We start from the raw sequence: 70553 nt of genomic DNA, 5'->3' as shown, positions 1-70553 counted from the left end.
TTTTTTGCCTAAAACTAGTTAAATTAACCAAAAATAGACCATTTTTCAGATTTTTTAAACAAAATTCTTACTTGGAGACCCATCCAAATATATTTTGAGTATTTTTGCCCAATCTTCGGAATTTCCTACCGAAAATTTTCATTGTTTTTTTCAGATTTTCTGGGTCAGACTATCACTCATATCAACTATTCAAAATATATTTTGTGATTGGTGACCATTCATCCAACGAATCTGTGCTAAATTGACTCGAAACAACACGAAATTTAGGGAAACTACCATTTAGCGTTTTCTAGGGTGGTTTTATTTTCGCAAATCTAGCGTTTTTTGTTCAACTGTCGCTGGTAACGCTGGTGCTAGCCGGTTGCACATGGATATGATGTTATGTGATAAACAGCAGCTTCACACACAACATACGTTATTAGCCAGCTAGTTACAGTATACTGATCGTCACCGTGATAGATAAAGAGGTAATCTCAGATTACAAATATATGTTATCATAAACATATATTATGTGTATTGTATATAAATAAGTATCATTCACATTCATTAATCTAATAGACCTACCACCTGAAACGTTTAAACAAACGAAAGCAGGTAGTACTAGTAGGCTACGCCAAAGGCCGTTAGCCTAGCATAGTTAAGTACTAGCCTAGTAGTAGGTGTCCAATAGTATGATACGGTGTTAGGCCAATAAAAGATAGTAGATAGCCTACGCTAGGCCTAGTTTAACTACTTTGCAATTGTAGACCCTAATGTTACGGTAGGCTACACATACCTCTGCAACAGAGTGAGCAGACCGACTGTACAAAATAAACAGTCATTAGGAATTTTCTAAATTGAGTCAATAGGCTAGGCCCTACAGGACTTTAACTCCTGAATGTATGGTAAAGGGACATTCCCTGTCAAATCACAGATGGCTGTTGCTGCACCCTCTCCAAAAATTTTCAAATTTTGTGTATGATTAGAACACCATAATCATAAAATAAGCAAATTCTGAAAATTTCAGTTACATTAATTCACAATTGGCTGATTTTTCTCACTGAAATTCCTCAATCTGTCGCCACCGTGGCATTTGGCATTTTCTTGATATTACATATGCTTATAGAGTCTATCACATAGTTCAGGAATATAAAACATTAGGCTACATAAACATTGTCTTGTGGAGTTAGGTCAACATAAAAGTGTCAAAATATTCAATTTTTTGTATGTTTCACTAAAAGTGTGCTATTTTTAATTTTTAAAGTGCTCCTAAACCCTTTCTTCACGGTACTTAATCTTTCAATGTTTATTGTGTCTAGTCCAAAAACTACGAAATAATGATTACAATGCTATTACTATAATATATTTGCAAGTTGTGCATTTCTAAAGTTGCTATTTCATGCTGCGATTCAGCATGAGGAAGGGTCTTTGATGCAAATTGTTTACTAAAGTAATCATGTTAGAGCTGCCAGGGTTATATACTTCAAATATAAGTATTAATTCCTTACACCTAAACAAATTTCAGGGTTCTAGCTTTCTCAATATTAATTTATGAAGTTGTTAAGTTGCTCCGATGTACAAAAGAGGTCGTCTTTGACAGCCAATAACTCAAATCGCGTCATGTTGAAATAATCTGATTATTTTTTTGTAGAAGAGATATAGAACCCTGTCGACAAAAAAAAATCAGGATGTAGTTGCCTCCCAAAAAAAGTTACTGGCTTAAAAAATAGTGTTCTAACACTGAAGGTTAAAGGTCATTTTGAATCACAGAAGGTCAAACAGTGAAAATCATGTGTGTCATTATCAAGATTTAGATCTCTGATCCCATGACTGATTAATATTCATGAGCACCACAAACAGTAGTATTCACTCATAATAACTAACACTTATGATATGGTATTGTGACTGCAAGTGTCCAATAGAAACTTGATTTGAACAGCATCTACAATGTTCAATTATATCAAGCATTGTACTGTGGTTGAGCTATGGCATTATTGATTCTATAGTTTTAAAAAACTAAATACAAATCTTCATATTTTCAAGAGTGTGAATCCTAGAATAATCAGATTTAAGATTATCCATTATTTCATGTATTGTACAGAATTTTGTTTTAACACCAGTGCTGTACAATACTTTACAGATTATAGCAGAGTTCTTTCGAGTGACTGAAGTGAACTTACAGGTGAAGTTTGTCACTGGAATATCAAATATCATCCCTATGCTGTTGAAGATGAAGACCCCAAGAAAATTGCAGAATGGGTAAATATTATTCCAGAAGACACCCAGGGCAATAAGTATGGTAAGTAAGTCCCCTCCCCAGTAAAAAAAGTTGGATCCCAACTTGTGATTGCAGCAGGTAGGAAAATTAGACCCATATACCTAGATATCTCTACTCGGGAACTCAGGTAACAGTGAGGGGTTTGGTGAGTGACCTCTGTGACCTCAGGTGACCTATACCAAAAACAATAGTAATGCCTTTTTGCCCTTACCTCTAAAGTAGCACTAGATACAGTACACACGAGGACGAAAGTTTAATGAAAAGCTTTAGAAATAATCGCTCTGGTTAATTTATTCACCTGTTGATCATAAAATTTAATTATTGGGATCATCTAATTGCCAGGGATTGAATAAGTGATCCCTCATCAGCTACTTATGCCATAAACTCCCTCAAGGTCACAATAAACAATAAATACTGTGAGCAGTACTGTACTTACACAACACGTACATACTGCACATGAGGTATAGCCTAAACTTAAGGCGGAATTTTCACCAGAGAAACATCTTGGAATTTGTCATTTTATAAAATTGTCAAAATGAATATTTTTTATTTGAATTTAAAACAAGTATTATCTCAAATGTAATTGTGATCCAAGGCTAGATGTAGGCAGTCTCAAAGACTCATCAATATGGATTAAAATATGGTATTTTGACAAAACTTTATTTTTAGAAAACAGAAAATTCCTGTCTTAGTTTAGCCTATGCCCAAAGTTGATACTTGTAATGAACAATTGAATATTTAGATCTGTATTGATCTTTACATATCGAGCCTTCTGTATCCAGACACCTTGCTATCAGAGATGTGTCAGGGTTGCGGTTTGGCTTATCATCACTTCATATAAAAAAAACCGAAATCAAATCAAATATGAGTTGAAAAGTTTCTCTGGAATGTCAAAATATCAAAGGTTAATAAGTTATAGCTCTCAACGAAAGCAAATTATCACTTTAGTCCTAATACGTTACCAAAAAAAAACCCACATATAGGCTACATTTCCAGGGAACTCTGGTCAATGTTGTTGGGCTAGGTCTCTGAAATTATGATATGTTTTGCTGTTTTCAGAGGGCCATAACTTCTGAACCACTCTGGCTATAGAGCTAAAAAGTTCTGTGAATTAGTTTGAAACATACTGTTTCAAGTAATCAGTTTCAGTGAAATGTAAGGGGGTGACATGGGGATGTTTCTGAAGATTTGATCATTTAGCATGGAATGACCCTGTTGGTTGTTATAATGGATAACCAATGTGTTCATTTAAATTAATTTAAGGGGTCAAAGGTCAAACTTGTCAAATTGCTGTAACTCTGCAAACTTGGTACATTTGTTGGTCGATAGTGGGTATAGATAGTGGTCTGCTTTTGTCCGAGCCTTATATACTCATTATGTAACAGAATATGTTTCTTTGCCTATTTAACAGCCAAAGCCTTGCTGTACATCCCTGCTCATCTACAGGAGAGTGTTGATGTCTTGATAAAGAACCACTGTCCAGGACATGTAGCCTACAGTTACCGTTAACTGCTTTCATTGTGTGCGATATGGGAGTGGAGAGCGAATCATTTCAGCTATATGTAGAGAAAGAACTGGCGGGAGAGTGTTCTTTGATGTGGATGGCATTCATGGGCCTCTTCGCTGTACATTACATTTTTGATCTTCAGTATCCCCCAAAATGCAACAAAACACTGACGTTTGTAAAAAAAATGTTTTTGTAAGATGGAGGACTCTGTGAAAACACCAGATGTAGTGCTCAACTTTTGGTCTCAAGTGGCATAGGAAGCATGTCACGTTTTAGCATCGAAGCGTCAAACGATCGTCACTTAAAGGAGAACTAAAGGCAAAAAACCTATATAGATAGAGAAACTGCTTGTTACAGTTGGGTTAGTCAAAGATGCACATAATTGACAAAGATCAAGTTGGGAGAATGTGTTTTGTTTCCATTAATTCGTATCAATCAACAAACATTAGACTGGAACCCATAAAACTAGAGTTTTCTAATAGTCTGAACTGTGATCACTAGTAGTTAGGTGGCTTTAGCAACTTTAACGTTACCGGCCGGACAAAAGTACCAAATTTGGCATGGAGTTTCTTTTCGACCTATCTATTAATTTTATCAGTGGAACCCACTTGATCGGCTCCGATTTTCCAAGATGGCGGCCAAAATGCAAGATGGCCACCAGAAAAAAAGGAAACGTCATATATCTGGCTGTAAAAATCGGAGATGAACAAATGAGGGGTCAATTCAGGTGTTTCCGGGTTCACTGAAACAGATGATGGTCATGGCATGTTGCTTGGGCAACCCATTTCAAAGATGGCGGCCAACATCCAAGATGGCTGCCAGCAAAAAAGGAAATGTCATATATCTGGCTGTAAAAATCAGAAATGAACAAATGAGGGGGCAATTACATTGAGTCAACTATATAATAGGGTAACTTGAGGGAAAACCGACCAGATGTGAATACCGACTCATTGGGAGATTTTGTACGATTGTGCACCCTTCATAAACACAACGTCAATTCTGCGAACAACACACGCTAAGTCAGGTCACTAGTCATCTGAAGTATTTAGATCGTTCGTTTCAAACCTGTACTCCAGGGCTGCTGTTAGCGAGGATCTCCAGGAAGACTTGTTGTCTGGTATCGACAACCCCCCCCCCCCCCTCTCAGAGTAAAAACGATAGCTTGGGTTCGAATCTCTCCGTTGGTGAGCTCTGGACAGCGGTAGCAGCGATGAAGAAGGGAAAGTCCCCCGGTCCCGATGGCCTCCCTGCTGACTTCTATAGGACCTTCTGGGAGGTTCTCGTGGGGACTTGAGAGACGTGTTCGCTACCTCTTTCCAGTTGAATCACATAAGGCCAAACACAGCGGGTTGGAAATATTGTTCTCCTCCCAAAGTCGGGAGACCCTTTGGACCCAAATAGGCGTCCAATAACGCTGTCAACTGTGGACTACAAAATCCTGGCCAAAGCATTAGGAAATCGCTTAGCGGATGTGATGCCGGATATTGTAGGTCCTCTCCAGACTTGTACTCAACATAACCTCTGGTTGATGAGAGACTTGATCGAGTTTGTTAAAGTTCGTGATTTGCCATGTGTACTGGTCTCCTTGGACCAGGAGAAGGCCTTTGACATGGTAGATCACGACTTTCTGTTCAGAACCTTAGAGTCCTTCGGATTGAACTCAGTGTTTATTCGTTGGGTCTCGTTACTATATAAGGACGTCTCGAGCATGGTCAATGTTAACGGATTAACTTCTGGTCTCTTCCCGGTTCATAGGGGAGTCCGTCAGGGTTGTCCCCTCTCCCCGTTGTTGTATGTTCTCTTCAGCGAAACGCTCAGTACCTCGCTGGACAGATGCTTGGGTTTCAACCCCTTCAATGTACCGGGTAAGGCTAGAGTTACAAGCGTGCAATATGCCGATGACGTCACTTGTATTGCGTAGGACCTCGCCTCCTTCAAGTCTTTATCGAAGGTTTTGGCCACCTTCCAAGAGGCTACTGGTGCCAGACTTAACAAGTCCAAGACCAAAAGGCTGCGTTAAGGAGGTTGGCGCGGCCAATCCCTCCCATTTGATGCTACTTGGTTAGATGTCATGATCAGGGTAAATGGCATCTGGCTAGGTTATGGTGCCCCGGAGGCCACCACTTGGGCCGAGAAGGCTGATCAGGTGGAGGCAAGGCTCGACACATTCAGTCGGAGGTGGCTCTCTCTCCCTGGGAAGGTTACAGTTGTTAATCGTTTTATTGTTCCTCTCCTTTGGTATCCTGGGTACGGTGATCGCTGCACCGGATCATTCCTTGGTGAGATTGGAGAGGATCATTTTTTATTTCATTTGGGGAAAGCTCAAACCAAATCTTGTCAAAAGGACCGTTTTGTAAAAGATAACCTTGAGCGGTGGGCTTGATTTGGTCCACCTTCCATCTAAACTGCACATTTTCCTTTGAAAGGTGTTTTCGTTGCGTTTGAGAATCCTTCGTTTCCCTTTGCCTTTTTTGTTAGGTTCTGGGTGGGTTTCTTTTTCGCCACCACCGACCCGGATCCTTTTCCAATAACCGTCCAAAGGCGACACGCCCTTCGGGGGTGTATACACAGATTGGTGACTCACTCCGTAGAATCAAAGAGGAGGGTGGGCCAAATGCCTTGCAGATCTCTTTGTCGATGCACATGTTCATCCAAATAGTGTACATCGACTGTGAACTGTCTGGTAAAGAAACATCGTATTGAAACATTGTAGACAGAATTCTCGAATACTTCCAGTATGTACTTAAAGGTCAGTGGAAGTGTAAACTTACATTTTTGAAGGTCACTTTAAGTGCAGCAGATTGATTTGAAACTTACGTAGATGAAAAGAGTGTATTTCATAACCCCAAATATCTAATTTTGAGTTTCAAACTCATTTCGTTTTCGTGTTACCTAAATTAAATATCCGGGTCCGTTGACGTCAAGAGGGAAACGAAGTGAATGTCGCTATTGAGTTTACACAGTAATTGCTGATTTTTTCTTCCTCCATAGGTGAAAAGTTCAAGTTAATGTTTTCTTCAAAGTCATTGAATGCTTGCATCTATATATTCTTCAAAATTATGTAACTTTTCATTCAAATCAGATTCGCCGTTCTTAAGTGGCAGAGTTTTGAAAATGTAAATTTTGCATTATCCTTTGCTTCCCCCCTCGACGTCACAAAAACATTACGTAATAGTAAATCTGTCTAATTTTCACACTGCATCGACTAAAAGTCAGTCTGGTAATTGGATTTCCAATACTAATCAGAAGGAATCAGAATCTTCAAAGTCAAGTCTACACTTCCACTGACCTTTAATAGTGACAACAAGTGCATTTTCTGTTATATTAGCCGCCATCTTGGAAATGGGTGACCCAAGCAACGTGTTATGACCATCATCTGTTTTAGTGACCCCGGAAACACCTGAATTGACCCCTCATTTGTTCATTTCTGATTTTTACAGCCAGATATATGACATTTCGTTTTTTCTGGCGGCCATCTTGTATTTTGGCCGCCATCTTGAAAAATCGGAGCCGATTAAGTGGGTTCCACGGATAAAATCAATAGATAGGTCGAAAAGAAACTCCATGCCAAATTTGGTACTTTTGTCCGGCCGGTAACGTTAAAGTTGCTAAGCCACCTGACTATAGAAGAATTAAGGTTTACATCTATGGAAAGTTAGTTTTGTTGTTGTTTTCACAATTTTATTTTGTTTTTAAAAGGAAATCCAGAACTTCAAGTTACCATTTGAATAATCATACTTTATCTGTGTACAAATGTTACAGTTTTAAACTTGTGGGACATACAGTAAAAATTAGAACGGGGAAACTAAATTCAGTGATTAACAAATAGAAAATGAATCATAAAACATTTTAATTAAACGCTTTGTTAATTGCTTACAAATGAAAGGAGCTTTTAAATTGTATATATATTCTATAAAACTTCACTGTGTACTTGGTACAGTAATATGTGAATGTCGACAGAGTATTGTCAATAGCATAAGAAAGCTGATACCCCTTGGTTAATAAATACATTTACTAAACTTGTGCATTAGTTTTATAACTGTTCATGAACTAATTATAGATAATTAGACATTAAGCAGCTTGATGTTCCAAGCTCAGTAATAAATTTAAGACAAAATCAAAAGTGACTTTCTTGTTTTAGTTTGCATCACACTTTTTACAAACTTCCCATGCTGATATGCTTTAGTAGTGCTTCCTTTTAATATATAATTGCTTCAACACATTAAAGGTGTCCCTAATGTGTGCTTATTGGAAGACAGTGCATCAATACCATTTTGGTGTCATTAGACATCCCGATAATGGGTATTCAGGTAAGCTTGTCAAAAGTTACTGGACACTCAAAAGGGATCACTTCTTCATCCTAAACACCTTTGTGTGCTCTCCTGTAAGATACATACTAGTCATCTTAAAGGTGTCTCTTGATACCTATATTGGTGTCATTTGACTCCTTTGAAAATTGGTCTTCAGGCAAGCACCTAAAGGTGTCGTTGGTACTGGACACCCCAAAGTAGTCTGAAAATACACCTTAAAGGTGTCACATAGACACCTTTGTGGGCTCACCCGAAATTTATAAATTTACACCTTAAAGGTGTCTCTTGATACCTATATTGGTGTCATTTGACTCCTTTGAAAATGGGTCTTCTATTTTCTGGGATCGACGGTGGTGTCTAACACTTCTGTTTCACCTCATTCGAAACTAGGTCAGATTACCGACACCAGACGTTTCTGTGTGCACGAGTCTTCACTGCCTTTAAATTATATATAAATTAATGTGACTTTTTTCTCTATTTCCTTATATGCTGGTTCCAGCACATTTTCTACAATAACCTAAAGCTTAAACAATTCATTGAAACATATCAATTTTGGAAGAAATAGGTATCTTGTTGCAAGGCAACATGGTGCAGTGCACAGCACCATGTAGTAACATGTTACTTCTATGTTTCAAAGACACTTTACTGATAAGGCATTTGTTAGGGGTATCTTGAGTTAAGAGCTACTAGTATATACCTGAACTTATGTCTCAGAACACACTGATTTCTCGTTTGAAAGTTATTAAATCTCAATGTAGACCCCACGCCCTTCTACATAGTGTTCGGCTACAATGACCGATGTGCAATCACCTTTATAAAATACTTCATTTGCTTTTAGATCGCCCACAACAATTAAGATCCATACGTCGGGGAAGCTTTGAAAACCGCCCCTCTCATACCAAAATTCTTCAAGCCTCTGCACTCACATGACGTTTACTCAATAGTATCTTAGATTATGTGAACATAAACAGATATTCTTAGTATTAAGTTGCTTCCTTTTACGCTACAACAAATGTTTAGTTGTATGAGATTCTTCATCGTTTTCAAACTATTATTGTGATGTACATCTACAAAGTAAGGAGATGGACAACTTTATATTTGTTTGTTTCAAAGTTCTGTCATTACATTATTCTTTTTCTTACATATTTTGTCTGGTTTGGAAATACTTTTGAAAAAAAAAGTTCTTATTATGACATGTGTACTGAAGTAATAGAACAATTTTCTACTTCAAACAGTTTGTTTTTTCTCTAATATGTGGGTATAGAGAAACACAGCATATCATGTGAGCTGTTAGATTGTCAACAGAGGTAATGGGATACGGTTTTGTTATATTTAGTTTGATATGAAATCAACAGCATTTAGAAATGCATCGAAATACTACACCATTACATATCATTACCTATGTCATTCTGTGTCACAAACTCAGTGCCCCAGAATTTTGTTATTATTCTGTACCGCCTGATACCACTACATGAGCAAATACTGCAGGACTGTACACTATCAATAACTTTGGTTCCAATGTTTTCAGAGCGAATGGTATATGAACTTGATAAAGTGATGTGATATGTCTTTTGGACCTTCAGGATCAGCAAACAAAACATAAAACAGAAAGATGGCAATCCACGGTAGAATCTCTCATCTCAAAACACCTTTAATGAAGACCTAAGCATGAAGACCTTATTAATAAACAACGCACTGATCGAAACACCAGCTGTACCTTCCTTACTTGAATTTTGTCCTTTTTGATCATTCTCACCAATTTGACACAACTTATATTGTCAACGTGCATGTCTAATCGACATTTATTTGTCATACTTACAACCAAGTCCTTGTTCATTTCAAGCGACCTTTTCACCTGTCAGGGGTCTCATTCTTGCCTAATCCAAAACAAAAGAATGAAATTAGTTCTCAAATACGATATAACGATCGGCCACATTTTAACCAATACGCGTGTTATGTATGAAAACGTTCTGTAAAAGATCTTTCATTTTAAGAACAAGCGCGTGATTCTTTTCATACACTAGTTTTACCTATTTATGTGCATAGAAGTATCAATACGTAATCTTGTTCAGTACATCTTGCAGGAAATGATAGTTCATTTATGTTTGTCATTGATGACTCGATGATGACTAGATCATGCCTGGTTCATCGTGTTGACCTGCACTTGCAATCCTGTTTAGCGATAAGGAAAAACAGTTGTTTATCAATCCACTTGAACTTTGTAATCTGCCGGTAGTTGCTCCTTACACCACACTGTCCAAATGGCATGATCATATTCTGTTACAAGCAGCTATACGTACAGCCATGTACCAAACAGATATCTACATACATTACTGAAATAAAACGAATCTTTGTATAATACACCTAGGGAATTGTTGGTCGTTAGGAGGTTACGCAAAATTTTCGGTAAGTCCTTTTAACTGTTAACATTTGTATACAGTCAGGAGACTGTCTGTCTGTCTGTCTGATTGACTGTCGGTTTAGGTGAAGTTCACTTGATCGAAAAACACAGTCTAAAAGAGAACAATGTTTTTCAATGTTGCGTGTTAGAAAACACAGCTTAAATGCTTGTAGGAGTATTGAAGACAAACATTGCGTTCAAGACTTAACGTCTTGTATTTTAAGAGTGTTGAGAGAGTAAAAAATAAACCACCTGAGAATTTTTCAAAAGTAAATCAATGTCTGTCCTTGCTTGGTTTCATTCAGTCACTTCAGTGTCCAAACAATTACGCTCAGTGCGATGCACTGCAGCACTGGGTCCTTGTTCGAAGAATATTGAGTGGGACACAAAAAGTATTTCACCGAAAACTTTGCAGAATTCAGGGATAATGTTGTTAGACTGGAGGTCGATATGAAACACAAAATAAATTCATCATTGTACATGTTAAAGCAGCCGTTCTTTTAAACAAGTTACAACAGGTTTGCCAATAAGAAACAAAGAGCTAGAGTCCTGGACCAGGTATCAATAATGAATTTAACCAAACATAGCGTAATGAATAATTTGTTCTCATTCTAATGACATACCTCTAGCAAAAACTTTACTTCAAAAACTCGGTTGGGCTATCCCGGACAGGACGTAATTAACACATAGACTTTCCGAAATTTCGAAATTTATCTAGTTGTTTAGCAAATACACGACAGGCTTTGTCGCTTTCCTATCAGTCTTTCCACGTTACACATTTTAGTTACAGTATACCGAACATTTTTAACCTACTGTAACTGAATATTGATCGGTGAGACCAAGACTAATCTCAAGAACCGTTGCTAAGACAACAAATCCATTTTGAATACATTTTGCAATTCCTATAACCACACTATTTCGTATTTGTTTCTTAAAGGCATTGTTTTTCTTGGAATCACCCGATACAGTTCTTCTCGGCAAAGATAGCTTGTGGACTCAACGCCTTGTTATCATTTTACTGCACATTCAGAAGGTTTATTTTCTAATCCCACTTCCTTTCTTTTCACCTTTAATACTATTGACCTTCCATTGTCATAAGTTACATAGTTAATCTCTACAGCTCCTAATTCTTCCATCTTTCTTGCTTTTTATCTTACATATTTGCCTGTGCAGTTTTATTCAGTAGATATGTAGTTTGCTAAAATGTTGTGTTCCCTCTTAGTTCGCTATTATTTATTGTAATCTTCTGCATTCGGTGTTCTCCTATCCCATATAGTCGTACGGATTATTATTACAAATATTGTGGTATAATGCCTCAGTGGATGTTTTCTAACCGTCATGCTTGGAACACCTGTGCATCGGCTATCACGAGAGACAATCAACAAACGGAATCCTAACAAATTTCATGACTGGTGTGTTATTTATTCGAATTGAAATTTAGATTAGTTCTACCATCATATATCCCGTACAATTTCCATTGTCTTAAGAATTGCCGTACAAGGTATTATGTATGGAACTAACAAATGTTGGGAGAGGTTATATGGAAATTATCGTCTTCAGCTCAATGTCCTATGGTATGTGTGTTGTAAGTAAGTTTAAGGTATTTGCAGATCTTGCGATACATTTATTTAAATAAGCTATTATAGTTGTATTTGTTTTCTTTTCCAGAATCAAGTTTTGCATGAATGCTAACACGTTTAAGATGCTTTGGGTTATGATAATTTTGTCCAGCGTTCTTGTCGGAGGTATCTATCTTTGCTTATAATGTTTAAAATATTTATTAAACAAATATCATTCTTAAGAAAACACTATGTAATTTTATAGGGTCATGATTAATCTACTGCATTTTTTGTAGACACAGCCACTTTTGAATAAAGAAAAATTATTCTTCACCAACGTCTTGAAGAGAAAAAAAATAAACGTTACATGGCATTGTTAAAAATAAACGTTACATGGCATTGTTGATAACCTATTGTTACTACGTATTTCGTAGTCACCGGTAGACCCCAACGAAACATATATAATAAAGACTTTCTTCTTAACTACAGGGTTTTCCGATACATGTCCTTCGATTCAATTTATCGAAATAATGGGTACTAACAAGATACGATGTGATGATCATGCTGAAATCAACCGGTACTACTGGTATGTGGGTTCAACGTCAGAGACTGATCCAATTCTTAAATTGGTAAACGGTAAAATGGGCGGCTCTAAGTACAACGATGGACATTATGATATTACTCCGAATGGTGACATGACGATAAAGAATGCACAGCTGGAGCATGAAGCTATCTATACATTTGTTGCGTTCTTTACCAACGACTCTGTCTGGACACGGGATATATCAGTGATCATTACAAGTACGCATGTCTTTATTTATTATAGTGCAGTATCATAAGAAACATTATTTAATTTGGCCTATACACTAGTTTGTATGTTTGAACAACAGACGCCCTCACATCTTACTATGTTACTCGTAGATTAGGCTAAGGTTGTGTTGCCAATTACGGTATCGTTTACAACAGTGACCTCAGAGAGAAGAGCGTCAAGTCAGGATATACTTTCTTGATGAAATATTTTGTTTTAGGTATTAAGAAGTAAAATAAAAGAAACAACATTGACCTTGTCTATTTTAAGAGGATTCTTCCATCATTACTCATAGAATCATGTGAATAAATCAAAGTCATAGATGGAACAAACAACGGTTTCACTGAAACAATAGCAGACTTGTCAAGTAAAAGAATAGCCTAAGTTTTGTTTCTTCCTTATTCTCAAGATACACCAACACACCTGTGTCCTCAAATCCGAGCTTGTGCCGAGTGTGAAAAATGTAAAGTCATTTTGCCTGAGAACGAAACTGCTAACTTGACTTGTTTCATTGAGGGAGTTCGTCCACAACCTGTCATGTACTGGACATATGAAGGAGTCGCTAATGTTACAAAGAACGAGTCGCATTCTGAACTAACGAACCATACCAGAGATACATGGACTGTGTCGACTATAATCTTCTACGAAATGCCATGTGGAGAAACAACAGTCTTTAATTGCTATATTTATAGCGACGGGTGGCTGTTGAATGTTTCATTAACTGCAAAAGTAGAAGTGAATTCAGGTATGCTTTCATTGAGGCTGAAAGTAGCAATGAGACTTTTTCTATTGTAAGTCATTAACAAATATCAACGAATGCATTATTTCGTTTTAGTAGACCCCTTCCTGTTTAAAACAATGGAATTAAACAAATGTTATGGAAAGATCTCTACGAGAACTTACGCCCATCTCCACTTACAAATACACATGTTTTGGAGTTTTCCTTATGTTTTAAGAATAGTTCACAGTTTGCCCTAGTTGTGAAAATATGCATTGCAAGTTATGTCTGTGAAAACTTTCCTCTAAAAATGTGTAGGAAAACTCGGAAATGGTTAACGTAAGTTTAGTGTTAAAATGAGCTTTTAAAAAACCTGTGACTTACTGAAATATCCAAATTAGTTTCCTAGGTTTCTAATTAGTGATGTTAAGCAAGCGCATGGTGGTAGAATTGTAACAACGCAGCAAAGATTGAAATGCCGATAAAAGCTGAAAGGGACGATCATTTAATGTTAATTCGTTGGAGTAAACATTATACAATGAATGAGAGTTCAATGGACAACCATGTTAAAGAAGAACTGTTATTAACCTACCTGTTTCCAAATGCCCGTGAGTTGACTAAGAATATACATGGATTAATAGTTTCAGATAAGTTGTTGAATATGTTTAAAACATTATATAATTTTTGTTTTATTTGTTCTTTCAATTAGAAAGGTGTCATGCCATGTCTACCGAGACACCGTCGAATGTTCCGAAGAAAGGATGCTTCAAACTCGATCTCATACCATGCATTTTCATCTGGGTGATCATTGTTGCGATTATCTGTATTGTCATATATATTTGCCTCACTAGAAGTTACACAACATCTCGCAAAAGGAAAGGTAAAGGAACGTAGTTTGTTGTAAAGATATCTACTAGAAAATGCCCAAAATACGTTTAATAATGACTATAGAACTGATGTTCATATGTTTGTCGCATGACATGAAGATTTCTGTCAGATATATCAATTTGACGAATGACGTTGTAAACTTAATGTTCCTATATGCTTCAAGTAATGGTAAACAACAACAATAACATAAAAATTACGTATCTCCAAACAACTCGGGTTAAAATCGCATGTCGAGTAGGAAGTTCCATTGCTCCAATAGTATAAATAAAATTTAGAAAGCAGTTTTATCACCAACAACAACATTTGATGCACATATGACACATTATATTGTCTTAAAAGTTCCATAAAAAATGACTGAAGCAGCTTTCATAATAAATTCGTAATCACTGCTGGTTTTTCTTAGTTTGCGCAGATCCATTGAAGGACGAATTGATTAAATATTATTTGACGAAATTCAATGCTTTTGCTGAATCCACTTACGCGACGTGTGATTGCGTGATTAGGACTTCGGAGGAGGATGCGGAAACTGCTACCAGTGACGATATACTTAAGGAATCATTCTTCAACAACAGTGATTGTGTAATATTTACCGGTAAAGTAGGATATGGCAAGACGTATTTATTTCAACATGTGGCAAGACTGTGGGCCAAAGGGGAAATTCTGCAGAATGCAATCGTGATATATATCAAACTGAAACCTTTCTGTAAGAAAGCTTGTATTTTAGAAGAGGTCGTGAAATCTATGGATGGACAGTTCCAATCAGTTGAAGCTATTTCCAATATTTTGCAAGAGCGTGAGTGTCTATTGCTTCTTGATGGCCTTACTAACTTGACTTTGGAAAACAAGGATTTAGAAAAAGGCTCCAAAAGTGACACACAAAGCAAAACCAACAGTTTACCTGCAGACATTTACAAGCTAAGTAATTTAGATAACTTCAAGAAGTTAAAAGTCTGGGTAACGTGTCGTCAACTAAATACCATCGAATTCAGTAGAAGGTATAAGAAAGTTATTTTGAAAGGCTTCAACGAGGATCAAAGAAAAACTTTATTGCAGCAGATGGTAAAGTTGAACGTCAATGAATTCGAAGAAACTAAAGATAGCGGTGAGGAGAGCCGTCTGCTTTCTCAGGATTCAACCTTACCGGAATCCATTGATGTTATTACAGAATGTCCTCTAGTGTTTTATGCATTCGCATTAAATTATTTGATACCGAAATACCAAAATAAGTTGCAAGCAAAGACAGATTCAACAATTATGATAGCAAATTTGATGGGAAGTCTTTTACACAATGATAATAATCAAATACACTTGAGTCACACTAAACACTTCCAGCTCTTGTGGGCATTATTCGAATTGTGTAAGGATGAAGAGAAAAGTAAACAAATACGAAATATTTTTGAAGGAAAGGACCTGTTGTTTACGAATGTCAACGATGAAGACAATATGAGCTTAGTGAAAGATGTGTGTACCAGGTACATGGGAGCAAACGTAAGTATATCAATATTGATATTATGTATTGTTCAGTAAGCGAAAAGAGAATTATCTAGACCACTATCGCAAAATTCAATACAAAGTAACACAAGTCGAGAATAAGAAAAGTCTTTTGCAAAATAATACTACAATTCCAATTTATCAGCGTAAATTCAAGCACAGATTAGATTCAAATATCACATTGTACATACTGAGATAGAGATAACTTCGGAAATGGTTCGCACTAGATGTGTTCATGACCTCTGAATAAAGTGACAATGACAACTCAAAATATATAGAAGCCTGTTTGAAGAGATCTTAAAATATTACTCCAATCTGAATATTGCCACGGCACAGAACAATAACGTGGAATACATTTTCTATTCTGGTAAATTCATAAACATATCACCTTTACGCTACGGTCGCTTAAACGAAATAAATTTGTCAAAGAAACATTTCTGAACAATAATTTTTTTCATTGTTAATGCAGATTACGGTCAGTACATTGACATTCCGTGATGGTTACCCACCGTCATTGGATAGCTGTAAGTTACCAAACGTGGAGAAGGAGCTGACGTTCCAGAATGTTAGGCTAGAAGATAAACAATTCACCAGTCTCATCAGAAGATTTTCAACCCAAACTATAACAATAAAGTAAGTTTAAAAGTAAGCATTTCTCATGATCTAGGCCTTCAAGTTAAAATGTTAACATTCCTGATAGCTTAAGGTTGGACGTTTGACCGGGCTATACGTTTGTTTCAATGTTTTTGTGACCTTAGCATGTGTTTATTGTAACATGTCTGTAATTGAAAGTAATACAACTTGTTATATTTCGTACTGTACTAGTCTTATGCTGATAGTAGCATTACATGATAAACGCTGTCCCCTAACAATTTAGCTAGTACGATACCGATGGTCATCAATGGAGAGCTGGTTTACATCAGCATGCACTCGCATATTCAAAGTGATATCGAACTATTAACTTTATTGGTCCTTTTTGGCCAACGGTACCTTTGTGTATGTAATAGATTGGAGTATGGAAACTCAATATCTGAATGTAAGCCGAATCTGAAACACGTTAAAAGACTGCATAATAAAAAATAAAAAAAACAGGAAAACCGTTCTGTTACAACTTCCTACTGGATAGAGATTTCTATCTAACATAGCTCATTTATTCACATACCTCACTTCATCATATACAACTTTATATTCGAATAGTGCGTTTAGAACCATTAATGCAATGCACACTTAACATTTCAATACAGTAGAAGCACTGACGATGAAATGAAAATACAAATTTCTACACATATCTATTCCTGATTATTACACAATCACTGTTGTTGAACAATGATTCCTATAGTATATCATTACTAGTAGCACTTGGAATACAATATATTAATTCAAAATTAGTTTATTTTCTCGTTAACAAAGTTAATTATTAGTTGAAAATAATGATGCCACATTAATTTCTCTTAGATTCTCTTGGCCAAACAGGTCGAGCCCTTGGTTACTAAAATTTGAATATATGAATTGATAGTTTCTTAAATTATCACTTGAACAATACAGTCATTTCAGATAATAAGTCCTCTATCTTGATTTTCATTTTATACTAGTTGCATTAACAGCGTTGTGCCACAGACAGTTTCCGAAGATCAATTGAACTTAATTCGTCAGACATCTGAAGGAGAAATAAAGCTTACTAGTAAGTCACGTAATAGACAGTGCAATCAGAGATATGTCTAAAATGATTTATTTAAATTACCATTAGGCTTAAATATAAATAGATCCATAGCCCCAAATACTTAATTGTAATGGTCACCATAATTATAGTAGCAGTATGTTACCCATGTAACCACAGCTTCAAAAGAAGCGTGCACTTTGCCTTTTTTTTCTTATATGGGTAAGGATATCTCAACTAAGGATGACTAATAACGTACGTTAAGCACGATAAGTCTACATATGGGTTATTCATCTGTTTGTTTTGTTACTGATTAATTTATTCTAGCAGGCCATTTCAAGATCATGATGGTTTGTGAGACCAAGGATATTGTTCTAATTAGAGAAGACAAAATACTCAGACACTCTCGTATTCATTACGACCGTCACCACATATGTGCCTGACACCTAACTTCAAAGTAAACCGTGTAAGGTTAAAATGACACCAAAGACACATTTTTAAATTAGCCGATGGTAAATAGGCTAATATATTCACGACTGGAACTTCAAATTCAATATGTACATGATGAGAGGATAATAATAAATGTAAACATGGTTGTCATTTCTTTCGCAGTCAATCGCAAACAAGATGAGGAGGCCTTCAACCTACACTTTGAAGAAGGAAATTGGATAAAGAGTAAACAGGACGAAACGACGTCTTTAGTTCAAAGCACCGTTGTGTAATTTTTTTTTTCTGTGGCTATTTACGATTATTATCATTAACATCTTAATTTCCCGCAAACTGTTATTAGTTTCTAGTCTGTTGATAAAATGTAGCATAGCCGAGCATTAGTATAAGTTGTTGTTGTATTGAGAGAATGAACACCGAGTAGCAGCTGTACTAAATATAACGTTCTTCTTAAGTATTAGTATTACTGTAAGAACTAACAGACCCTTGGTAATTTTCATGTTAGTAATTGCGTCTGATTAAGGATAAGCAATTCTCTTGTTTATTTGGAGTAATCAGATAAATTTGATTTCGTATGAAAGTAGATTGACCCCAAACAAATATAAACTACACATTTTGGTTCGTTAATTGTTATTGTGAGAGCTTTCATAACAATGATGTCTTGAAAGGTCGCTTTTGATCACGATCTCTTTTCAGAATGACAGGTTTTTCTCTGATAGCCTTTTAGGTATGAACGCTTTGTATGTGAAAGATTTATGTTTAATCAGACACAGAATCCATTTACTGGTCGTTTACATGTTACATTTCATATTATATTACTCGTGCTGTTTATTCCAAGCAGCTTCAGATACCTGTTGATCCTGTATAACAATATTAAGTTCGTCTATCTTTTCATTCAACAACCAATTAAAGTATATTTAATCCCAGATTAATGTATGTCGTCCAGTTACAGAGTTGTTGACAATTAACAATTCATAATCATGGACGTTAAATGTGAATGTAAGAGACTGACTTCGGTCAGCTTGCGGCTTTGATAAGCCCATGAGGCTTCTTCGAGAGTTCCTGCTTACGGGATCTTAAATACATACATAGATACATACATATATTCAAAATAGCCTACGCTTGTCCAAAGCTTCGCTAAACCGTAATCCTTCTCTCCCATGAGAGAGTGAAAACCCACCTAGTGAATGGCCGATCTACCACTCCAATAGGATACATTTGCATAGGATACATTTCGATTATTAACTTTACGGTGAATGAACTAATCGCAGCTGTCTATTTTGTTGGATAAGTTCATCTAACGGTGTACCGTACGTCATGCACAGGCAGATTGGTTTCAATTCGATTTCGAATGACAAATAACGTCTCAGACTTTATAATAATGAATAATGACTAGTTTTATATCCCCAAAAGATTGATTTTTATTTCCTAAATACTTTTCAGCTGTTACTGTGTAAGTCTATCCTCTGTAAGGCAATAATATTTTCTACGATAAATATAAACTTGACAGTTTGTAATGGAGATTTCCAAAGTTTAGCAGGCACGTGCTTTTATGTGTTAGCAGTCCAACTATCTACCACTGTCGCAAATTCAGTTGTTCATTTAATGTTTGTCTCGAGGGATATAGAGGAGAAATATGCTAGTACTTATCTGAAGCAAAATTGAATGTTTAACAGAATAAAACATTATTTCTCTACAAGCTGGCCTAATATCCGACCACACTGTTTCGGTTTACTAATCACGAGCACATCAATTAAGCTGTAAATATTTTTAAATGTGTGGCTCGCATCATACAACATTGCTGAATGGCTACAAAATTGTACTCATGTCTGCTGTAATAAACTTGTTTGCATATCGTACTGAATTATGCCAACGACCATAAATATTCCGTACCTGATTAACATAAAGCTTTCACATGAACAGCGTTTATATACAAAAGACATCATGATATATAAAGCTGTCAAAATAAAGTTAAAAGAAACGTTTTTATTAACATTATTTAATCATCATTGTATATTTTTAAATTATCGTCTTAAGTTCATATCTCATTATCGTATATTTTACAACATCTTTGTTAGGTCTTACGTCATCATCGTAAATTTCACATCATGTTAGGTCTTACATCATCATGTTAAGTTTTAACATCATCATCATTGTAAGTTTAAACATCAATATTGTTGACCCTTTTGGCGTACCATATACATTCCAGCATGTTAGAACAGACGCAGTAGGTAACTCCAACAGCATCCGGGGATCTCCAGATACCGTACCATCCAGCAATGACATCCGATATCATATGCCTGCCACAGACAGTTCACATTCCAGCATGGTAGATTTGTTCTGCATAGGTAGGTTGAGCGGTATCAGGGGTTCTCATAGGTAAATACGTCGTAGGTATCGGTATCTCGTAAGAACTGTCCGTGATTAATTTCTCAAATATCTGTTGAGGGAAATATGAATACTAAATGTAGGATATAAAATCAGGGTATGAAAAGTGGAATTAGCATCAAGTTTGAAGTAACTTTTAGCTAAAGGGCCTTCTTTGTCCATTATCCGTTTTTGCCCTCAAAAATGGTGAGCTGAAATACTTCAAAGAGCAAAGCAGACTATTTAGCAAAGTATGGCGGTACCGCATGCTGTTGTTAACTCTCATCTTACTATAGACTGATTGATAAATTATGTTCTAAACATGAGTAATGCATTACTTACAGCTACGAATGTTGCTCTCAATTGATGAATGGAAGGTCGAAGAGAACAGATATAATTCCAACAATCGAACAGGATTTTATCCCTGTAAGTAATTGAGAAATATACTACAAATACTTCATCAACAAGATGTTGATCTACTTTGTAGATATTAATGTTATGTTAAGTACACGATGCGTGAAACATATGAAGGCATAATGAGAGCTTCTTGCGCTATCAATTGGTTAAGTTAAACGTTAAATTTAACAACTGAAATGAGGATTACATAGCTGTTTCATAATCAACAATGAAAACATTCACTTATCAGGAGTTTGTGTGAAGAGAAGAGTCAGTGTTCTTTAAAAGTATTATGTTGTCTGCATTGCATTATACACATAGTAAAACAAAAATGTAAGAACATAACAGAATAACTTTCCCCTATATTCCAAAGTCCATTGTCCAAATGTTCCCAGTTATACATCCAGATACAAACCTCGCACCCGTTACGTAAGGGTTGTACACTATGCGATTACAATATTGTTGTGTTCAAATAACATATTAAAAGTGTCCTGTTGGCAATAATCTAGATTATGGAAGAATAATATACTTTCTTACCTTATCTGTAAGAACTTCTCGGGCCAGGGTACTGATGGTTTGATAATATCCTCGTCAAATCTAACTTCACGGTCAACCGGAAATGGTGGGATTCCTAACAAAGTTAAGATTTTAGATTCATTAATACTGGTATATAACTTCAAATACTGAGGTAACATCAGAGCTACCATGCCCCAAAATTACAGGTAGAACGTTGAACGGGCTAGATATATTCTAACCATGTTAAACATCTACTGTTTACATACACGTTTGCATTATGTCAATAAAACTCACGAGCTTCCGATAAAAATCAAACTACTGGCATGGTATTATTGTGATTAGTTGGTTAAGAGGATATCTCAAACAGAGAACTAGTACCAAAATATTTCTTGATGAGTACCTTAAGAATCAGTCTTTTCTGTTTTTTTTTTTATAAACTTTTCAATTAACTTCTCTACTATAATATTTTGTTATATTTACCGATGTCACTACATTGCTGGAAAAACATTGAGAGAAACTTGTCAAATATTACAATCGGTAGTAAATCGATGGTATTCCTTATGATAAATCGCTAGTTGTCTTTATATGTATATTTACATTAAGAACATCACCGCACATTTTGTCGCACATGTGAAATAGGTATATTTAATTAAATGTAATGCTAAAAAAAGTCAAATAAGTGTCAACATTTTCTCTTTATGCAACTGCCTCAAGTTTTGATAGGAATTTAGTTTAACTTACCAGCTTTCATAATCTCCCATGTTACTACTGCTGTAGACCATACGTCACTGGATTCCGTATATTGATTCAACATTAACATTTCAGGTGGAAATTGATTCAAAGTCACGGAACGAATCTGAAGGGAAAAGCAAATATTTATATGAATATAAATGTTGTATTAAACCACAGTTAAATTAGCTGTACGGTGAACATTGGTGCTGCATTGGGGCGACTGTGTATATTGTTCTGAGATTATCAATGACAAGTTAACATTTTAAATCCAATGTGTGGAGCACTTCATCTCATTAGGTAAAGGCATAATAAAAGAGGAAGTTGCTCTGACTGCATTAGTTAAAAAATGCAAACAAGTCATGCATGTTATTGTAAACTATTATACAACATAATTGGAACATTTTGAAATAAAAAGTACTCCCACTGAAGGTTTAATTAATGTGTTTATGTTGCTCTCTATTAAATAGATATATCCTAGAACTAGTTATTTCTTTAATAATTTAATTTGACACATAAAAACTGTTAAATGTTTACAAAAAAAATATCGATATCAACTTTAACCATACAAGTCTAAAGTGTAGCATTATACCCACCAACACGTGTACCATTTTTTTACAGGTTTCTAGGTTCCAGATATTGTTTCAGTGGAAGATTATGCTGATTTTATATTTGGGTAAATTAATTCAATGAGTGTTTGGAAGATTTATTACGGAACAACGAATTAGTTGATTAAAGAAAGTATTTATCCTTAACTTGTAATTAATATTCAAATTATACATTTTTATTCTACCTTTTCTTTCTTAAGAGCAGCTATTTTTGGTGCATCGCGAGCCAGACAGAAATCAAATAATTTGACCTGTCCTTCTTTGGTTAGCAAAACCTTTTTAGTTGTTAAGCCAGGGTGAAGGAACTAAACGAAGATGAAAAACAATTAGTGGGATTAATGTGTGGAGAAGCTCGAATGGGTAATATGAGACAAAGTGTTAACACGTTGTTCACTTAGAAATGAATTACGAAATCAAGATAAGTTTATAAAAAAAAAAAAACAGTTACGATAATACTCAATAATCAGACAGCTATATAAAAATACGTAATAAATGTTGTTACGTATTGAGTGCAAAGGATTATATCATCACTTACCCCGAACGTATTGAGAATGTCCATTCCTTCCAAAACACCTGCTATATGTTTGATGACGTCAGGAACTGACAATGAACTACAACAATAGTAGTCCTTCTCATATTTAGTGTCACGTGACAATACTTTGTGCAAGTTTTCACAAACGAGGTGTTCACTGATAAGAAACAGTTTGTCTGAAACACTACAAGAAACAACATAGAAGAAACTACGTTAAAGAAAACATGTTTATAATAAAATACATGAACAAATGTTGAAATGACCTGCATATGATACTTATTGTAGCGTAAGAAACTTTATCATTATAATATATAATTACTACAATTCTGGAATCGCTCAGCAGTTAATTGAGATGGTTATAACTATTTCAGGTTCTTGGTCATATATTTATGATGACCAGAACATTAATATGCTCCTTGGTCTTTTCCATTCCTTTCTTTTCCATTTGGCGGACATAGTCACACTCGGAGTTTCATGAAGGCGTGGTGCTAAAATCTGAAAATATGGGTGAATGGACTTCATTTCGTTTCTTTAAAAGCTAAACATAGGTTAACAATATACTAACACTTAATATATAAAATATGGACAAAATAACTCACCGCTGTGGATAGATATAGCCTCGATTTTCGCTAGATGGTTCGATGCTGGCAATTCGAGACATTTTCTGATGTAAGCCTCCCAATGAATTTCTTTCTTTCTAAATAGTTGTTCTAAAAACAGAACCAAAAATAGTCACGAATTAATATATAGTGCGGTTGGTTGCAAAATTCGATTGATCCCCTCTCATCTTTAAATGAAGTGATAAGGGACACCATTACCAACAGTTTACCGTTGTTGCACAAAAAATCGATACAGACATTGTATGATATAATATCTGACTTTGGCTTTAAACTCAATAAGTACAATAATTGTATATCATAATGTTACTAGCCTGTTAGAGTTGTTACTACAACACACTTATCGGTCTCATTTGAAAGATGAAGAGATCCCATCCATCTTTTGTAGATTTTTCCTATCTTGATTTTCATGATGATGGAAATATCATTCTCATTCAAAATCCGGGGATCTTTTCCTGAAATTACATCTGTTGTAGAATAATAATCTGCGAAAGAGAAAAACATGCAAATTACATACGAAATAGTACTACAAATAACCTATTTGAGCTTGTCTCTTGTCACTACTCAGTATTATTGAATACACAGTGGCTCCATATGCTCCACAGTAACAATTTATTTATATTGATGACTTCATTATCAATGGCAAATCTTATCTGCATCTCTCCTTAGTGCTGGCAGTCTGTAATACATAATATGAATCTGTTTCACGTCTTAATTGATTCATTAAAATAACTTATCGTTGTATTGAGTAAACTTACTACGTTCACTTCCTCCAGAATTGTGCGAGTTTTGTGAGTTTTCCTCGTCAACATGTATATTTGGTAATTCTTTCCTGCTATATAAATCAATAACGATAACCTGTGAAGTTACACGAATACTCTTCCCGTATCACAATAACACATGCCATGACCTATAAATATATCAATGCGAATTATCTGTTACTATTGTAACTATCATAAACTGTAATATTTACTACGTAAATTAAAGCTTGGCGGTTCCATTATAAAGTTGTAAAGATCATTAATTAAATAGCTTACCTCCCTTCTGTCAATCCCTGATTTCGATTAACTGTAACATAATAAAGTCGATATTTCATCTCATACAACTGCATTGGTTTTATTTGATATGTATTTGGATTGTTGTCGTGGTGATAAAGTATTTGATCAATGATATATAAATAATGTGCTAATCTACATAAGACATCCAGAAAAAAATCAAGTTTCTAACAATTTACGGGGGAAACCATATATTGTTTACTTTGAAGTGCACCAGTATTTATTGTTTGAATTGTTGCATTGAACGAAATTCAGCCACATGTTCAGTTTACCAAATGCAAGTTATGTTATTCGATGAAACATGTATCTGAAGTAACGTGCATAATATTATCAATATCCATTAATCGAATTCAGAAACTGACATGACATGAAAATATATCTTACTTGATTGATCGGTATCTAAGGCGTCTTTATCGAGTACTTTCATTTGATGGCTTGAGTTGATATTTCTAAACCAAACGGAAAATAATTACTTTAAAGCATCATATAACTTTTGGATTGTATTATTAACGTTAAAAATGTTTTTAATAATACTCACCCTTGGCGGTTTCTTGTTACTGAAACTGTAAACGGAAAGAGAAGAAATGGATATTTGGTTTAATCCGTCCAAAATGAGGGTAAGTAACCCAAAGTTGATTACTATTACGTTCTTGTGGACATAATTATTAATCAAATTAGAAAACCTACTTGTGTTATACACCCCTATTGTAATGGTCTCAAGTCATTGAGAGGCCAAGTGAATGTATTTTAATGTAGCGATTGAAAAGTTTATTGCTTATGGGTAATCAATAAACCCTGCAGTATTATACTATTACCTTTAATGTAATTTGTTAAAAGTACGGATGAGAAGATAAGTGTTTACCAAAAATAAAAAATAAATCATCTCTCATTGACTAAATCATAGCGACCCTTCGAAAATGCTCCACGCTTTGGTATTAATATCGTTTTTGTACCGTATTTGATACAGTACGATATTATTGGCATCGTAAGTATATTTAATACAAATTACTTTAATATTTCTGCTCCTTAACTTCAAATATTAAACGTTTATACAACAGTTTTACATACATCTACATTTCTTGACTGTGATACAAACACAGACCAACAGGCAACTGGAAATCAACACGAATGCACCAGCCACTATCACCCATGTGTTCGTGAATTCCCGTGGTTGTCGCCCTTCTGATTTTCTTGTTGTATGTAGAGTGTCGGTAGACAAGGAAAGAAAACGACCTGCAAAAAACCATTGGAGATACAAGTGCCCATTTCGTCAATGGCTGTTAAATGTGTGACTTATTGGTATTACGACTGCATGCCTAGTTATCGTCTGCCATACCGTTATGAAGATATCATGAACTTATGTCTCATTTACCGAGTTTGATTACTTCATTCTTATTGTTCTCGTAACAGAGGAAACGATGTAATACTGACCTTATGTCACCAATTAAGGGTAGAAATACGAAATTGTATGAAGTCACTTTACTCAAATCTATTTATTCAAAGTTGGAACTGGATCAAAAGCTTCCGCAAACTTATGTACATGAAATATGTAGAATCAGATTGTTAATATTACTTTCTTGTTAAGCTTGGAATTGTATCACTATGTAGACAAACTTGAAAGGAAATAAACAATTTTGTTTACCACTGGTTACAGGCACTGCATCTGTCAAGAAAGAAAAATAATATATATTTGTTCTAGTTACTTGGGTCTCCATTGTAAATTTTCACCAATTGATTAGTCAGGCTAATGATATTTGCTTGCCTTAAATTTTTCTTGGAAAAATGAATTGACCTTGAAATGTGTAAGAAGCACATGATAAGAACTACGATGAAGTTTTACTACATGTAAAAACAAATATCATATTCTGTGGATGATTTCTATCTGTCACACATTTGATGGACTAGTTGATTTTCCTTGTATCAATATCAGTGAAATACTAATCTTCTCATCAGAATATTATACGAATTATTAACATTATAAAAAATAAATATTCATACCGGGACCAAACATCGTAGTGATATCAGACATAAGCCTAATATTTGAGTAAACGCAATTGTCTGGTATTAATTTGATAGTTTTCTTCCATTACTGCATGATTAACGTCAACCGAGAGCTGGTTTAAATGAGACCATAAATGCATTTTTAATTGTCTTCCGAACTGTTTTACCCCAAATTTCATTTGGGTGGTGAGGACAAACAGGGGTAGGAAATTTGACTGGGATCCTGCCCCCCCCCTCCCCCGCCTAGCAACGCAGCTGCATAAGAAATAAAACCACTCACCTACCTCAATCAATAAATACGTGGCTATGGCGTCTATGGAATACAGCATAAAATGTTTCATAGCCAATTTATTTTATTACTAACAAAAGAGCTACATTGTATTGTATTGTACATATGCACATATGTTATGATTGCGACGATTGCTGTATAGGCAAACTTACTGTTAATACAGAAACGCTGTATTCATTCCTTGTACACGTGGAAATGCTAACAACTGACATAAATGTAGCTCTATTGAGTTGGAATTCCCTGTGACGTGTCTGGAATTCACAATGCTATATATATATAACGAGCGTGTAGCCATTTGATTCAATACGTTAAAGATTAGTTCATAGCCTAAAATAACAATCAAGAGTAACAGTTAATCGAATCAAATTTCAATTCGGTTTAATCAATAACAAAATAACCAAAGTTAAGATGAATACCAAACTCAGTTGTGGACAATACGGTGAAACCATATGTAAGTACAATATAGTCTACGTTATAATCTGTTTCATTCTAATTGATTGATTCGATATTCTTTAGTCTTTGTACATTAGCTATCACATTTCTGATTTTTTTATGGCTGAATGTGAAAGCAAAACACCGACAACGTTCATTTATAAACATGTGTTTTCAATATATTGTGGATGGAAATGTAGAATTTACTAATGTGTCCTTCGATCGTTCCAGTAATCAAGTGAACTTAGCTGATTAAACGTATAATGCCCTATGCTTCACTTGTAACTGGCCAAATAATACCTTAGAGTGATATGATTTGGACAATGTTACTTGATGAAAATCTCGGTTTGATAGTAAACATGTTGTTGTCTACCTTTTAAAGGGAAATTGACAAATCCTTCATGTACATAAACCAACACACGACATGGTGGTCGACTAGCCAGTCTGACTCAATATTGCCAATAGCCACCATTTTGTTGACATTTTGAGGGAGAAAAGTATTCTCTTTTCAGCATTTTCCTTGATTTTTATAGTATAATTGTTAACTGCAACTAGTTTTTGACACTTTACTATGCGAACTGTCAACTTTATTGGCGTATTTATCCTTGTTTTGGCTCAAGTTTAAGACAAATTACCTTCTGCCTTAAGGTTCCAACCTAAGTGTAGATAGTCTTACGGTAATCTTATGACCTGAAAACAATACAGTTTGTTCGCAGTTCATATCTGTTTACGGCTAGGTCTATGTAAATAACACGGCCTTTGTATAGTATTGTGAACTCCCTCGACATTGACCCAGGAAAACGAAATATCATATAAGCATTGTATACTTTATACATAGCTGGTGTTGTTGACGTTTCTGCATGTGAACGCTAAATGGAAATGTATGTATAGTACTGTTAATTGTTAGTTCATAACTTGCGGTTGTGTAGTGTCACGCTTTGATCTTGTAATATTAGTTCACGTGATATATAGTAAAATATAAAATCGTTTTAGTTAAAACATCATTCAAATACCACGCCCAAATTAATGTTGTGATGACCATGTACCGATATTGCTAAAGTAGTTTTTGTTGTATTCTGACTCAAGAAATACTGACAACAGGCGTATGATACAAATGATTTAACTTGGTGTTATTCTAAGTAAGAGGTGGAGTAGAGCACAAGAATATTGGAGGGTGCATGTAACAAAGTATGGTAAAACTAAGCAACTGAACGAGTATCAAAACAGTTTCCTTCGAAAAAACAGTCCGATGAAACTGAAAACTAGTCCTACATATTAACTTATTTATTGTTCAAACATTATTAAGCCGTAAAATAATTCTTCAACTCGAATTCTAACCTGTAATGAGGTAATCAATATGTTTTTCTGGAGTATCTTACATATAAACAGATTTCACCATGAATTCAGCTCTGAAATGTCATTACCTTGTGACAATTACAAACATGTCTAGCCGGGGCATGATTTTTTTACCGGCATGTCTCATGTGGACTGAACTTTCAATGGAATGAAGGTATCACAGACACCATTTATTGGACAGTAGACCTTCCATTTCAAGTTGGAATCCAATACCATGTCGAGGTTGTTCTTTATCTAAAGCAATATTTAACTTAGACGTCACAGCTATAAGATTATCTGAAGGGAAGTTAAAATATTTATCGGTTTATCGTCTTTGTGCAATAAAGAACAGTGATATAAATACTCTTTGTACAGTGAATTATTTTTCAAAGTCCAATCATACGATATAACCTTACGTAACTGGTATACTGGGCACTCTGTACGGTATGTTCCTGTTGTTGTGAAGCATGTTTAGGTCACACAGCTACGTACATATTATAATAATATATTGCCGGTTCACATCGTTTACATCGCTTATCCAAGGTCAGTTACTCTCAAGTGAGCTTGCGGCAACAACTTAAGATTAAACAAATAATAGTACAATATGTTGCCAAATTTGATAAGCTTTCTCTTGCTGGTTATTACATATGATTTATCCATTCACTGGGTAGAATGCACATAGATAGATAGATAGATAGATAGATAGATAGATAGATAGATATTTATTTCGTCCATAAGATATGGAAATTTGTCGCCCTGCAGCAAAATACATAAAAATTAAAGTTATAAAGATACATACAGAATACAGTAAAATATTAGTATAAACAAAACACAGAGAAGTTGAATGAAAAGGTAAGAATATCAACAACAACAATATCTATACATGTGAGAAAAATATACACATATATACATATATAAACAAGATGATAAAACAAAAGAAACCTATCTAACAGCCCTCAGGTTGAAAAAAGAAACAGAATTGGGTACAAAAGAAAACCTGAATCTGTTATGCTTAGACCGTGGCATGCGAAGTCTGCTGCCTGAACGGCAGAATACATAGTTTTCGAAAAGAGGATGTGTATGGTCTTTTAATATTCCATGGGTTTTCTGGTGCACCATATCAATGTAGAGTTCATAAATAGTTTTTAAACCAATATCCCTCCCAATAGTACGGCTGGCAGCCCTTACAACCTTCTCTAGGACTATGGTAACAGAAACATTTATATATTTTTGTAAAGGCCCAACATGACAAGGTTATTTAACATAACTTCCATGTTGCTTTCTACATTGTATCAAAGGAAACCTGGACGTGGTCACCGGTTTCAAAGTAAACAGGGTATACATTGGTTTCTGACAAAGCAAACGTGTATATAGGAAACGGCCACGAACAAAGCACTGAGAAGCTAAGTTTTTAGAGCGCGTGGTGTGTTATCCAAAGGTCACAGCCTTCTATGATCGTTCCAGTGAATTGCATTGTTCTTTGCCTGTAAACAAGTTTAATTTATGACGACAGGTACAGGGGCGTAGTACGAATGTTTACTGACAGCATAAAATGAGCTGAATACAATATATTACCCTCCTTCGCCCTACAATTCAGTAATAATAACAGTCATAAACGTTGCTCGATTGCTCAATCTGTTCATTTGATTTAAAAAATGTTGGCGAACCAGTGAATTACCATTTCCTGATTGCATATTCTTCGTTTGCGTATATTCCTTAAAGTATCTTTAAACACATAAGTTGACATAACATAAGAAAATGAATTGTATTGACTAATATTAAAAGCTTGAATGTTCCATAGGGTACCAAATAATTGATGTTGGAATTGAATCGAACATATCACTAATCATTCAGTTTTAGCCAGATCATCCCTGTAAATGTAAACCCCTATTCCCGGAAATATTTAAATTAACATGATATACAAAAACCTTGATTACTGCCCTGCACAAATAGAAATGAAATAACATCGAAATAGAAAGCAAAACCTTTGAGTATATCAATAAGTGTGTAAATGACAACAGTATACAACACACCGTTAATAAGCACGCTTTAACTGAGAGTCTTCATTTGAATTGAATCAATCACCAACTTCCTCATTCGTTTTGAAATAATACTGACATTGACCTTTGCTGATGCATATCAACATTTTCGAACATTTTATCATAGTTTTAAGAATTTTCCAAAGCATGAGGGATGTCAATGATTCGTAACACAATATAGACATTTGTAACATAAAATATGCTTTCTGACATAAATAAATAATTATCACACAGCGAAAAGCAAGAGTTTGCTTTAGGTATTTATGTATATTCATAATCACAAATGTAGATAGTTAAATGAAAGATTCAATTCATAGATTCCATCGGATTAATGATCTTGAAACGTAAGGACGAAATTTATTAACCACAATGAATATGTATACTCCAAACAAGTAACTAAATGAAGAAAGCAAATGAATTGGTTTTACTTTGATTTTAGTCTTCGGAAAATTTGCGAGATATCGAAGCATATCCGTGGTCGCTGCTTTCATAACACACGTTGTATGTACGTTAATAATACAAAATTCATTCAAAAACATATTCACACAATGTGCTGATGGCTGCCTTAAATAACCTATTATCCAAGACATGTTGCATTACTTATTTAAGGTAATAAAAAATATTAATGGTTTTGTTTTGAAGAACTGTATCTTTGATTTAGCATTGTATTAACTAAGTCAGTTTCAAACTGCAGCTTTAATTGAAGTATAAGTGACCAAATTTACCATCGTTCTTTACAACAATTATCGATAAGAGCGTTGTTCGCTTCGATATATGAGGACATTGCACAGAACAATACAACTGACAATATTACAGTATAATATGAAATGAGGATTGTTGAGTTGTTAACGACGTTTAACACATACGGAATTCTCTTTGTTAAATTTGCTTCCATTTATAATAACAATTATCATCACTGATATATTGGAATAAAGTAAATATTTACTAATGATTTATAAAAGAAAAGTAGTGAACAACGAACAGCTAAGTGGAGTACTAAGCAATATATTTAAAAACAGCAAACATATAATCATTATTGAAGAAACAAATTAAAAGTAAAATAAAAAATAGGTTCGGGGTTTAACTGAACTCAAATTAAGTAATGGGAGTTTTCGATATATGTATAAAAGACTTTTCTACATGTTAAATGTGTATTAACTTATGACATGCTCATATGGTACAAAATATTAACGTAACATCTGAGAGATTTACCTTGTAATGTCAAGATGAATGTCATAAGCATGGTCTCTCCTTGACGACATGAGTATTTCGCTTGATTTTCTTTCATACAAGGCGTAAAGAGCAGAATGGAATAATTTGAAGAATGACATAGATCTACCTCAAAGCTTTCAGTATTTTGTATCTTGAATGATTGTCTGGCTAGGGTAAGGTTGCTGATGTCGTTGTACCAATTAAGATTGCCAATTCTTTTCGACACATTACAAATTAAACACATCGATGAACTCCGCGAGCATATGCAGTTCCCATGCTGATTTCTGGTCGAACTATTCACATAGCTACACTCACGGTCAAATCGCCGCTCTCCTGAAAGATGGAAGGAATATATATATATCAACATTAATATCAGTACACGCCATACCGCCGTTGATACGTAGGTTAATATAAAATATTTACCTTTTACAAGAAGATCAAATGTTAACAAAGAGAACAAAACGATCTGAAACCACACACACATCTTATTTAGTAACTATGCAGCTCCTATTGAGAGAAAACAAAAATAGAAATGAAAGTTGCACAGTAAGGTTGATCGGATTTACTCTGTTGTGGGTCGAGGTGAAGCATCATATTTCTACGGCTACCTAGAAGGAACGTTCGACAACTCGTTTCGGGCAGTACGGCAACTACAAAGACGTTAATGTTCACGAACTGTAATGCACTTATTATGATCGTTTGTACGTCTCAAAACGGTACTTTGGAATCTTTGGCGGACGATCACAATTGGAACAAACACATTGATGCAACTTTATGTGAGACTTTTTGAAGTAATACCACGTCATGATACGTACGCTTTATTCATTTTAATTTACGTATCGGTTGAACAATTCATGTTGGCTATGTAGCTCAGACGTGTTCATAAACATCTTTGCTCCACGCTGTTCATAGAGGTTCCTTTTATTAAATACATTTACAGAAATAGTTGTACTCTAACTTAATAATACTGCATAACATATGCTTTATATTTCATCCACGCCTTCCTCAGTGCATAGTGCCTCCTCTTTGTTTAGCAGTTCGTTCGTTTCAGATCTTAAGAGAACACTAGGTGTCTAATAGTATAGGTGATGCGTTTTAGTCAAAACAATGGTTCAAAATACAAGCAAGTGTATAACAGAAAACGCTATGCAAAAGGAATACCACATGCACACAAGACAAGTGGTATTTCTATAAAACATGGCGCATTTTGTCAGAACCATCTGAGAGAATAAAATGCAGCTGCAAAGCATACTTAGTAAACATTTCTGCTTCATCCCTAAACTATTCATATTAAGCGGTGAGTTGGACAAGGTACGTACGTACGTTCGTGAGTACACGCTTACATTTAAGTCAATGTCAATCCGTAAAACACATCAGAAGTTTTGCCTGGTTGGATTCGTTCTCCTTGACTTTAGAGAGAAAAATGTAGATCAGTTAGTCACATTTGTTTAATACAAAACTGAGATGTGGATGTTGTACTAATCAGATACACCTGTTGACTATATGGCGTTTGTAATCATCAAAGTAATGCATCCCTACAATCAATATTTATTATATATCTATATCAGAGAGTTGTAATGAAAACAAGACAAAGTCGATCAGCTATACAATGCTAGTAATATTAACGTATGCTTCAGGGATATTATCTCTTAGCATCGCCGTATTTTGCTACATCGACGACATGATGAGCAGAAAAGTACAGGTAAATTAGTTTTCCTTATTAAGTTGTCCTTATTAACTTCGAAAATGTATTCGAGTTCAATTTATTGCATTTAAAAAAAAAAAAAAAACATATGTCGCTCCATCCTAATAGTAACTCCTTACACATCGATGTCAATGGAAATTAACAGAGGCTCTGAAGGGCAAAGGGAGTAGTTGATTTACCGTCTTAGTATATGCGACACGGCATGACGACTAATTTATACATTGTGCTAAGCTGCCATGTCAGTGTTACTTGATAATTTAACACATGTCAGTGTTACTTGATATGTTAACACATGTCGTGTTTCTTGACGTGCTAACAAGTTTAGTGTCCAACACATCATCTCGACCAGTAGATACATTGATTATGTCATGATTCTTATTAGTGTCACATCAACTATCATGTTTTGAGCTGTTTTCAATATATACCATTTCATGCTCGACCATTTGTTTATGTTTTCCTTCAACGTGAAGTCGGGTGTTATATATTAATGTAGTCCTGGGACTGATAGTGAAGGAGTAGGGTGTTTCCTCTCACATATGAGACACTTTGGTAAATGAGGGTTATATAAGCACGGTGTTATATTTTGTAACGTTTGAAACGATGTAAAAAACAAAAATCAACTTTTACGGTTTTACTGTGCAAGTTATAGATAAATGTGATGGATATACTTTTTGTTAAATATTGCTTATGCCAAATGTAACATCATACGTCGACATTGGGGACACTATTGTTTTTCGCAGAAAAGAACAACCTCACTTTTTGTCTGATTGTAAAAGGGTTCACAGTAAAGTGATAGTTAAACCTATTTTAATGTTATTATAGTATCTGAATATAATTTATATAACAACAATGGTATAGTTTTATTTCATCATGTTTTATTATACATTTGCAATCTGTCTGAGATAGTCTTCTTCGTTATTAGTTTGAATAATACTTTGAATTCGCGTTATGTATTAAATATTACATATAAATATATATATATATATATATATATAAATATATATATATATATATATGTATATATATATATATATATATATATTTATATATTTATATATATATATACATATATATTGAAATATATAAATATATATCTATATCTATATATATATATATATATATATATATATATATATATATATATATATATACATATACATATTTATATTGAATGTGCAGCAAGTGGTATGCCAGATATATATTAAATCAATAAAGAATAACAACAGTTGTGTTATTCTTTATTGATTTACTATATATCTGTGATGCCACTTGCTACACATTCAATTGTTATATACGGCTTGGCTTGCCTATTAAGAGTGGTTATTTTATGCATTTACAATTGTGTAAAATACTGTCAGATTCAAAGCGCCAGGGATGCACTCTATACAATTATAATACTTGGGTAATACGCCCATATGACAGTTATTCAAAGCCAATCTTTACGCTTAACACACCAGTAGAATAACTGTGGTCGAGTGTTACGGGCTTAGGTTCGTGACACGGAGATCCGGGTTTCGATTCCTACCTTCGCCTGATGAGTCCCAAAAGGAAGAAACTGGTCGTGAAGAGGAACTTGTCTGCTTCAATACTTGTTTCAGCATCTGTATTTGGTATGTATTTGCGAGTTTGTAGGTAGAAAACATATCTGATCAAAATAATAAGTTTAAAAAAAAAATATTGACTTCTTTTTCAGCTCAAGTATTGGAATGATGATAAGTCTATACAAATTATGATAGTGTTGCGTCATTGAGAGGGAGTATTTTGCTGGAAAAACATTACACAGCTAGTTGAAATAAGCGTTTTTTCTGATATTCATTAAAAAAAAAGATAGTTATGGTACAAAAGCTTTTCATGAACTATCTCTTCACCTACGAAAACGGGGGCGCTGCTCTTGCCACAAAGTAAAGAGACAATCTTGATTTGTCAATGACTCGATCTATCTGTAGCCTACAGAAACTTGATCCAGAATTAGCAGGTGGACCAACGTATATAGATAGGTACACCGGATTAAATCAACAGGGGTTAAACTACTCAGTACTAAATAAAGCCTACAGACCAAGACAGTACCTTGTTTAAAAAGCTTAACTAATTTTCAAGTACTATTATATATACCGGGGTTCTGGCTAGTGGGGGTATTATCAGTGCTGACACCCACCAGTTGCAGAAGTCAGTAGTAAAACTAACATCAACATAGGCCTAGTACTGTGTAGTTGTACTAGCACTACCCTACTTTGAAAAACTTCTTTCCAAAATTCAATGAAACGACATTGCATTCGTAAACAATTGTCTACATCTTGAAAGCTAAAATCATAAACACCAGGTCTCGTAATTCTTCATACCCTACACGGTAGAATACTTTTGTATATAGCCATAGGCTACTCGTTATGGCAATATACATGCACAAGTACATATGTCCTTAACTACCGATGGATACGTTGATGACGGTCACCAATGGCACCCTCAAAACTGTCACTTTAATTCCACCCAGAATGATAAAACAACTTCGAGTTTAGCCCCATATCATTGTTTAATTTATTTTATACCATCTGTCGAACGATGGAGGTAGTGCTGTACTTTCTTGAAAACGTTAAATGTGCAATTCGAAATACTAAAGGTTTGTAATCACGTTTCGTTTGTATTTTTCAGCCCAAGGTAAACAATTTTCAAAATTTCATTTCACATCTCAAGTCCGACATTGTCGCAAAAAGATAGTTAAATATTAAACGTATTTTCTTTTATTACAGGCAATTTAATTTCTGCCTTATGAATATGTATTATAACGGATTTCAGAGGATATACAAGCTGCGGTGTACTGAACTCGGGTACTGATTTGAGCTTCCAGAGTGCATTACACCGCTTTTGCCAAGTGTTTAAAGATTGTACAATAACGGGAAAAAAAGGAGCACTCTGATTTCGGACTGAATGTCTTAAGTGGCGAGAGTAATTGACCAGCTGCTTTGTACATAACGACATTCATTGTCCTACATCATGTGGCAATTCACATTGACAAACATTGATACAATTACACCTTTCCTAAAATTCAAAATTTTGTATAGCTAGTGATAAGTCAGAAACCTTTATATCTTAGTTTTCTGGTAAAGTAGACCTTAGAATGAGATTTTACAGAAAACAACACATATTTATCTCTCGTGTCTCAGTGAACGATTACCTCTTCAAATCTAAAATCTGTGACGTGAACAAAGCTTATTATATTCAAGTCACCCCTGGGTCAGCTTTCCAACTGAATAACCGATTGTCGCCATTCATGTGAGTTTTGTCACGTTTCTTCGTTTCTAACAAAAGAGATATAGTTCCATTGTATTGTGTATATGCATATCTGTTCTGATTTTGACGAGTGTTGTACATGTAAACTTACTGTATATGTAGAACCGCTGTATTCATCCATTGTTCACCGTTCATATGCTACAGTACCTGCTTATAGATATACAAATTGACATGTGTAGTTCTATTGAGTTGAAATTCGCTACGACGTGTCTGGAATTACCCAATGCTATATATAACGAGCGTTTAGCCCTATGATTCAACATTAGTACGTAACCTACAATAACAACCAAGAGTTAGAGTTAATTGAATCTAGTTTACATTTGGTTTAATCAATAACAAAAATAACCAAAGTTAAAAAGAATACCAAACTCAGTTGTGGACAATTCGGTGAGACCATATGTAAGTATAACATCTGCTTCATTCTAATTTATTGATTTGATATTCCACATGGTCTTAGTAATACGTGAACTGCTCCGATATATAACTAAGACATCAGTCTTTGTATAGGTTAACTATAATATTTCTTAATTTTTAATAACTGAATTTGACATCAATTACCCGACAATGTTCTTTTATAAACATGTGAATGCAAAGGTAGCACTACTTATCGGTAGCACGAACTAATGTGCCCTTCGATTGATCCAGTCATCAAGAGAAATTACTTATGTTTAATTTGTATTTGGACAAATCATATGTTCCAGTGATATGATTTGAACAATTTTACTTGATGTAAAGCATGTTTTTGATAATAAATATGTTGTATTCTACCTTTCAAGGTGAAATGGACAAATCATATAATACTGCCGGCACGTAACATGGTGGTTAATTAGCCAATCTGACTCAATATTGCCAACAGCATTTTCTTTGCTTTTTATAGTATCATGTGTTCACTAAAAACAGCGGATAATACTTTACTTTGCAAATTGCCAACTCTTTCTGCTTATTTATTCTGGTTTGTGGCACAAGGTTAAGATTAATTACCTTCTGATTTAGGTTTCAACTTAGCGTGGGAAGTCCTACGGTGAACGTATGGCTGGAAAACAACTGTTCATATAGCTAGGTCTATGTAAATTACATGGCCTTTGTATTGTATTGAAACTCTCTCGAGGTTGATACAGGGTTACGACATATACTGTAAACGTTTGATACCTTACATATAGTTCATCCATTGACGTATATGCATGTGAACGCGAAATGGAATGGGAACATGTGTACATTGTTGTAAACGTTCATAGCCTGCGGCTGTGTTGTGTGTCACAATGTTATCATTGTTATCTTAGTTCAAGTGATATCTAATAAACAAAAAGAATACTTTAAGGTTAAATGATCTTTCGAATGTCATGCCTTCATTAATTCTGTGGTGACCATTCACCGATATAAGAGAATGATTGCAATTTTCTTCGAAAGACAACAAATGGCTAAAGTAGTCTTCGACCAAACAGACCGGTCAAACTGAAAACCAGCCTTGCATTTGAACTGTTTTATAGTTCTAGAATTATAAAGCCGTAAAGTGGCCCTCCAACTTGAATTATGACCATGAAGTTATAGAGATGTTCTTTTTGGAGTTACTATCATTCTGAAAGATTTGACTCTGAATTCAGTTCAGAAATATCATTGCCTTGTGACAATCACTAACATGTCTGGTCAATGCACGATTTATAATTCCATGTTTAGTGTTGACTGAACATTCAACAGTATTGGGTCTTTAGAAAATCTGTTGTTAAACATTGAAACATTATATTTCAAGTTCATACCCAATCCCGATGTCGAGCTTATTGGTAATCTACACCAAAATTCCTTGACGTTGCAGCTACAACCTTATCTTAATAGAAGTTAAAATATGTATCGGTTTATCTTGTCTGTGCAAATAAGAACAGTTGTATAAGAAGTATTTATACAGAGAATGATACTTCAGTATAATAACACTATATAACATTATTTAACTGACATAATGGGTGATGTATACGTTATATTCATTGATACAATCCTTGTCGGTCACTTCGCCCTTCATCCCAGAACCTAATCAAACCCCCTTCTTACCAATCACGCACCGCCTATGGACGCCGATTATTCGTAGAAGCCGCTCATACAGAATGGAACAATTTGCCACAACATATCAGGACTGCATCTTCTGTTGACAATTTTAAAACAAAACTGAAAACTCATATCTTTACTTAGTAATTCATTGTCTATGTACATATTGTGAGACATTTTTTATTGGACACTTTTCTCTTGTTTATACATGTTTGATTTTATATCAAATTGGTATGGTATATTTTTAGAATAGGTCAGGATCGATGGCCAGACACTGCTTTTCTTATTGGTTTGCTCTTTCGTTGCTTGTTCCTTGTCTGGTCTGCGGTCATTTGCTTCTTTTGCTGTGTGTTTGGCTTGTATTCTTTTTTGTATCTTATGACTTTTATATATGTAAAGCGCCCTGAGACTTTTGTTACGGGCGCTTAATAAGAACTGTTTATTATTATTATTCCTGATGTTGCGATACAAGTTTACAACACACAGCTACGTAAAACGTATATTAACCTATCGCAAGGTTTATATCGTTTATTGAAGATCAGTTACTGTCAGGTGATTTTCGTGTTGAAAGAATGTACGTAAGTCTGTGATAGCAGAAACATTGATAATATGTTTTTAAATGCATAAAAATGTGTTATCTTGAAATAACTTCCAATCCGCTTTCTGGATTGTATCGAAGTAAACAAGGACGTGATCACCGGTTACAATGTATAAAGGGTACACAGTGTTTATAACAAGGTATACTTGCATATAGGGATCGCCACGAACAAAGGACTAAGCAGCTCATGTTGTAGAGCGCTGGGTGTGTAATCCAGAGGTCACGGCCTCCTATCTCGTTCCAGTCATGAATTTCGTTGTCCTTTTCCTTGAGAACAGAATAAGTTAGATTGATCACAACAGGTACGAATGATTACTCTGACAGCAGCTATATGACCCTCCCTCTCCATAAAATTCGGTATTAATAACAGTTATGGACGTTGCCTGATTGTTTAACATGTCTATATGATAAAACAAAGATGACGAACGAGCCAAATATCTTTTTTTCGATTGCATATTCTTCTGTTGCTTATAGTCCGTGAAGTATCTTGGTAAACATACATTTAGTTCATATAAGAATTTGACATAAAGGTGTTAAAAGACTGCAAAAAGTTATATTGGAAATAAGGTAAGCATAGCAATAATCATTCAGTTTTAGCCAGATCGTCCTTGTAAATGTATACCTTGAATATGTCGATCAACACATTACATACACAGAAACTTTGATTACTTCCCTGTACAAATTGAAATGAGATAACATCGAAAAAGAAAGCAAAACATTTTAGTATATAAATAAGACTTAGTGTAAAAGTGATAACAATATGAATCAAAGATCTAATAAGTAAGTTTGACTGCAGTCCCAATTTTAATGAAATCAATTACCAAGTTCCTCATTCGCTTTGAAAAACTTGTTTCCATTTAGCAGTTAAAAAAGACAATGAAAGTTAAAAGGCAGAAGCCTGACCGTGCGCCACTCCATAAAGAACAATAAACACAAGTCAATAGTGTTAGAGACTATACTGAACTTATGGTTTCGTTTCAGGTAGAACATCCCGTTAAATATACCTATCATGTAAATAGTTCATTATAGCTGTTATATACAAACCTTGACTTATTAAAGTGTTTATGTCGATTCATAGTCTAAATACAAATAGTTAAATCATAGACTAAGTTCAATATTGCGACATCAGGACGATATTTTATAACCAAAACGAATATGTATACTCCAAACAGGTAACTAAAAAGACAGCAATCAAGCTGGTGCTACTTTGATTTCGTGGTTTTCGTCAAGTTAGCCAGGTATTGAAGCGTATCCGGGGTCGCTGCTTTCATAAAAAAAAACTTTGTAGGTATTTTCGTCAGTAGTTGGTGAACCAGCTCTATAATAATAAATAATAATAACTAATATTTATAATGCGCTAATTATAAACAAAATAGTTGTCAAAAGGGCCATACATATAAATCATCATTCTTGCGTGTCTTGTAATGAAATTGAATTACATTTAATTGGTTTATTAGACTGTTTCATCATGACTACACAAAACTATTTAAAATGGAAGTATTTTGTAAGGTTTGCTATTTAAGGACCCGAAAGCAGGGTAGTGTTCTCTGCTGCGATGTATATATACATATATATTGATCTATATAAGAATTGAATGTATAGCAAGTGGTATGACAGATATATAGTAAATCAATAAAGAATAACACACCATAAAAATTCCACTTTACGACCAGTTTCATCCTTTTGGGACTCACCAGGCGAAGGTAGGAATCGAACCCCCGAATATTATGTCACAAACCGAAGTCCGTACCACTCGACCACAGTATTTCTACTGGTGTGAATGCGTATAAATTAGCTTTATATAGCTTGCTACACATTCATTTATCATTTACGGCTTGGCTTGCCTATAAAGAGTGGTTATTCTGTGTAAATTGTCAGATTCAAAGTACCAAGGGTGCACTCTGTACAATCATAACACTTGGGTAATCCGCCCTCAATTACAGTTATATATATGACCATCCCTTGTACGTTAACCAATACCAGTTACATTCATTTTAGGTGATACTTAAAATACAATATTCGTTGTGTTACGGTTTCATAATATGGTTCAATTCTGAATAGAGGTCATTGAGAAATACACCAACCAATGTTTTAAACTGAAAGGGTACTTTATAGTCCAAATTTCTAGAAACAATTCCTTAACGTTGAGCACAATCTCTACAAAACGTTTCAAGTTTTATCCAAAACAAGTTTCTCTGTATAATAAAGCATGGAACGATTTATGCATTTGTATATTATCCAATCTACTAAAAAAAAGCCTTTATTTTCGGTCACTGCATGGGAGCTTACCTTCTTGCAAACCGTTGCTGCATTAATGCTGAAAGAAACCAACAGAGTTTCACACCGTTTCCAATTAGTGTTAATTTGATTTTCAATGGAGGTGCATCAATGTATAAGATATACAAAGCAAATACTATTTGCATAATTGTATTTAATTTTGTACGCGATCGATCCCTGTAGAGGCATTAAGGTATAAAAGTTTGCCAGTCTAAGTGTAATGTTGTGATCCAACACTTTAATTTCATTTAAATGATACATTTAAAACCGCTCTACTGCTGATACTCACTTATTATCTTCATGTTGCGGAGAAGAAACAAAATCATTAATATCCCAAGGAGAGTAGATATAATAGCTAAAGCAATCGGTAATCCTTTCCTGACCACCGATTTATTTTCTTCAAACGAACAGTTGTATATTTCTGTGAATTCTAATTAATTTGAACTATAAATATTTGCAATGGTGAAGCTCGGAATGGAATACTGGTATGTGTCAGAAATTTTCGAATTACAAGTGCAAATATATCGACCTAACAACTTAAACAACACACCTAAAACTCATATTAAAATTTCAAATGAAAATTTAGTAAGCATAACCGTAAACTGTATGCGCATATCCAGCTAAGATGAATGTTAAGTGCTATTTGCAAGATAGCTTCCATGTTTCTATTTATGTTTAATGAAATACATATCATTTCTGTTTGGAACCCATACGTAAGAGTATCTGTTTTCGACAATTACAAGTTTGTAAAATGACAGTTCACTAACTCTGCGCCTTAAGTAGAATTCCAATACGTCAATATAATTGCGATCAACTTTAAATGCATAGCTTGAGGAGAATTTTTTTTGGATGCGCATCCGAAAGTATTTTAGTGCAAAAACGATACTGTAAGCCCGTTTAGTCGAAAGAGACGGTAATTCAAAGAAATTTGATGTCAAAGTTAGCAGATTCTTACTGACCAGAAACTTGATGCGTGAAAGATCATTGGCATACAGGTAACCCTTTTTTGGGCATATATAAAAACCAAAAATTAGGGAAACTACCTTTAGAGGGACTTTGCGTAGACTATACTGCCTATTCGTATTTGCGTGCAGACGGTGGGAAACCCCTTACAACATTAATCCAAACCTGCGAACTCTTTCATTCGTTTGGTGACGGAGAAACGCAAATTGTCTCAACAAATATTTCATATTCGAACATAAGATCACTTAGGTGCACTGTGAATGGATATGATTGATTGTTAGCTTTTCCACGTTTTGTGTTTACGATTATATCATTGTACATACTTTATTATTTCATCACCATAATGTAACAACATTCATTAAAATGTGTCAAAACAATGTGCTGATATCTGCTTTGAAAAAAAAAAATTATCCAATACAAAAAATGTTGTATCCCTAATTAACGGTAATAGCCTTTTTTTTAAAGAAATGTATCTTTTCATTAGCATTATCTTAATTATATTCTCAATTCAAAATGAAGCTTTAATTGGTGTATATATGATCAACTTACCTACGGTCTGTTAAACAGTTATCGATACGGACGTCGTTCGCTTCGATATATAAAGACCTTCCGAACAACATTCAGTTTAAAATATGAGGTGACATGCTCCGTATAATATGAAATTGCCACTGTTGCGTTTTTGAAGACTTCTGTGAAATTGTCCGTTTTCATTACATTGTCTGTGTATCATCTAGTTGTTATTGGTAAAACTGCTTCGATCACAATACATTCAAATTTTATATTCTTATCTGACTTAACAGTTAACGAATTCTCTGTGTTCAATTTGCTTCCATTTATAATAACAATTGGCGTCACTAATATATTGGAGAAAAGTAAATAATTGTTAACCAGAAAAGAGCAGAACAACGGACAACTAAGTTGAGTTATAATAATTAACACATTTTCACACAAATTTATTTATATTTATACATTGTTTTTACTTGTGCCGTTATTAAAGAAACGAAATTAGTAAAAGATAAAGTTACAATATAACGTATAACTGGACTTCAACTCCAAGTCAGTACTTGAAGTCTTTAATATATGCATATAAGCTTGTCTACATGTCAAATGTATCATAATTAAAATATGTTCATATGGTAGTTTTCTCTTATCGTAATATTGAGAAATGTACCTTGTAATGTGAGGATGATAAGCTTAGTCTTTGCTGGCTTTCTTTTTACGCAAGGCGTAAAGACCATAATTGAATAATTTGATGACGGCAATTGATCTACTGCGACATTTTCATTAGTTAATTTCTTGAATATTTTGTCTGGCGAGGGTAAGGTTGATGTCGTTGTACCAATTAAGACTGCTGCTATTTGTCGATACATTGAAAATTAAACACATCGATGATTTACGCGAGCATAGGTAGTTCACATGATGATTTCTGGTCGACCTGTTCCCATTGTTACACTCACGGTCGAATTGTCGCTTTTCTGAAACACGGGAAGGAATCATATACCAAAATTGATATCAGTACACAACAAACTGGGGCTATCTGTAAGTTAAAATTTAATGTATACCTTTGGCAAGAAGATCACTTGTAAACACAGAGAACAATGAATCTGAAACCACAGAAAAATCTCACTTGATTATTATTTAGCTCCTACTGAGAAAACACAAACAGATATATGAATGAAAGTTGAACAGGAAGGTTAATTGAGTTTTACTCTGCTGATAGTCTAGGTAAAAGCATCATTCGTATACGGTTACCTAGAGGGAATGTTTAAAAACTGTGTAAGGGAGTACGGCAACTTAAAATGCCTTAGCATTCATCAACTGTAGGACAATAATTTAGTTAGGTAATTTTGACGATCACAACTAGAACTAACGTATTGATACTGCTTTATATGTGACGTTTTGAATGAACGGTGATATCTCAACTCATTTTACATAAGGCTCTCAATCTAACCAACGTTGAACGTTTCATTTTGGTAAACTAAACTGATAGCTCAAACGTGTTCATAAATATGATCGCTCCAAGATGTTCATAGGACCAACTTTTAGCAAACATATTCTAACTTCTCATTGCAATGCTAAGACATAATATATACTTCTTGTTTAATCCACGCCTTCCTCCATACTTAATATATTCCCTTTGTCTAGTAGTAAGCACACTATTGACATCGAAAGAGAAAACTATTTTTTATCATGTGTATGGGATGCTCACGTGTAACGTGCATCAGCCTACTTCAGCAAACCATGCATGTTATCTCACATTGTTTTTGTTTTGTCATAGCGCACATGCATCATGGTGGTGCCTGTAATAACCTCGGCTTGGCTTGTCCTCGTTTTTGCACCTAGTGCTTTCACAGGTAAGTAAAATTGTTAAAATATACTCCGTAACATTGGTAATAAGCATTGGCCAGGGCTTTTACACGCTAACTGTTTTATTGGTTAATCAGTAGCGTAATAAATATGATCCACAAAATTTAAAATAAGACAACGTCATCACTGAGGAAATTTACTAACAGTATATGAAAGCACCTAACTGATTTTCTTAATCACAAAAAAGGGGGGCTATGATGTGAAAGATATTGGGAGTGATATGATGTGGAAGCAAATTGGATAATTGTTGAAATATATTTGCATATCGAATTCTAACTCAAGAGGGGAAGGGGAGGTGAGGAGAAGAAAGGGAAAGGGAAATGGAAAGAAAATATAAAAAACACATCATTTTAACACATAACAACAAAATGTAAACTCTCACGCAACTGTATTAGCAAACGAGTCGTCAAAATACATAGTATGCCATACCATTTTTCGTTTGTGGGATCTCCGTTGATCAACGCTGCATTAAACGTTCAAAACATGTGAAACAAATCCACCCATGGATAACGATCACCACCATATAAAACAGTTCCTACTTATGTGAGCAGTTTATCCAAAAAACAGGGAAACTAGATGATTTCAATTTTGTTTTCGTTTTTGGCAACCACTGAAATATTGAAATGAAATCTAGTAATGTATAATCACTGCGCAATATTAACTATAATATTATTTACCAATTATATACCAATAAATGGTTGCCTGCCAACAGGTTACACAACATTAATGATCTTTAATTGATTATAGGTGAACAGCTTAGCTGTCCGTCAAATATTGTCATCGAGAAAGGACACAATGCAACGATCGGATGCAATACATCTGACCCTCCAACAGATGTGTTTTGGTACAATGGATCGCCATCCAGGACAAGTCCTATCCTTTCTTTGGAGAACAACCTCAAATCAGGAACTATGTATAGCAGCAGTAGATTTGACATCACATCAAACGGCGATGTAATTATTTCGAACGCCCAAATTGAGGATGAGGCTGTTTATACCGTTGCAGCATTCTTTGCAACAGGAAATTACGAAGTAGAAAATATTAACGTTAGCATAAAAGGTACTTCATATTCTTTCACTTGTCACTGTTACAGTTAATTATCACTTGTAGATACAACGACAAATATATACGAAATCCAGCCAAATACTTAAACGAGAAGCATTTGATGAACATTTTTGGTGAATGTAGATTTGCTTCTCGTATTAGTGTATGTCTTGGTTCAAAGTCTGAAATTGATTTTCAGTATGTCCCCTTATCTGATTATTTTGTTAGTGGTTAAGCCAATAGACAATGACATTATTTAAAGTATTGTTCACTTATAAATTCTTCCTGTAATATAAACATTATATTCTGTTGTAAATAATTCGTACGTGCCATATTGGTGCCTCTGTTGTTCGCCTAAAAGAAGAACGCGTTCAAACAGCACTGAGAGCAATAGTTGATTAAGACATAGAATTTGGGATGCAAGTTTTCATTTTCTTTAAAAAACAGCCAATATGAATTGCATATATTTTTTTCCAGTCAGTCCACGACAGGGATGTCCACTGATTGCTAAGTGTTCGTCATGTTTGAATTGTACCCTACAAATAAACCGAACGAGCCAGTTACAGTGTATAGTAACTGAATCTCGACCAAAAGTACCGCTTCGATTGGAGATTAGACGTAGCGAGCATCTTCAGTTTACTACAGGCGAATCAATTTCACAGAAAAATGAAAAGCTGGGCACATGGGACACATCTACATCTGCCAAATACTCGTTCGACACATGCGGAGGTTTTGCTGATATAATATGTCTGGCACAAGATGATATCAACCTTTTGCACCGTAAAGACAGTTACGTCAGGGTAACCTCTGGTTAGTCCAAATTAAGTGTCAGTGAACGCGTCTATCCAATAGATCTATCTATGTAATTGTGACAGCGTTTGTAATATACATGCCTATGTTGATGTTGACCGACTAGGGTCAATTAGATTCCTTCTAGAGCATGAATTATTGAATTTTAATGGTTCGACGTGATAGTAATTGACTTCTATTTTAGTAATAGAAAACGGAAATGTTCTTTTAAAGCATGTAACTTATACACAGCAATTTGCAAAACAAGTGATAATAATAAGAAATCAAACACACACAAAATGGTACATTCTGAGGGCGATAACGTGCGGTTAGGATTATTCGAGAAATACTAAGTGTCTAACAGTCTACGTAGGGTATGTAAGTCAAACAAACGGTTCAAAATGCACGCGAATGATAAACATAGGTACTCACTCAAGTACACGTGATGCAAGTATTGTCTAGATTGTACACTTGTTGTGTTGTTACATGTTTAGTTGATTACAGAACGTTTTCCGTTTAAACTGTTTAATTTCATCTATGTATATAGATCCCTGTCCAGCAGGAGAGCCAGCTGTTGAAATTACTTCTACAGTTTCTCCACAATTGCATAGTCCATCATGGTTATTGTGGGTGGTGATATCTCTCGTCGGGGTGATCTTAGTAGTTACTCTAATTCTTCTGACTTTTTGTGTACGAAAGAAGACTAATGGAAGGCAAGAAACGAAAAAGTCTGGTAAGATACTTTTTATGTTTGATGATAAATATCATAATATACACTTCAATATACATCCTTCACACTTAGTCACAAAAAGTGAGAAAAAAAGAAGTGTCACTTTAACTGAAATGTGTAGGAACAAGCAAATCTGCGACGTTAAGGCTGAGAAAATAGGCTCCAAACATGACTAACGCACTTTAATTGAAAATATTACCAAGTAAGTTTTTATACCGTTTATTAACAGGTGAGAGAGCGAAAAGCGAAGAAGTTACCATTGCAATGAATGAACAGGTAAGGTCCCCATAATTTTTAACAGCAATATTTTTTTTGGTAAAGTTTGTTAATAAAGCCTTTATGATGTCCTCATTATAATTGTAGTACTTGACATTGGTATTTGAGAGAGCTAACTGTACATTTATTTTAATGTAATATATTCTTGAAAATTTCGAAAATGTTCGATCAAAGATAGTAATGTAGAAACTTATAAAATAATAATGTGAGAATTTATTATGCTTAACTTTTCAGGAAGGGTCGCATAAAAAAGTTGAAATATTCAACACCAGATCGCGGAAACAGAGATCACTTAATAGTAAGTTCGTTGATTTATTGATATCAAATTTTTAAAACATATTGCAAACGTTTTAGCAAACTGTTGTTTACTGCTAAAACAAGGCCAAAACATGTATATGAACGTGTCAAATTTAGAGGGTCTGACGTTTTGATACCAGCAGGATATTCAGAGCTAAGTGAAACGAATACAAACTGACAACAAATCAAGACACGCAGATGGACATATAGATAAACTCGGGAAGTGAGCAAAGACTATAACAAAATAGAAACGTCAAATATGATAGGAAAAGGCAATTAGAGGACTCAGGGATGTGGATATCAAATCTGACGGGAGTAGCAAAATGAGGTACTTAGTAATGTAGGTGATAAAGAAGATTAGGAAGGAAAACATTGATATAGTTTGAGTGATTTAACACTTTGTTTGCGTGTATACTGTGACTGGTGAAAGAATCCGATTCCGAAAGGTGGATCTTGCAGACAATCTACCTTGTAAGTACCATGCTGGGCAGAGGCGGAGTTTGACGTTAACGCTGGTATAGCAGCATAAACCATCAAATCCGGCAGGTTATGTGAGTGTCTTTAGGTAGGTGTTGGCTTGTCAAGAATAGCCCTTTGAAACAATCTGAGGTGTGCATGATGTGAAAATGGTTAGTCATTTTGGGAATTTGGGGAATAAAGGGAATAAGAAGAAAAACCTGATTTTTCTAAAAGAATGAAAGGCATTGTAGAATATTTTGACAAGAGCTTATTCTCTATAAAGTTACAAATTGACCTTTTTGATTAGGCAATTTTTTTTTTATCTTCTCATTTTGCAGAAAAAGATAAGAGTCTATCAAGGTTCATTTCTTGTCTCTGTGATAGTTACGCTAAATACCTTTATATCAACCTCTTTCACCATGAAACGGTCTCTGTTGATATTGATACCATCTACGTGGACAGCCAGTGCATAGTTAAAAGACCGAAAGACAAGAGACAATACGAAGTATCTACAGAAACACTGTATTCAAACCCACCAACAGAAAAATGGGTGGCTTTGACGGCTGGTCTAGGATTTGGGAAAACAACATTGATTCTGAAGATGTTAAGCCAATGGATCCAACAAGACGAAAAAACTTACGTTTTGATTTACATACATCTGACCGACAGTAATTATCAGATGAATCTCATTGATTTAATAATGACTGACGTTCCCGATGACTCAGGAATAGAAACCAACGACGTGAAGAAAATCTTGTCAGATCAACCTGTAATTGTTCTCATTGACGGATTGAGTGACTTGTGCAGTACGATAAATGTCCACGAATGGAAGGAAACGCAAAAGGAAGAACACCTTACTAAAGCAAGCACTTTTGGGACTCAATTGGACACTAAAGAAAATAATTATAAGCATCTTGCTCAATTAACAACAACAGTACAGCAAAATCACAAAATGAGAATGTGGGTAGCATCGCGTAACTTAAATTTCTCATATCCCGATAAATTCCTCACGATTGAGTTGAGGGGATTCAATGAGAACCAAATTAAAGACTTATGTGCAAAAATGTATTTATACCATGATCGATCTAGAACTGTAGACCACGAGGAAGAAATTAAGCAACCAATAACGGAAAATAGTTCTCTTTTAGCTAGCTCAGAGGGAAGCACTGATCCTGAGGACTATATTATCAAAAGTAAACCTATAAATGATGAAAGTTGTACCGGGGATCTTGACAAGCCAATCTTGAGTATGCAGTCATACTCGTTTCAGAAGGAACACGATAGAATGGTAGATGAAAACATCGTAAAGAAAATGATTTATTCCTTCAGTTATTCAAAAGAATTCTTGAAAGAGTTGTATAAGGTTCCATTATTCGTTACAACAAGGTTGTATTTAAACGCCGTGGAAGTAACGAAACAGGGCAATGAACATTGCGATCATTGTCGTATATCACATATCATGGAAGCACACGTCAATAGTATGGAAAGACATTATGTCACAAAGGGAAACAACAAACATTGCGAAAAGTCTGAGTTTTCAGCACTAAGAAGAACCATTGGAGAAGCGTTCTGTAAAGGAAAGAGATCAATCGAGTATTGGCAAGAAGAAAGTCGGAACGATTCACTTCAAGCGGCTTTGTTAATAGGACTCCTTAAAGTAGATTCAAACAATTTAGACTCACACCATTCAAAGACGACTCTTAGTACAGTGAGTCCTGACAATTGTGTCGATGCTGCGTATCCATTTTTTAAGGAATTCTTTTTGGGACATTATTTCCTGCAGAATCTACCGAGAAATATGTTATCCTGCCAAACTAAATTGACAAATTATGATTTCAATTCTGCCTTAATGTTCGTTACTGGTTTAAGCGACGATAACACTCAGCAAACACAAATTCTTGATGCACTTCAAAAGCAAGGAATGTGGAATGTCTTTATTGATTGCTTTCATGAAGTTGACCTTCTAGTAAAACAGCGAACGATTAATATTATAAAGAAGAAGGCGGATATTACTATTACAAAGACGGAGATCCCATATCATCAACATGCTATTGAAGACTTTCTCACTTTCTGAAGAAAGGAAAATGTAAGACTTAGATTGTTTTGTTTTACGTGTTTTAAGAGTTGCATATATGGTAAAATAATGAAACAAATTCATCCACTGTCCAAATCAACTAAAAATACGTATTTACCTTTAAGACATAAACAACATCAACTTGTTAAATGAGTGCTTCACATAAATATTCCATAGATATAACTGCACCGATGAACGTTGTCTCTATTCTATTTAATACGTAGTAGTAGTAACTATGGTTAAACTGATCTCATCCAATACAAAGCGTACTGGGCATTATATACTGTACTCTATCGAACACTTTTACTAAATGTTGTGCTACAATTGCTGCCCACCTCACACCCTTGGGGCATTGAACTGAAACTAGGTGGATTGGTCTGACTTAATCGGAGATACCGTAGGTTGCCACGATAATATGGAGTCGACTTCACACTTGATGCTACTCGTGTTCATACTTATTGAATAGAATCATACTTAAGTATTGTTTTCTCTTAATTTTTCAATAGTTTCCTAATGGGACATTCGTTTTTGAGGGGGACTTCTCTGTACAGTTTCTCACGAACTTATCATTACCAAATGCTGAACGAGTTGTGATTAGTAAGAATAAACTTGAAGACAACGTCATACTTGTGATCGTAACTTACATCGCTAAAAAGATTAACGTACTGCTCCAGTAAGTTATTGTGTATCTTATATATAACAGTGTACTTAGATTCGTAGAAGGTTTGAACATAGTATTTGAAGTTATTGTACATGCTTGATATAGGTGTTGTGCTTAAAGGCAAAATTTTACGGAAAGGAAAGTTAAAAGCCGTCTAAATATCTGATGTTTTGCCGGACAATTCAAATTACGTCAGAAGTAAACACTACGGCATGTGATAAGACTGTAATAGTCGATTATTGTCGTTCACGTTACACGCTAATTGTCATACGGAGTGTACAGCTGTTAAGATAGCGCTAAAATTTGTGCTGCAAGTCATTTCACCGGTCTGTTGTGTTTGCAGTTGTGTTTGGGGGGAACAGCCGTATCCAGGAACAAGGGCTTGCCCCTTTTTAAGTAACAGTTAGCTAATTACTGCGTGGACTCGATGCCGAGATTAGAACATACGATAGAAAATGCTTGTAAATGCTAACGCCACAGCAAAATGTTTATGTATCTATCAATATGTTTGTCAACATTAGTTCCAAAGGTTATGCTCTTACAATATATGCTTGATCACGAAGAAAGTTGTACACATTGTTGCCCATGTTAGGGCTTCTTTTATGATTCACACGAGATAAAGATTGCATGTCGTTTGAGATGATGCCGGGTCCAAACATGCTCATGTCACATACGGTAAATAAGGGCTTGTCAGATAAAATCAGAACCAAAAAAAGTCTTAGAATGTGTCTCTCAGGTGATACATGGACGTAATACTCCAAAGTTTCCAATTAGTTGCAAGTGGACGACAAGTGTTTCGACAAGTGACTGTTAATTAACTTGAGTTATTCTCTGTCGCTAAACAAACATACACAGTGTAATATTTCCTTGTTCGAAACAGGCTGTGCAATTCACTTTGGGAAATACAATTGATCTGAAATATCACTGATGTTCTAGTTTACCTTTTTTGAACGGCTAACGCCTGATTCATGAATTCATGTGTAAGCTGGTTAACTATAACGTAATTGTTTCCTCATTTTCAGATATGAAGATTAAAACATGAAAGTGAGACAGATAATGTGCCAAATGAATAAATGTGTTTTCCTACCTTTTCTTAGGTTTCACAATTGCGCTATGAATACACTTTCTCAAGAAAATATTACACAGCTTGGTAAAATTGTAAAGAGGCAGAAAAGGTTTACAAGTAAGTATCAAAAATCAAGTTTAATTTAAAATTGAAAGGTTAATAGTTTTTTTTCAGACAAGAGAATATTTACTTTCAGTTATATTATATTCTCTATCAATCTAATAGCTGTCAACCCACTCAGCTTCGTAAAGCTGAATTTCTTCTTGCATGAGCTGAAACATAATATCATATAGTTTGCTGTCGTCGTTCAGTAACAACTCAGTCCGTTGAAATGTTAGTCGAAGAATGTGATAGCTAATCAAGTGTTGGTATTTATTATATTTTGCAGTTGTATACTCAATAGGCGGTTGTTGGAAGAATATTGACACCCAGACGATCTATAACTTTGAACATGGTACTTGGATAAAAAGAAGGAAAACCAGTCACAGTTTTCCAGAGTTTGAAGCTTTACCCAGTTAGTTATGTTTCTTTTGAAAAACACTTCAGATTACTTTTAACGTAAATTAAAGAGCAACGTTTGTCAAAGTCAACCAGTCTTGAATCTAACATCTATATTTCGAACCACAGATATATATTTCTTTTTTTGTGATATTTTTTTGTATGCATCTGGTATCATCAGCATAATTGATGTAATCACAGCAAGTGAGTTGAAAATACATTGCATTTTTTATAAATGTCATTCTGCAATCACCCATATCATTAGGTATAGGACATAATATTGATGGTTGTTTAGCTCATTTATATCTACAATCGAATTGGTTGCTATGATTGCTGGAAGCAGGTTGAACATCACCAAAAATCCTAACATATGCTTAATGTTATGAATGCCAAACCTGTCGATCACTAACATGAGATGATGTTTACGATGTTTCGAAAGCGACCGGTCTAGACCAACTTTCAATAAAGGTTCTGAAATATTGTGCCAAACAGTTCACCAACATTTGGATAGATATTTTTATCTTTTCTTTATTACGAGCAAATTCCTTCTATGTGGAACGTTCCTATATTTTTCCTATTTCTAATAAACAAAAAATACCATCGCTATCACGAATGACCTTATTACTATTGTCGTAGATTCTGTTAGACTTAATTGTGTATTTTTATTCTCACCTTGAACATTCTAACTTGCTTTATGTAGCTAGAATAATAAATTCAAGTTAATTCCTCCTTCAAAACTATGTAACGCTGTACATTAAGCTAACAGGTGCATGAAAGGAAACTCCCACTTAATTTAATTTGAAGGGTGTTTCATTATCTTCCAAATCAGTCCAAATACTTCATCAGCTTACATCTTCTAGTTTTATTTCGATTAATAATACTTTAGTTTCCTTACAATTCACTATGTAAACTACACATGCAGTTCATTAATTAAATTTATATTTGATAACATTTATTAAGCTACAATACATTGTTGCGTCAAATACCATTTTGTTAAAGGCACACTCTCAGCTAGGAAATTGCTAAAATCAAAAATCTTGTCTCAACGTATTCCCCGATTAAAAAGTAAAAACAATGCTGCCCTCTTCTCACAGCGGCAACATATTCATTTCTTTAATATGGCATTCTCATCCTTAGCTATAAACAGCATACGCAAATGGGTACCGTTACCGCGAAGGTATCAGGTGTCCGAGATTCTAATCTGCCTCTCAGTGTTGCGTAACCTATAGGCATACTGTGTAATTGTACTGTGTGCTATGCAAGTTACGCAATTTTTCTATTGGCTATATGGAACAGTGCATATTGTACTGCTGGGAAAACGCTATTCCAGCTCGTGGGAGCAGGTAGTTGTTATGGAAGGAGTCATATGGGCCGTATGATCTCGTGCTGCCGATTGTTGTTGGAGAAATTGCTGAAGAAATAAAATGCGAATAGTTTCGTCGTGTAATTCTCTATAAACATGTGACTGAATGTGTGCTGCTTATGTACTGTTATTTGACGAAACGACTTGCTTCTGGCCTAACGTTCTTCAATACTTGAGTTCAAAATAAAATAAAACTGTGAGCAAACAGCTTATCCATTAGAGAGCCTGTGTAGAAAAAAAACACGCACATAATACAGACAGGTTAATGAGCATGGTGAACACAAAGAGATAGATGTAAGGGGATTAGTAGACAAGGGATGGAGAGAAGAATGAAAGATAAAAACCAACAGGGGAAGAGGAGAGGTAGGAGATAAACAGTGGAGGGACAAAGAGAGGATTAAGGGAAGGGGTAGGGAATAAACCGGGATAAGGACAAAGACAGAAAAGTGTGGAGAAAAAAAGGTGGAAAAAGCTATGAGAAGAGGAGTAATGGGGGGGGGGGGGGGGGCAAGGGGAGAAGGAGGGGGAATGAAGAAAAGTTAGTCATGTCCTTCCTGAATGTTGAGCCCATGAGGTTGAATGGTGCGAAGGCGTAGCATCCACAAACTCTCTCTGCTGATTCGCACTAGCATAGGACGGCAACCTAAGGATTCAATCCCCTAGAGAGACATGTCGTTAATGGTATGGTTGCATAGCTCCCAACTCTTGAGAAGGCAAATGCTGGTCCATACCACGAATTGCCGTCCTGGGGGAGGGGTATATGGGGGTGTCTCCCTCCCCTTTTGATTTTTTTTTGGAATCCTGGTGATGCCTACATGTAAAATGGTGGCACCTAGAAAGGCTTTTGTCACCCAAAATTTTCTGAGAAATATGCATTTTTGTGTGTGTAACATCAATAAATTGAATAGTAGGTGATAATTCATTCTTGCCCGTGGCATGAAAATGTTTGCTGCTCGCCCCAATGAAATGAAATATAGCCTAATTTGAGGTTCAAATGATGATGTAAAGAAGGTTTTATACTCTATTATGCTAAATGCTAAAGAAATGATGGTTGCTAAGTCAAAATCTGATGCAATTTTTTATGTATACTTGTCAATTACAATGCAGGTTTTTGGGACGCTTGCGCAGGTCAGGGGGTTTGGGTGTTAGAATGTGGGTCCAACCCGCGAATTGCGGGTCAGTTGGGAGCTCTGTGGTTGGGAAGGTTGAAGTGTTCTCCAAAAAACCCAAAAGATGAATGACCTTCAGCACAGGGGTAAACTGGACTCCTTCAGCTGCCTTTACAACATTTTACTGCATTACTACAAACATATGGTGGCTTCCACGCCAACTCTCGACCAGAGTATGCTGTATTGGCCCCAAATAAACCAGATATTCAAATATGGTTACCTTTGGTCAAAGTTTTGAAACTGGTTTTATTACCACCTTCCAGGAAATTTACCTCCCTGGGACATTCAGGCATCTTATTCTTTCAATTAGAATGCCTTAGAACAATTTGGAAAGTAAAGACCTCTAGGAACATATGTATGTATGTATGTATGTATGTATGTATGTATGTATGTATGTATGTATGTATGTATGTATGTATGTATGTATGTATGTATGTATGTATGTATGTATGTATGTATGTATGTATGTATGTATGTATGTATGTATGTATGTATGTATGTATGTATGTATGTATGTATGTATGTATGTATGTATGTATGTATGTATGTGTGTATGTATGTATGTATGTATGCGTGTATGTATGTATGTATATGTGATCTTCCCGCAAGCAGGAACTCGCGAAAGAAGCCATGAAGGCTTGTAGACTCGCAAGCTGACCGATATTAAATATTCTAGCAATTATAGCATGCTAAATTGGGGCCAATACTACATAGCCCACCTTGAAAATATCCTGTAACCTACTCTGGATAAACACTATCTAATATGGAAGAAATGCTTTGGTTAAAGTATGAATATGGTCACTTGAACATTAAGAAATGCAAGTGAGATAGTGGTAAGTTTTCCCTGCTCATGGTTATTGTAGTTGAACTCAATGTAAGAACTGTACCGATGCAATCAATGTGTTAAAAATAAAAACATGTTACAATACTGACTTACCTAACTTTAGAATAAGCAATACAAGCAATAGTTGGGCAGTGTTCCAAATACGGAATGCAATAACATATACCCAAATAAGGCTAGGAGACGCCATGCCTCCATTGTGGAACTTCTCCATGATAAGTATAGCAGCTTTACATGCAAAAGAAACTTTGCCAAAACTTCAAAAGACCCTATAATGTCCCCTGCATTTCAAACATCTCCATCTGCCACTATCACCATCTGCCACTGGGGTTACCATGAGAGCACTGAATGAATTGCATTATCACTACTAGCTGCAAGTTATAGTACCTCTTCAACACTCTATTACATCACAATATATGTTATGTTAAATTGATCTCACACAATACAAAATAAAGACAAGTTATTCTGTACCAACAATAAATAACCCAAGATCAATGTCACATTAGAACTACTGGTATGACTGAACAAACTACAGTAATTAAAAAGATCAGATATTGCTATCATGGAAAGCCAATTAGTGTACAATTAAGTATGTAGTGAAACCAATATTCAATCATTTAGTTAATTAATATGACACAGTTGTAACTTTGATGACATCAATTATGTAGTTTACTTACACTATGAATGAACATGCGTATCAATGCTAAATACTACAGAAAGGAGAAGGATACATAACGCACTGAATGCAACAATCAATGTTTTACACCATGGAGAAGATAAATTGTTATGATACATTGCACTAGCTTAGTAACTTCATTTTACTGAGACACCATGTTTGTTGTTGTCTGTTATGGTACAGTTTGTTCAATTGTCTTGAAGCCTTGTGATATCTACATTCTGGATACTTGTTACTCCCATTGTCCACTCTTCTGTCCTTGATGTATGGTATTTAAATAAGCTGAGAAACTGCTTTGACATCAGCTTTTTCAAAATTGTCCGTATCCATGTTAACAACGTTCACTATGCAAATCCATAGCTTTCACTGGAGAACAAGAAATATGACAATCATCTTACGTAAAGTAGAGAAGCACACATTTATTAATGAAACAATCCAACACAAATACTTCCAGTTCCAACCCTTATATCTGCTTGCAAAACATCCATCATGCCATAACGATATGCTGTGCTGTACTGTTCCTCTAAAGGATGTTCTGTACATCTGTAATGTGAAATGAAAATGGAAACAAGACATAATTATGGCATTGTGTGAGGACAAAAGTGTCACAAAGATATACCTGTTCAAATGATTTTCCAAGATATGATTTATTTGATTTTAATTGCAAAAGAGACATTCAGGCTCATAGCCAAGGTAACTGGGTTGGAGCCAGCATAAATGCTATGTTTGTTTATTCACTGAGATTGTAACTTGCACTCATTGTAATAACTAAAAATTATTGTTCAAATCTGGGTGAAAGTAGACCCCTTAATGATGCCCCTAACATGTTAAACTAGAAATATAGCTCACACTCAAAATTTGCCAAAAATGTCAATGTCTTTGCTGATATGAAACTATATGCACATGACAACCTGATCGGATGACAACTACAGTATAGGCAGTTAAGAGTAACTATCTTTAAGCAGTGCAAGTACTGTATGTACAAATGATGCCACATCATCATGAAACATAAAAAGAAAACATAAAAAGAAAAGAATAAATGTGCAATTTTTGAACACAAACTGCTTGAGACAGGTAGGTAACACATTCTACAAGATTGGTAAATGTCTTTTTTTTTCAGAGATAAGGAAAAATGCTACAGGTACTGTTATCATTAACTTGTGTGGTTTGAACATTTTTGGGTCCCTCACATTTACAGACCTCCAGTGGATGTATTAGCACAATATTTAGCACTACATGTCTATGTCATTAATATAACATAATACAATAAATGAATAAATGTGTCCAATGTCCTAAATCTGGTTAGTCATATACAGTCCTACAGTAGTAAACTGCAGACCTAGATAAAATGTAGACTTATTTACAGCATGGAATGGTTACAGTATGAACATAAAAAAAAATTACCAGTCTCCACTGGGGTATAGCTGCTGGAGTGCATTGCTGCATCAGCCTCTGTTGGGCATAGCCTTTTGTTGAGGAACTGGTGTTATCTTTTCTGGTTGATCAGTTGGTACCAGATACCAACCTCTGAAGTTTCTTAATTGGGCACACACCTTCAACTGAAAAAGACCAATAATACCGGAATGTGCAAAGTTAATAATATATCAGAATGCATACTGTACACATAGCAGGGAAGTGCTCATGAATATTTGAGTGCCAGGCAGATTGGGCGGTAGTGTGATCCACACCCTGGGAGAGGGATTTCATGGGTGGGGTGCCCCCCCCCAATGGACAAATTTTGCACATGAAGTATGCTTAGGTGGTGCTATATTCCTATTCTGTGCCATATATTCTCCCAGATTTTGGTTATGGTAAAACTTATTAAATTATCATCAAAAAGTGCTGGGCGAAAAAGGTTAAATACTGTTTGTGCGGGGGGCATTAAGAACTGCTGGGCGCAGCTGCCCAGTGTGAGCAAATCCCTGACATAGTGAATTATATAACTTCCAACATAAATTACTGAATACCACATTTTGCCCTTCACTAAACAGTCAACAATTCAAAACAATTTTGCAAACACAGAACAGTAATTACACTACTAGTTAATACAGAACTTTGCTATTGGCAGCATAAATTCATCACATGTGCTTTTTGATTTACAGTATGTATAGTGTCAACTCTGCAAGTACTCAATAATGGTTCATTTACTAATCTAGTAAACTAGTGATGTGCAACAATTTCTATTATATTTCTTATTTCTATGTTAGTAGTATACACCTACATTATTATTACTCATCTACTAATACCTTACACTAAATGTCATAACGTTTGATGTTACAATGGCAATGTCCCAGTAGGCTTGCTCATACACTAATATGTCACCAAATTTCATCATGTTCAGGGATGCATAATCGCTTTCAAAAATATAGCTAGGTTTTGCTTATTTCCAAGACTAAAAATTACGGAATATTCTACAGGTGTGCCCTAAACAATGAGTGTTTAAAAGATACTATAGAAACATTATATGGTATATAATGGGCGACCATTCTAGTTCTCTCACAAATCAGTAGTATCATTTTCATTTTGTATAATTTTGAGAACTGCATGATCAGATTATGTGTAGAGCTACTGTATGAAGCCTATGATGTTGTTATATTTTGGCAAATGTCTTTAATTTCTATATCATGATGAAATTATCAATTTTTGTAAGATGGACTCAACGACCCCCCGGAATGGTGCGTCATGTCCGATGAAGCGCATATTTGGTGCGTTATTACAACTACAAGATGTGCGTCAGTGTCCATCAATGCGCCATGCATGGTGTATCCTTTAAATTAAATGTGATAAATTTTGTCGAACATAAAATGGTGGCATTCACAATTATTGGTGACATTGATTTGTTTATGTTGTCCTTGATTTTATGATTAAACAACGATGATAGCAAACTATCATGTTATGAATGCATAAATATGTGAACAGTATCTACTATCCTTCACTAATTCAACAAAGGGGCCTGTAGAGCTAGTGTAGCTTCTTTCTGAGAAGGCTTTTGAGTTTTGAATTAATTTGGAAAACTTAGTTATATCAGTTATCACTTTACACTACAGTTACCAGGAAAAGCTGCTACCGTTTTTTAAGTTACTATTCCAATTAGTTGGGAGTATTATAGGCAATACTCTAATTTGGGATAGAAAGAGTTTAAATTAATGGGTACATTTTTTCTTTGCAAGTGGAGAATCATCCACAGCTAAAGTTGCTATGCGGATTGACAAACAAGTGAAGCAAAGTAAATACCCTAGCCTATGCATATTAGACTTAAAAAAGTAAAAGAACCCAATGCCTTAGTAACTTAATTCATCTTGGAGTTGCTCAGCAGATTCGAGGTTATTTCACCACTTAAGAACCCATTCTCAGACAACAAAAAAAGACAAAACTGAAATGGCTACACAAATTAGTAGTCTATAACTGAGAATGACCATGCATGCAAATATGCAGTAAATTTGTCACACCAATTTATTTGTTGCTAGGAACTCTATAATTGTGCTGGTAAACTAGAGTAGGAAATGAAAACAGTTACTTTATTGCGTATAGGGCCCTGTCCCTCACGTATCTCATTGCATACTAGACTTACAGTTACAAAATAAATATGCCCATATCAAAAATACTCTTGACAGGAATAGCCACCAAATTATAGGCCCTCCATGGTGCATAATTTTATAAATCTGGGCCTGGAGCTAGGCTACAGTAGTCCTACTTTTGCTATTGCTCCGCTCATGAGAAGTTGCATTTCTTTCGAGTTTAATTTTCTTGTGGGGAGATCTCCCTACCAAATCCATAATACACTAATGTAGGCTAAGTCCTATTCATATTTGCAAAGCTACCGAATCATAAACCAAACACAGGATACCAAAAACTTCCATACTGATCATGCTTAGTAGGCGAATATAAGTAGAAAAGCATAAATAACACTTCATGAAATGTTCGGCCTAGGCTAGGCTACAGTTTGTACAGCAGCCTGCACTGCAGTAGCATGGACACTGCGGAGTTCGGACACCTAAGCCTTAAAACACCCCAAAACTATATCTCATGGTATAGCCTAAATCACCTGAAACTATACTTGATATGGTTGGGTCATTTTGGAGAGAAAATAACTGTAGCTTCGTAGTTTTTCGTGCAATTGGCTCTTGCTGTAGGTTGTCTCATCGTGAAATCGTGTATTTTTCTTAGGGATGTCCGAACTTCGCAGTGTTCCAAACTTCGCAAAACTGACTATACTACTACTGTACTAGCCTATGTCTCTCGGTGTATTAGTTGCCATAGTTTGTAGTAGCATGGTGGTCTCATAATTGACGCACTTAAGGATTTGACCAACGATGTCTATGAAGGAAAAATCCAAATCACTCATATGTGTAGTTCCTCAGAAATGTTATGATCTCAAAATATTTAAGGTTCTGTGCTTATGCACCGTACAATTGAGCAGAATTTGACCACAAAATGTCTGCCGTGTCAAGTTCTTTCATACCCCTAAATTGACACATCCGTCGATAAGCTAACTGTAGTGTAGGCCTTAGTATACATCCATTGACTTTAGATGATGTTTGCTATGCTCTGAGCCTCTAAGCTCAGACAGGTCAGGTCCCAGAGAGAAGTGTTATCATATTGAGCTAATGTTGGTTATTTTTAGGGTGTAAGATTTTCAAATGCCCAAAAAACGTGCAAAACTGGGGGGAGGGTGTTAAAAGCTTAAAAAATACCACAATTTGGTCAGCAAATAGCTGAAATGGATTCAAACTCATGAAATACGTAATTCTACTTGACTGCAAAAAGTTTAGGTGGCCTGCTGTATCGTTGCTAGTAATAATTGAAGATGCGTCAATTACGGGGGTGCGTCAATTATGAAGCCTTTACTATACTAGTAGTAGTAGGCCTAGCTAGCATGATCTATTGAACAATATAACAAGGAAGCCTTCGGTAGACCAAACAATTCGGCCGGAAAACAGTATACTGTAGCCTAAATAGTAAATATGTAACGTTAGTCGTTAGCATAATTTGCTGCATACCTTCTCGTATGATCTGCCATTCCAGTAAATGCTCCGCGAAGGTAGCATTGGTCATTTTGTCGATCCCCGATCTCTGTTCCAGTAGATCGTTTTCGGAGACCCAATCCACGTACGTAGCACCAGCTCAAGTACACTTTTCATTTCATGTCCGTTTTGTCGCTCACTGCTTTTGGCATTGGGACCCACAATAAAGCAACCTGTGCCTTCCACCTCAACAGCGCGGCGACGCGGTCGCAATATACACGTTACGTGTGTTATGCTACCACTGCATGAAACTGTGCTATACATTACGTATATTTACATACAGGGTTCACACTGTACACTGGCAGTATATTACAAATACCGTGTCACGTGAGTAACGGTGAACCATCGAAACCTATCAGAGCCTTATATAGAGAGAGTTGCGACAACTGAAATTTGGGCGCCATTTTGGGGCCAAATGGGCAACATACAGTATGTGTGGGAATGGGCGTTCAAGTGGATAGGGTAATTTTTCGATGGCATTGTAGAAGTGTGAGCGGGATTCTGGGTTTTATTTTTGGCCTGATAATGTTGTGGTGCATTTGGGCGCCGAGGCTGTGTAAGTAGGGCGTCGAGTGTCGAACGGGAGGGGGGGGGGGGGAGGGATTGGCTGCGCTCAAGTTCAAGGGGATGAGGTTGGCACATTTGGAAGTCCAAATTCAACAGTTGATATTCTGGTACGGTAAAATTGTATTATGACTGGTTATATATCATATTGTAACACATATTGCACAGTTGCTGAATAATGTACATTCTTCCATTGTTGCCATAGTAACCAAACAAAGCCTGTGATTGGTCAAAATTGGGATTAACTGTAACTTGAGCTAGCAATGGATGATGAAGTTGATATTTGGACATGTGACTGGTACTGACATGGTGCACAGAATCATGAAGCTAGGTCTTTGAAAATTGGTTGCTATGGTAACTAAATGGACCAATCACATCAGGCTTGGGGCAATTACATCTAAATGTAATCGATTACGATTACTTGAGAATGTATGATTACGATTACGATTACAGCCTTAAGTTGAAGTAATCGATTACGATTACATTGTAATGTAATCGTGATTACAATCATGATTACATTGTGGTTACTTGCACAATCCTCTGCATATCTGTTTAATATAACTCTCTGCCGGGAAATAGGGCAATGAAATAGGGCAAAGGAAGGGCATTTACAGTATATACGGACAAAATTGTGGAAGTATATCTACAATTCCTACCAGGCATTACACATTTATGCCTTAACACGTTTAAGATGTGTAACCCATAAGTCCAGTAAAAAATACAATTTAAACAGACAAAGAGTAAACAGACAAATACTAAAGTAAAACAAATGAAGATTTTCATGCAACACTATATTTTGTAAACTAATCATTTCTGCATAGCAGCAAAACTAAAAACTGTTTTACATTATAACACCAAAATAAAACTAAACAGCTTTGAAATGGGGCATTCCACAGTACATGGGACATGGAAGGCCAAAATAAAAGTAAATTATTTTCATCAAAAAGTGGTCAACTCTGGCAAAGCAAATTCTGATCCACCAAAATACTTAATTTGCAGTGATTTTTTTTTGAACAGAATAATTCAGGTTATGTCCTCTTTTGCTTGGAACTGCCCGGTTGTAAGAATATGAATTAGGATCTGTATACCGTACCTATGTATGACATGGACAAACATGATTCCTGAGCCTAATTTGGCCTATGGTTTTCAGTTGACTCTGTTAGTTTTACCTGCTATCCTCTAACAGGACACAATGTTCTAGGAAATATTTTTACCTAGCCTACAGTGATATTTTAGTAACCTAATTTTTCAATATTATTTCATAAAAGATAGTGAGTTCTGGACCAGTTCAATTCAAATCATCAAGTGCAAAGCGGAATGATTAATCATTTCAATGGTCTGCCAGATCGCCACCCAAATATTCATAAATAATAATCCGAACAAGCTCAATGGAGCCAATGGACTCAATGGAGCCAAGCAGTTTTTCATTAGGGGGCTAGGCTAGCCCTTGGTGATTTGTATTGCACACTGTGCTTCGTAGATCCCCGATTTGTCTTGCCACGCTGGAGCCTTCAATTTAAGGAATATACCAACTAAACTTTGCAGAGATATTTTTATGCACCTTATAACAGATCTCATCCCAACATCGCAACTTTCTTGATCAGAACTTGTTAAAAATAGACCATTTTCATGCCTGAAATTTATGCTCTGTTTTCTGTGATGTTAACTATGCGTGTATGTACACTGCACAGTGCACCATACATAGCTGTAAGGACTGTGTGGTGTAACCCACAGTCCTGGTTATCAGGGATGAAAGTGCAGCCAAAAAAAACCCCGGAAAACTATTCGGAGAAACCGGGGGAATATCGTCCTAACGCATCCTACTCCTAGCTCTGAATACTTACGCACTATCGTTATGTTAGGCTAGCTCAAAAGTATTAGCGCTCTAACACATCATACCCCTAGTTCTGACTACTTACACACTATCGTTATGTTAGGCTAGCTCCAAGTAACGAATACGTCGCAGCGAAATCCGGAATAAAAAACAGTCTCACATTTGAAAGCGATCACGAATATCGACTATCATATGCGTATCCCGTAGATTTAGCCGCTCACAAATATCACAAGCGTTATTTCCGAAACTTATGTCGAGCACCAGCAGTTACGAATCAACGTGAATTAGGCAAGGTTTTTCAACGACAGAAATGAGCTATGGCGATTTGAAGTTCGCACGTACGCAACGATGTTCACATGACACACACAATGTTGTACAGTGCAATGCGATGTGTAACAGGAAATGGTATTTTGGTTGATCGATGAGTGAAAATTGAAGTTAGCTTGCTGCAACGGGCCAGGCATTTTTGCCGCGTTGTGTATTTGATATTTGTACAATTTTGTGGAACTTTATTGGAATTAAAAAAAAAACGGATTTCCGTAAAAATACGGAAGACTTACATCCCTGTGGTTATGGACTAGGCTAGGCCTAGTGTTACGAATCTTAGTTCATTGTACTAGGCCTAGGTGAAGTACTCACATCACAAAGTTTGTGATTGGAGTTCGCCTTCCAGTGAAGCCTGTTTACTTTTGCCTCCCATGTTTTCCTCCTATCTAGGTTTGTTGGGAATCTGAAAAGTTTAGAACCATTTTCGGGACGATTTGAACAGCCCCACGCTGAACAGCCAGGCATTTTGTGATGGCAGCGCAGATGTTGACTGCTCGAACGTACGTTGTCGATCATACGGCCAGAATTAGTTGGCCCCAAAATGGTGCCATGAGGTCACGTGATCGAAAATTCCGGGACCCGAGTTGTCGCAACTCTCTCTATATAAGGCTCTGAAACCTATGAAATTGGCCCGCCCTCTAAAAATTTCCTAGCTGAGAGTGTGCTTTTAAATATTCTTAGATATTTTCTTAACATGAAGAAGACGAAACAGATGTTAATTGAGTTTAGGAAATGTAACTCTGTACTCATTGAAGTAATTATTACTGACAGGGTCGAATGTGTCTTGAAAGCATGTAGGTATCGTGGTGTGTATGGTGATCAAGTTGCTTCGTAAGACCACATGTATTATTTAGTTAAACAAGTTAAATATTCATAAACGTAATCTAAAATTGTTATTTATCTATGCTTTGCAGTGTTTGTTGTTTTCATCCATTGCTTGTTGAGGTGTCGGAAGGCAAGAAATGTTCTAATCGAATCATTCTTAAGCAAGCTAAAAGTGTTTGTGGAAAAAAATCAGCAAACGGCAACTTCATTTTGAGCCTAAGCTTAAACTCTGTTAGTAGCGACAACAAGCATCCCATATATTATGAATTGTAACATTGTTGTTATCCCTCGTATTGTACGAAAGTGATTACCGGATGCTTCCACAAATCGTGGTTTTTTTTTATCCCGCAAAATATATCAGATCTTACAAATTTGTTTTAATCGTTTCGCTTTTCCATTGCTTTAAGAGTATAATACAGTTGGTTATATCTATTTATCTGCCAATGTTCAACCTTGTTTTTTTTAAAGCTGGGGGTAACATTATTTGACACAACATGAATATCGCAATTATTAGTTTTAAATGACATAAACATGGGTAACTAACTTTGGCATGATGGTGATTTAAATGTAAATGATGTAATAAAGTCATTTTGCTAAAACTGCAGCGAAAACATTCAATAACTACAGATGTGTATGTGATCTTAAGACTTAATTACTATTTAAGTGTAGCTGGACGCTTGAATTCTTTCTCAGTTGCTTTTCATGGTTGGGTGGGCTTTGGTTTCGATGGAAAACGTTAACTTGCTATAATTTAGTTTCCTTAATTGGATTAAATATACTATGTGGATAAACATGTACTATGAATTGGCTTTTTTGATCCTCTCTTCGTCAGAATACTCTTCTTTGTAAGATTTTCTATGGATAACATCATACTTCTTTGTAACCTTACTATATTTCGCTCACTTTATTTAGTTCAGCCTTTCCATCTGTACTTTATAAAACTACGTCGCAATTAACAGAAAGCTGCGTCGTTGACATTTCCAATCGAAAGTACTTTGAAAATTGATACTTTGGAATTACATAGTTTTGCTATACAGGTATATGAAGTTACGTAGGTGCATAGACCACTTCGCGATAGCGTACGAAGACATCTAACAGTGACTATCGCGATAACGTAAGGAGTCGTAGACCAATCTGTACGAGTCAGTTTATTTGAAAGCGCCAATAGAACTCATCTGAATATAAAGTTGACGAGAAATTAACAATAGGCGCCGTTGTTTTGTATAGTCTGTTCAGAAAATTGCGACTGTCATATTACAAAGTAGCCAATGCAGAGCAACTGTCCATGTTAGATCTTCCAAACACTAATGTAGACGTAATGTAGACCGAATACAACTGAAATGTCATTTCTCTTTTAGTCAGGCGGAGGGTGTGGGATTATATAAACCTAGATTATGTACTTAACAACAGCTTAGAGTGACCCTCACTACAAGATAACGATGATGAATCCTCATTCCAAGTATAAACGTTAAGCCACCACGTACGTTATGAGTCATCGGATTTAAAGTCTAAGGGAAACAAACGCGTCGCTTTATACAAACGTTATCATCATTGCGTGGACTATTTAAAGTTCAGGAAGAATACCAAATGAATATACATGAAGGTTTGTTTCTGTCACTACCTAATCTAGCACTTCACTCTTCAAAATAGTGGGACATCTGAGGTAACTTACAGCTTCGTACATAACAATAGTGAATATAAAATCGCCAAAAAAAGTTATGATGACATCATTTCAAACAAATCCGAATCTGAATCTGTGTTATTAGCTTACTTCTTTACGTGGAACATGATTCTCTTTCTTGGATTCTTTCAAATGACAACCCTCCCTAGCTTTTACATGAAGGAAAAATTTTTAATTCGAGCATAGGTCCATAGTGAGGAAACTCATAGTAGAGATAGCTCACGAGAGATATAAATGGGTATTAGTATTATCTGCGTGATCCAGGAATAGTGCCTTTAGGTCTAGGCCTTCAGCTTGTTAAGCACTGGTATACAGGCACAATATCAGTTACAGACTCAATTTGTTTGATAGTATTTGAAGTGCTACTATTTATAAGATATAAAGGGAACTCAACACGTTTCTGATTGTTTTATGTACTACATTTTGGTTTACTAATACTGAATCACAACTGACATCTCTCTGTCCACAACTTAGTGTGTGGGATGTCGATGGTGTAAGTTTGATTCATTCAAAGGCGTGTATTTTCAGATATTTGCATAACATGCATATTTGTAGTACCCCTTTTAAAGTAGTGTAAATAAATTGTGGCCTTTTATTATTTGAAAAGTACCCATTTTGCGAGTAACGAGACAAATTTTCCTAAAAGGTGCCCATGCGTTGACTTTTTTAAAACGAAGTAGCCTGAATAAAACGTGTGGTTTGATGAAAGACATTCATATTAGAACAGGAAGTTTCGCTACAAAGAGAAGTAATAATAATAATAGTTTATTCTTATATAGCGCTTTACATAAAAAGAATGATCTCAAAGCAGCTTCACAGAAACGCATAAAATGATACAACTAAAAAATGTTACAGCTTAAAAATATTACAGTCTAAAAATATTGCATCCTAAGAATTACAGAAATTACAAAGTATTCAGGTGATTCTGTGGTTTATTCCCTTACCTTTAAAGTCACAGCATCAAAACATCAAGATGGGCATACATTTGAGGCACACTAAGCCAGTGGTGGATGAGGACATGTCTGTGATTATCGAGTGCTTCCGAGGGTTTGTGGTTCCCACGACCAAGTACCATACTACACTTTAGGATCCGAGTGACGAGTAACAGTGTCTAAGTTCAACATTTTAGAATCCGAATACTCACTAGGTGTTCTTTTCATGCGATACTTTTGTAGTATTTGTTGTGAAATATTTTAGAAACTTCCGCTCCCTTATGAAGTCCTTGTAGTCAAATAATGTAATATTTAATATGACGACATTGCTCGGACCTTGATATTGCTCTCAAAATTCATAAGGTGTCAATATCATCAAACTTTTGCTGGTGTCAATGGAAAAGATGCAAGATTGTTGGCTAAAACGTGTGTACTAACAACTGTTCGACAAACATCGCTCATGTATATTGTGTAATGTAATAGGAGGCATGTAAATTATATTCTGCTGGGGTATAGGTGCATGAGAGAAGTATTATAGTAAAACTATACTGTAATTCATATGTAAATAATCAAAAATTCCTCGGCTTCTTGTTATTACTTCAAAAGAACATAGCTCTCTTTTAATCTAGTACTCTCAAGTAATCTTTAAGTACTCGTCCTAATCGAGAACCATATGCTTTAAATCGAGTTCAAGTATGAGTATTTGTACATCCGAATAAAAGTTCTTACTGATGAGTAAGAGTACTGTAATGTCTGAGTACTTTAGATCACGTGCTAGTGCTGAGTACTACTTGTTTACACAACACTTAACACTTCTAGAGTACTACAATACTGCAGCAAACACAGGTCTATTGGTATTTACCCAATCTAAGAAAAATAATGAAGTTCTAAAGTACTTTCATGGTGTATGCAATCTCAACATATGTTGCTTAAATGTTCTTGCGATAGCGTTGGAGTGTACATAATTTTATATATTGAAATATTACACAATTTTAAAACAGATTTGTTTGACTTTAATGTTATGGAGCCAAAATTTATGTCAGGCAGACACTTCCACCAATTAAACGTCACCAATCTTGTTTTAAAGACCTTATAATGATGGTCATCAAGTACAACGTGGTTTCAAGAGGTTACCGTTTGGAATGATGTAGCTCATTTTGGGGATCATTCTTTAACCTAAAATACCACACCTTCAGGGAGCAGCCCAGCTGACCTGTAGTTCCTATTTTGGAGTTCATTGCACGCCGAGAATGATCCTTGGAGTTCAGTTACCTTTTAAGCTACAGTTACTCTCCCTACACCTTCCTACTTCTCCCTAATTCTTCCATATTACTCCCACTTCCTCCCAATTCCATCTCTAAGGCGTGCAAAGTAAGCTTTCAGCTCTCTTCACTATGACAAAGGTGGTTTGGTCGAAAAACTATAATCGCAAGTACACTGTTTACACTGCTATCATACATATACCTTTTAAAGTATAATCTTTCCCAACCCCCAATAAAAATGGAAAATTCCAACTAGTTATATATTGATGTTTGTGTTATATTGAATATTCATAGTGTACTTGACTGCAGACTATATTGTAAGTAAACCCTGTAGGTACATGTGACACAGAAATGTAAAGATAGAAGCCATATCGCACCTGCAAAGAACAATACGCTTTGCAGCGATATAAATGTCACTAGCGCCATCTTGTAACACCCAAAACAAGGACTCGCACTAGGGTGCCTACGTTATAACAACCAGGTTTCGACAAAATCCTGATCTAATTGTCAAAATGTCTTTCATTTTCAAATATGTAAACACTTGATGCAGCATATTAGCTCGAATTTGTGTGAAAAATGTAGTTGTAATGGATTACAACTCACTAGATTTTAGCCGCGACTTACACAGTTGTTCTTACTTTTTAAACAAAATAAACAAGGTATTCCTACATGTTCGCAAATGTTGTACAATCTGATGTTAGTCACTTACCTTTATACATAAAGCACGAAGCCCAGCCGTCTATATTTTTCATCATGCTGGC

General features: G+C 35.4%; 3 protein-coding genes across 4 annotated transcripts; 2 read left to right on the top strand and 1 right to left on the bottom strand.

Annotated features, from left to right (window-relative positions):
• Nucleotides 1-10462: 10462 nt before the first annotated feature.
• LOC139977681 (uncharacterized) lies at nt 10463-18346 on the top strand. The gene is made up of 9 exons (XM_071987176.1): nt 10463-10480; nt 12144-12220; nt 12524-12835; nt 13252-13587; nt 14270-14440; nt 14852-15936; nt 16409-16572; nt 17532-17620; nt 18209-18346. Exons 2-9 carry the CDS (start codon nt 12157-12159, stop codon nt 18316-18318), a joined length of 2331 nt encoding a protein of 776 aa, XP_071843277.1. The 5' UTR covers nt 10463-10480; nt 12144-12156; the 3' UTR covers nt 18319-18346.
• Nucleotides 18347-20345: 1999 nt separating this feature from the next.
• Nucleotides 20346-33253, bottom strand: LOC139977687 (uncharacterized). 2 transcript variants are annotated; one of them, XM_071987189.1, is made up of 16 exons: nt 32595-33253; nt 32172-32504; nt 26506-26526; nt 25932-26096; nt 25402-25426; nt 25248-25312; nt 24846-24876; nt 24567-24640; nt 24123-24293; nt 23791-23901; nt 23195-23367; nt 22845-22964; nt 22064-22178; nt 21344-21437; nt 20753-20834; nt 20346-20483 (listed from the first exon to the last, which is right to left on the bottom strand). In XM_071987189.1, the coding sequence occupies exons 1-16, from the start codon at nt 32653-32655 to the stop codon at nt 20358-20360; spliced, it is 1767 nt and encodes a 588-aa protein (XP_071843290.1). In that variant the 5' UTR covers nt 32656-33253; the 3' UTR covers nt 20346-20357. The 2 variants fall into 2 exon arrangements, with proteins under 2 accessions (XP_071843290.1, XP_071843289.1); XM_071987188.1 differs by having other exon boundaries at nt 24567-24643; nt 32595-33250.
• LOC139977674 (uncharacterized) lies at nt 27568-53900 on the top strand. Its single transcript, XM_071987163.1, has 11 exons — nt 27568-27592; nt 45312-45387; nt 46148-46459; nt 46922-47254; nt 47781-47966; nt 48193-48239; nt 48474-48537; nt 49334-51081; nt 51576-51742; nt 52828-52913; nt 53185-53900. Exons 2-8 carry the CDS (start codon nt 45324-45326, stop codon nt 51067-51069), a joined length of 2742 nt encoding a protein of 913 aa, XP_071843264.1. The 5' UTR covers nt 27568-27592; nt 45312-45323; the 3' UTR covers nt 51070-51081; nt 51576-51742; nt 52828-52913; nt 53185-53900.
• The last annotated feature ends 16653 nt before the right edge of the window (nt 53901-70553 follow it).

This window comes from Apostichopus japonicus, chromosome 12 (assembly GCF_037975245.1).
Source record: "Apostichopus japonicus isolate 1M-3 chromosome 12, ASM3797524v1, whole genome shotgun sequence".
Lineage (NCBI taxonomy): Eukaryota > Metazoa > Echinodermata > Holothuroidea > Aspidochirotida > Stichopodidae > Apostichopus > Apostichopus japonicus.
Note: the sequence above shows the minus strand (reverse complement) of the source record. Positions and strands in the feature narration are given on the sequence as shown.

What these genes read in the sequence shown, in the direction of transcription:
- LOC139977681 (XM_071987176.1), top strand. Translation starts at nt 12,157, where the DNA reads ATGAATGCTAACACGTTTAAGATGCTTTGGGTTATGATAATTTTGTCC. An exon ending in TATATCAGTGATCATTACAA is followed by an intron (nt 12,836 to 13,251) that starts GTACGCATGTCT and finishes CTTATTCTCAAG; the next exon opens with ATACACCAACACACCTGTGT. An exon ending in AGGAGAAATAAAGCTTACTA is followed by an intron (nt 17,621 to 18,208) that starts GTAAGTCACGTA and finishes TTTCTTTCGCAG; the next exon opens with TCAATCGCAAACAAGATGAG.
- LOC139977687 (XM_071987188.1), bottom strand. Translation starts at nt 32,655, where the DNA reads ATGTGTGTGTGGTTTCAGATCGTTTTGTTCTCTTTGTTAACATTTGAT. An exon ending in CTTAGATACCGATCAATCAA is followed by an intron (nt 24,877 to 25,247) that starts GTAAGATATATT and finishes ATTATGTTACAG; the next exon opens with TTAATCGAAATCAGGGATTG. An exon ending in ACATTCTCAATACGTTCGGG is followed by an intron (nt 22,965 to 23,194) that starts GTAAGTGATGAT and finishes ATCTTCGTTTAG; the next exon opens with TTCCTTCACCCTGGCTTAAC.
- LOC139977674 (XM_071987163.1), top strand. Translation starts at nt 45,324, where the DNA reads ATGGTGGTGCCTGTAATAACCTCGGCTTGGCTTGTCCTCGTTTTTGCA. An exon ending in TGCACCTAGTGCTTTCACAG is followed by an intron (nt 45,388 to 46,147) that starts GTAAGTAAAATT and finishes AATTGATTATAG; the next exon opens with GTGAACAGCTTAGCTGTCCG. An exon ending in GAAACAGAGATCACTTAATA is followed by an intron (nt 48,538 to 49,333) that starts GTAAGTTCGTTG and finishes CTCATTTTGCAG; the next exon opens with AAAAAGATAAGAGTCTATCA.